Consider the following 71,730-nt stretch of genomic DNA (forward strand, 5'->3'; position numbering starts at 1 on the left):
AGAGCTGCCGCTCCTGCCAGGGTCCTGTAACTCTTCTCCTCCTCCTCCCATCTCCTACTTTTTGATGGGGGGTGCAGCGGTGAAGTCACAGTGATGTCATTTTAGGATGTGAGAGTCGGGGGCAAGGTGAGCTGGTTTTGCGGTGAGTGGTGTCCCCCTCCACGGCCAGCGTTGCCTGATCAGAGGCGCGGAGCGGCGAAAGATGATCATCGCCACCGGCACCAATTCAAGCTCCGACGCGCTCTGTCCCAATCCTCCTGCTCAGATCTCGGGCTATGGGGCCTTGATCTATCTTGATCCCAAAATAAACCTTTACCACCACCATGCCAAAGGACAGAAATCAAGAAGAGTTGCATTTTTAGGGCAGGTAACTTTGACCACGTGCCCCAAAGGTAAACTGGATGGCCATTGCGCAAAGGTGCCACTACAGTATGTCCAGCGGGGCCCGGACGCACTGGACGCTACTGGCAGTTATTGTACTGTGGACTTCTCTCTGGGGAATCGTTTCATCTTATCCGATTCCGAGCAGGACTAATGCGACTTTACTGGAAAAGAAGTGGGAGACCCTCTTCTCCCGCTCCTACTTGGGTATAACTGGGGGGAAATCGGAGCTGAACTGGGAGAGTGACTATTTGCAGGGCATCAAAAGAGTGCGACGACTGTACTGCAACGTGGGCATTGGGTTTCACCTGCAGGTGCTCCCGGATGGCAGGATAAGCGGTGAACACAATGAGAACCAATACAGTGAGTTGCATCCGGCAAAGCACTGGACCCAGAAAAAGAGTGTAACCCTATGCGCAGGGCTGTGCAAAAGTTAGAACCGCTCACTTATCTTGCATGATGTTTAATAAGAGGTGTCGGCATGGTTGAAAGTTCCCGAAAGCAAAACCAGTGTACTGAGCTTTGCATCCGTGCAGTGCGAAATATCCTCCCAAACCAAAAACATGACATGAATGCTTGAGCCAGTTTAGACGCTAACTTATTTTTACCCTCCGTCCCCTACAGCAGGGCACCCTCCCGTCCCTCTCAGCACGCTCTCGACTACACTCGCATCGAACATGCAAATAGCTGATAACTGCAAAGGAGCTAATTGAGCAGGGAGAGCATCATCCAGTCGCAATGCACCTGCAAGGTTACACCCATCCCTGCTGCATAGGCCAGTTACTCGACTTTACCCCCAGTCGCAGTGTGACTTGTGTCTTTGCTTCCCTAACAGTATGTTTCGTTCAGGTCTGATAGAGATCTCCACCGTGGACCGAGGAGTGATCAGCCTGTTCGGAGTGAGGAGTGGGCTGTTTGTCGCAATGAACAGCAGGGGAAGGTTATACGGAACGGTACGTTTGTGCGCAACTTCAGAGGCTCCCCCACCCCCTTTTTTCTCTCTCTCTCTCCTTGTCACACACACATACACACATATCCTGTTCAGTGTAAGACGAGTTCATATAGCTGCTGCATCCACGACTTTATGAGCGCTGTTGTGTTATTAATATGCCGCGATGATAGGGGGGCTTCCCAGCAGGGTCCAAGAAAGCTTCAATGTTCAAATCTTTTGCTGTGTCAGAATCTGTCAGTGGTTTAAGTATCCTGTTCTCAAGTAAAAGAAGCAGTGGTGCCACGTAGAGTACTCCATTACAAGTAAAAATGCCACACTCACAGTTGTATTTCAGCAAAAGTAACTGTTATCGGAAACAGTGATTTATGAAGTTGCTGTGCAGCAGAACGGCCCACTCAGTGATAATATTTCAGCTTAACCTGCAAAGCAGCTAGAGCTAAAGGTGCATTATTTCCATTTAAAGTGCCCCAGTACTTGAGTAAATGTACTTAGTTACATTCCTGGTGTAAGAGTCTCTTTCTCATTTTTCCTGAAGCTGCTATGCACAATCAAACGATCTTCAGTGAAATCATGACAGGGAAATTATAGCCAGTCTGTAAAAGTAGGTCAGTTATGACATGCTGTTTAATGCCTTAGGTGCCAAATAAAAGGCAAGTGTGTGTGTGTGTGTGTGTGTGTGTGTGTGTGTGTGTGTGTGTGTGTGTGTGTGTGTGTAATTTCTGTATTTTTAGCTACAGTTGATGTCAAATATCACAGCAGGTCTCTCTTCTTACACTAAAATTTGATTCTACAATATTGTTCTGAGCTGTTTATGTCTCATAAAAATCCTTGAAGCATGGACATTTTATAAATCTGAGTCCCATCCAACCTTACAACTTAGTGCTGATGCCTAATAGTGTGTATCTGCAATGACTCTGCAAGCTCAGACTGGCGTGTATCTCACAGGGAAAATGGAAACGATAGTTCGATTTTTAATTTACAGTTTGCTGTGTTGGGCTTTGGGCTGAATATGAAAATCAAACTTATCACTTGTGGTCATAATTTTGCCCTGTTTAGATTGTTAAGTCCGTATTCAAGGTTTTTGACAAGTTTGGTTTCTTTTGTTAATTTAAAAGAAATTAATAATATATAAAAATATGTCTGTAATTGCCAAAGCCAGTAAAAATATTGTATTAGCCTTTTTTGCTCCATGGTATGACAGCTTCTAACTACTAGTTGATGAAAATTACAATATTAAAGTCAGAATTAGCACCACTGCTTCTACTTGCCGTACTTTGACTGTGCTTTAATGTTAATTCTTTAACCAAGCAGGATATCTACATGTAACAGAGTTTTCTACACATATATATGTACAACAGATCTGCACTTGTAGCAAAAGAGGGTTTTTTTATGCTAATACAATGTGTCCTAGTAAACACTGTAATGTGTTCCTGTGTTATTCAGCCTTTGATTGCAGCTCGTTCACTTCTCCTTTTGATTAGTGTTAGGATGTGAACCCAGTCGGGAGACTTTTTTTATGAGTTTAGCAGTAAAAGCAGGAGGCCGGTGTCTGCATTTGAAAAGGGCATTTCTTTTGCAACAGCATGCCTGCTCCTCCTGTTTCCCTCAAAGCATGCTGTCTAAGGCAGGCTGTTTTCCAAAGCAGAGGTCATGTGGAAACCATGCATATGTTGTGATGTTCGTACTGCGTCTGTCATGAGATTTACTGACACCCCTCACCCCCTCCCTGCTCCCACCCCTCTGTCCTTCTCTCTTTTTCTAGAGAGTCTTCAAGGACGAGTGCAAGTTCAAGGAGACTTTGCTGCCCAACAACTACAACGCCTATGAGTCTTTTGTTTACAAGGGCTTCTACATCGCCCTCAGCAAGCATGGCCGTGTAAAGAGAGGCAACAAGGCCACCACCGCCATGACTGTCACACATTTCCTCCCACGACTATGAGACAAACTGGCAATAACTTAACAATTTGCACATGTGGATGTTCCTCCAGGTAATATAGAAATGCATAGTAATGATATACACACCCATGGACTGCAAAAGAAAAGACAAATATTTATTCTGATATATAGATATATATATATAGATATATATATATGTATATTTGGATAGTTATCTTTGTATATGTATGCCATACTGTGCTGCTTATTGTTTTTATGGACAGGGGAAAGTTGAAGACTTTGCCTGTCCCACTTTACCTTGGTGCTTGCTGCAACTAAACTAAATGTCACTTCCTTTTGTTTTTTGTTGAGATGGAGGATGAGCTGTATTCTGTGCTTTTGGAGAGTGAAATGAATACTTTTTGTTACCTCAAAGAACCGCTTTACTCGATTAAGGGATGCATGGAGTTCTGCTCAAATATCTGCTAACTTTGTTATTTATTTTTTCCGCAAACCTTTAAGCGCTTGATTATCGATAGCTGGCAGTGGTTAAATTCACTACCTTTGCTGCACGATTTAAAGGTGCCTTGGTGTTCCCACTTGTGGCCCCCTTAAAGTTGCATGTAAGAGACACCCGCTGGAGTCAGAAATAGGGCTGACACACCGAACAGGGCCTCAGAAGGGGGAGGGGGAGGGGGTTGACTATCTCTGGTTTATTTTATTTTCTGTAATTAGATCGATTAAGTAATAAACAATCTGTGGTTGAGACCAGAGAGCCGTCAGCCATGTAGACTGGCACAAGGCCACGAGCTTGACTTTGTGGGATTGCCGAAATATAAACAGGGTGGAATATGTATTTATCCCAGCATGGAGAAAATTTTTATTTGAGCAGATAGAGCGCACAGTAGAAATGTTACAGCACATAGTCTTGGACAGGGCTCCCACAGTAAACTGGGATGCGGTTTTTATTTATTTATTTTCATTTTTTTTCTGAATGGCAAAGATATAGCTGCTATTGAAAATGATGTCTACTGTCCATGAAACCAATGAAAAAAAACTTTGTAAATAGTTGGCAAATGTAAAAGAAGAAGAATTCAGGAGCTTTTTTTTCTTTCTTCTTTTTTTAAAAACAAAAAAACCCATACAATGCTGCTTTGTTACAGTTGCCTGGATGAGGCGTTAAGAGTTCAGGCTGCACAGTCGACCATCGATGATGGTGCCTCAATGTTCTCTTTGCTTCCACATTTGTTTTTTTTCTGACATCAGTGAGTTTGGTAGAGGATGTGCATGCCCTGGGGCAATTCCCCTGCTTGAATCTGCTTTCTGCAGCAGCAGCACTGCAGTGGCAGTGAGGTGTTGGAGGTAAATGTTTTGAAATGCAATTCTAGATGACTTTAAGGACTAAAGCGCGGTTCAGCTCGAGGACTGGATCCACATTCTTAGATTTCTTAACTCTGCATCTGTATTTCTGTTGATTTTGATCTTAGTTTGCTATAGCTGAATGGCTGAGCTAGTCAAAAACTGATTATTTAATAAGAAAAGTTTATTAGAGGTGTATTAAGCTTTGCAGACCCGCTGTTAGTGTGCACAAATATCTTGTTATATATTCCAAAGATGTTTCTCTTGCCTCATTCTGAGAATTCCTGAGAGTCTTCCCAAGTACATTCACCCCTGTACTTTCTGCAGCTGTTTACTTTAAAAAAACAAAAAAACAAACAAAACAGAACTGACGAACGCTTGATCATCTGCCTCTGTCTGTGCCTGTGACAGAGGAAACAGGACTATTTAAATCCAGGAAAGACGTATGTGACAGAGCTGGCCTGCTGTCTTTGTTGTTCTTCAAACCTGCTGCAGGAATGCAGATCTGCCAGGATGACAGGCAGCTTTCCACATACCTGAGCTCTATCCCACCCTCCCACCTCTGCCTGTCCCTCACCCCACAGCTTACTTGCTATAGCAAGAGACCTTGGGATTCCAGCTGTAACCCAGGAGCTTCCTCCTCTCCTTTCAGCCTTTTTTAGTTCAAGGTCAGAGTTACGGACCCCGACCCCAATGACCAGGGTGGTCTTCTATATGGGTCGGACTGTCTTAAGCCCTCAAAAACATATTTCTAATAGTTCCTTTTACCTGCAGTATTTTCTGAAACAGCACTACATCCTATGAAACTAGAGCACCACCTCTTTAAAATACAGCCCTGCAACTTGCTGTCAACTCCCCTTTCTAAATAGTCATGTAGGGATATTTCTGTGGAGGGGACATCTGCAGAGTTAATGCAGTATGTGGGGAGCAGAGTCACGCAAAGCCTCACCTCACCTCTCCTGCTGCACTCCAGTCCTTTAGGACAGCTCCCCAGCCATCCTCAGGGCGTGCCCTCTGCTGCTGTTGCTGCTGCTGCTGCTGAGCTCCATCTGCACCCCAAGATTTGAACACGCCACGCTGCTCATTTAATCATAACAGTGTTCTTCCCCAATCTTAAATGGCTTGTTTCTGCTCTGAGGGCATTTTTTGCAAATGCCAAGGCTATATACAGCAAAGCAAATGTAGCTCAAAATGTCAGCAAAACAAACAAAGGGGAAAAAAAGGCTCATTGTTGTCATTGATGAGGCTGCGTGTCATATCACTGATCTCCTCGGGAGTAAACCGTTGTGAATCTGTATTTTCAGCTGAGCAAGACATGAAAGCAAAGAGCACTTCTCTCAGCCAGCACCCTAATCAAGATGTCCAAAGTCTCTGGCAGCCCCTTATCAAGGACATCTTGATTAGAAACAAGTGTAAGGAAGCAACTTTTCAAACAATATCGGTCATGAAAAACAATCTCTAAAAGAGGGAAAGTTTGTGTCTAAAGCAAAACACTCACCTATCAGCTTTGACCAAAAAAAGAAAGAAAGAAATGTATCCAGATTTATCTGTTTTCTTTTCTTCCATTTTCTTATCATAGGTCAAATTTAATTAAGTCAAGGTGAGGAATTTCTTTTAAAAAAAATAATGATTAACATACTTTAGCATGCCTGAGCTCTGAATCTGATTAAGGGTGTGTGCTTTTTCTCTGTTTTTTTTGTTTTGTTTTTAAATCCTTCTCTATTCCTCTCCTCTGTTCTCATATACCTCACCTTCTGCCTTAGTTTTGGTTTGCTGATGACTGTAAATGAAAAGAAACAAACTTCAGTTATTTGTTTCTGAAAACAGACAATGCTAAGTAAGGATATTAAAGTTTTTTCCTTTTATTTTTGTACGTATGTGCTGTGCACAGCAGTCTACTGTATTCCTGAGATACCAATAAAAGTTTGTTTTGGTTTTTTTAAAACTGCTTGAAAAGGTGTGATTCTTTGTGTAGCACTGGTTAAACTCTTTATCTCTTTAAACTCTTTTACCTGACAAACTGGAGGTGAATCTGACTAAGAAAATCAACTGTCACTGCTCACTTTTCACAAGGTAGAGCAAACTCTCCCTAATCCTCCTTTGTTACTCTAAGTTGAACCATAAAAAAATCATAGTGAATTCAGCAAAACAAAACTTGAAAGTGAAGTGAACAGAAGTGAAATATATATATATATATAGCATGCCTGTTGGTTGTAAGGGAAACAATATTTTCGCATAGACCTTTTTCCTCAGTATTCTGATTTAATCAGAATTCAGACGTTATTGTTGCCAGAATTAGTTGTAAAAATTTCTTCCAGAATTCTTACTTTTCTATAATAATCACAAAAAGTTCATTAAAAATACTACTATAAAAATGCGCTAATCCTCTTCCCTGCAAGTGAGCAGTATTTTCTAGATGACTTCCACACCTTTTTGCAGTCTAAAGAGTCGCCCCCTGCTGGCCATTGGAAACAATGCACAATTGAGGCAATTCAACTATAATACACTTTTCAACCCCAGACAAACATCTGCCTTAGAGTGTAGTAATTCATACAGCAGGTCCAAGTGTAGGAGTCAGGCCTCCTCTGAAGGCCACATGTTAAATCTAAAGGCTTGTTGGCTGTACAGAATGAATAAGCTTACTTTCCACCACTGGTATTTAACATTTCTGTTAATTTTTTTTTAACTATTTGGCTGCACTTAATGGTCCTGATTTTCACAAAACTGAAGCGTGAGTTTACTTTAGAGTGATGTTCTGGGGAAACTATTCTGTCACAGTCTTGCTATCAGACTTTCGTTTCTCTGCTCTATATAAGGAAGTGTCTCCCTCTGCTGGTCAAACACAGGGACTGTTGAGCTCTGCAGGTGCGCAAAGGCAAACTGAACCAGCACACAAGTCTAGTCCACCGTGGTTAACCGGTTCTGTTAAATATATATAATAAGCTATTTAATTTAAAATGTACGTCTTAATTATAATCAGTTAAATTATACTATGACCCGTGTCTGGTTTGATTAAAAATAAAATGTAAGTTCCGGGGTTTTTTTCCTTTTAATTTACCCTGTACATCGTTTTACACCAAACTAAAGCAGGAATTATTTGGTAACAGGTCTAATTTAAGGTGGATGAGTCAAGACTAACCAAAAATAAGAGTTCTGTTGTTTGACCAGCAGCATCGGTGTAAACAGACAGAGGTGGAAGTGGCCCTTCCGCTGCAGCAAACCCGCACATCTGCTTTGGGGGCGAGTTTCGGTTTTTTTTTTTTTTTTTCCTTTTTTTTACCCAAAGGATGTGAGCAGGAGTGGCGCTCGGGGGGCTTTAAATAGGAACTGTCTCCAAACTTTGCGACAACAGAGCATCTGAAAACTTCCAGGAGCTCGAAGTTTGAACCAGAATGGAGGTCAACAGGCGAATGGGGATGAGAGACACCGTGCTGGCGCTCTTTCTCGCTGTCTTGCAGGGATTTCCTCTCGGGGATACGGTCCCGAACCCATCACCTCTGGTTGGATCCACCTGGGGGAACCCAAGGAGATACGTCCACCTGCAGACATCCACAGACCTCAATAACTTCTACTTGGAGATCAGATTAGATGGGAGTGTGCGCAAAACTACGTCCAGGAGCACCTATAGTAAGATAACTCTAATATTTATGCTGTAGTATAATGAAAGTCTGTATTCTCGTATGATTATTATTCCTTTCTCCTCCTGCAGGTGTGATTCTACTGAAATCTGAAGCAAGAGATCGTATCGCCATCCTCGGCGTCAAAAGCAGCCGTTACCTGTGCATGGACCTGGAGGGCAACCCGTTCAGCTCTGTAAGCAAATAATTAATTTGAATTCACTCAGTGTTTATTTGTGATTTAATCGACCCCACGCATTTCGTCGGAACCTTGTGCTACTTAGTTTTTACGCACAGTGTGTCTAAAATAAATATTCATTCATCGATAAAGGTCACTGTCAATAAACTCAGACCTCAAACCTTCAGTTACTTTTATTACATTTATGGTTTTTATGACGTTTTTCTGCACAAAATAATGCAAACAATAGTCCACATTTGTTTTTCACCGTTTCTTTGACTAAACAGCGAGTTATTTGTATTTCTCTGAGCTATGAAGTAATTAATGTGAGAGGTTTTTTTGTGTGTGTGGTTTGTTTTTCGTGTATTTTATATTTAATAATCCCGCAAAACACTTTTGTTTTCCATGCGATCCGATTTATTTCTAAACGGGGATTTTTATTTATTTATTTATTTATTTATTTATTTATTTATTTATTTTTAATTTAAACAGTTTTTTAAAAACAAAAAAATATTTATTTCATGGCATGCATCAAAGAAAGATTTGGTTGGTTATTTCCGTTTGTTTCATTTTGCCCCTCTCACCTCTCTCTTTTCCAGCCTGTCTGCCTTCGGGATGACTGTCTGTTCAACCACAAGCTCCTGGAGAACAACCGGGACGTGTACTACTCCAGCCGGACCGGCATCTTGTTCAACCTGGAGGGCTCCCGACAGGTGTACTCGGCGGGTCAGAACCTGCCGCAGACCTCCCTCTTCTTGCCCAGGAAAAACACCGTACCACTGGAGCGCCTCCTGCTGCACAGGGAGAAGAGAAACCGAGGGCAGACAGAAGAGGGTTCGGACTCCCAGGCCGTGCCCGAGGAGCTGGAGGAAAGGGAGGTGGAAATTGAGACGGAAATAGAAACAGAGGTCGGGGATGACGGACGCAACGTGTCCCGGGAGAAACTCGCGGCTCCATCCAGCCAAGACCCCTGGAACGTGCACTTCTCCAACCCGGCCAGCCCCCGGAGCGCCGGGACAGTTGGCTGAGAAAGACCACGGTAGCCTTCAGTTAGTCTATGTGAGTCTATAGTTTAACATTTTAGTTTAGATCATACAAGAGAAAAAATATTAACATGAGACTTCATGGAAAAATGAAAGCAGAACAATAAGGTCGTTCCCTCTTTTTCACACTGACTTAAAAACTTTTTTAGTCACGAATCATTCAGCAATGCAGTGTGTTTATACACTGAATGTACAAACTTGACTTGCAACTCTTTTTGCACAATTTATATTGTCTTTAAATTCACCTGCGCCTGCAGCCTTCTCTTTCCTTTTAATTTAGTTTTCACGCAGTTGTAAATATAGATTTTAAGTCGAGGGACGTGTGTTTTAACCTGTATTCACTTTTAAAATAATATCTTAGGTGTCCAGATGTTCCAGCTGGCATGCTCTCACGCTGAGCATTGATCAGGATTTCTTTCGGAATATTATTTGGTTTCTCTCACAAAATCACCAGAGCCCTTCAAATTAATTACCCCCAAATCAGTGTACATGTGTGCGCAATCTTTGATTTTGTGGTTTCTTCTCAATGAGGTTTTTACAGCTGATCTGAGAAACCCACATTTCAAAAGTGACACTGATGTTTTTTCCCATGATAGAAGCTCAACTTAGCCTGCATCTAGAATACTGAAGGCACCATTTAATGGTTTAAAACAAAAAGAAAGCGATATATATATGACGAACATACTATAAAGTTTTTATTTGGTAGGTTAAGATTAAATATTTGAAAGTCCTGTGCGGTTTTTAACTTCTTAAATTGGAATTAAACAGGGAAATCCCACAACTTTTCACTGCCATCACTCATTTGTGTATCCTCCACCAGTCTTTAATACATGACTTGAAGGAATATATGTACAGGGTAAATAACCTTTACAGATGTCAACTCCTAACTCCAGTTATGTGACTTTTACAGGTGCTGGGCGCCACCAGCAAACACAAAAAACAGTCCCAAAGAGTATTTATTTATTTAAATCCATTCCTTCGTTTTATTTATTTGTGAGACAGTTCAAATGTACATAAAGGGAAAATTGGTTTGTCTTTGAATGTATGAGCTGGGGTCTTGGATGGAGTGTTGCTTGAATTTGGGACAAAATAAAGTAATAAAAGAAAATACGTTCTGTGTTTGTGAGTTGTTTTTGTGCGCTCTCTTTTTGGTAAATCTGTTAATGTTTTACTTTAAAGGTATTTTTCATACCATATGTGTTGATTAAGTTCAGTTACTTTAGATAACAGCAAACAACAGTTTAACTCTTTTATAATCTTTGAAGCAAAGCTGCAAATGTAATATGCAAGACTGATGATCTAATCAAGAAGAAATTATCCAAATATGTTAGCTTATTTATAAAACTAGCCATTTTCTTTCATGTGAAGCACTACTGACCATCGACCAGTCTTTGTTTGTACCTCACTTAAGGTAAAGCAATGTTAGATGGTGCAATGCTTATCCCACATATCTTGAGAGATTATAGATCTTCTTTTCAGGCTTCTGAAGTTAACTGAATGTGACATTTTTCATGATGCTTGTACATTTAGAGTCAACATAAGACTTTGTGAGCTCTACCAAGAAAAAAAAACTTCTCAGGGGAAAGAAAACTTAAATGTAGATGTGTTAGTGTGACCTCAAGAGGTCCAGAATTTTGGGGGGAGCTTCAAAGCACTTTAAACATGTCTTTTTCTTCCTTCACACAGACTCTAATCCAACAGTTGCTACTAAATTATGCTTGATTTTGAATGCTGAGTGGCAATGAGCTTTTAAAAACTGTAATAGCTCTCTATATGAGGTTCATACTGTAGATGTATTGGATGTAATTTATATGTTAGGATCCCTGTAGTGATTTAGGTTAGTATGATCACGTATGTTAAGAATTTCCATGTTGTATTTGGTGTGTATAATGTGACATTTGGACTTCTTTTTAAAAGCCGTAAACAGTTTTGGGGGAGTTCCATTTCACAAATACCTATTTTATATATCATTATGCTGGAATTTGTATTTTAATATATTTGTGAATAAACTGAAACTGCATGAGAGTGGTATCCATGACGCCCTGTCAGAGTTTGCAAGTTGTTGTTTTTTTTAAGGATATCTGTTACTTTGACCTACCGAGAGACTCACAACAGGATATTAAAAATAGGTGGAAGCAGCAAAACTGATCTCCCATCAGCACTTAAAGACATCCAACATGGATTCAAAAGAAATTGAAAATGCTGACTTAGCACCGTAACCGTAGCAGAGGATGTAGCACCAGTAATGCCAACAAATCCTTCAATGCAAACAACAACAGCCGTTTGTGTCTGCCCTCAAATACGACAAGTTTCCCAAAAACATAACACTCCCCCTATTCATTATTCTAACATTATAAAATCCAGTGCACTAACTTTTAGCATTAGCATTAGATTGAATGATATCTCTAAACATGCTTTGTTTTCCTGCTGGAAGCAGCCATCAGTAGATGCCGTGTTCATAAACGGATGATCAGCAAAAATACTCATGTAGGGTGACTATTAACCCTACACCAGCCTGAATGTTGATAGAAGCCAAGATGGATCAATGCTTTCATGCCGTTCTCATCAAATTCTGATCCCACCATCTGAATGTGGCAGCAGAAATGGACTCATCAGACCAGATGACTCCAATCTTGTCTGGTCTCATTTTGGTGAACTGTGAAAATTGTAGCCTCAGTATCCTGTTCTGAACTGGAGTGTGGTCTTCTACTGCTGTAGCCCATTAAGAGATGCTCTTCTGCACTATTCATAACACATGCCTTTGTGTTAAATTGGTTTTCATCAGTTTTTCAGTTATACACAGCTATTGGGAATAAATCAGACCATGGTTTATTGATTGAGGTCATCATGAGCTGCATCAGCCATTTATTGGAGATAAAATGATGTCAGACAACATAAAAAGATCTTATGAATATGTAGCACCCAGAAAAAAAGACAATACATCCACAAATGTCTTGCAAGTAATTTCACAGCATTCTGTGATTTGTGCAACTTGTTTTTTCCCTCATTACTTGTGATTGTATGAAATGTTAAACACAAACTCAAAGTATCAGTGCTCTCACGAAATATTGCACACAATAAAATGAGCAGCAGCACAACTGCCACACAGGAAATGCCACAATACATTAAATACTTCAAACTTTGGTGTAACACAATAAAAGAGGCAATTTAATGATCAGTTTTTAAACAATTTAAATATGAAAGGTCACCTTACTGGCCTACAGCTGGACAGACATGGTTTCATGATGAAACAGAACTGTACACCGAATCTGAGCGTTGATCCACAGTGAAACACAGCGACTGAGAAAACATGAATTACCCTGTGCAACGTAGCCTTCAGTTACCTGTGCTAGATTAGTGCTTATAATAGTTCCATCATCCATCAGATAGTGTGTACATATACACACACAAGCAGAGAACATCTACCTCTTTATTTTCTTTTGTGCTATTCACCATCTGCGAGGTTCTCCAGGTGGTCCTTCCTGTTGGTAAAAACACAGCGAGCAGCGGAGAGGACCGGCCCAGACTCAGACTCACTCAGAGTGAGAATGAAGCGGCTGATGCCCGTGTTCGGACAGGGTGAAAACACTTGCTGCATTTTCGCCCCTGCAGGTAGAGCGCAATTTAAGTCCTCCACAAGGTGCCAGATGGCCACACGAATGTAAGCGCCGTGGCTCACCACCAGAGTGTGGACAAGCACGCCCTGAAGGCCGTCATCAGCTGAGCAGCAGGGGGGGGTGTTGGAGGCAACGGCCGCGGTCCCCTGGGCGACATCTCCAGATGCTGAAGCTCCTGAAGAGGCAGCCGGTCCTGATGAGAGGTGCTCATCCAGCATTTGCTTGAAAAGAGCTTTGAGGAATTTTTTGAATCGAAGCTTCACCTGAAAGCAACATGACAGGGAAGCTCAGAGAGCCATTCGTTTTTCCATGTAATTTTCAGTCCTCGTACCTACTGTATATTAAAACATCAGAGCTGCTGTGAATACTAGATTTAAAAAAACAAAAAAAAACAAACAAAAAACAAAAAAACAACCTTCAACCAAAAGGCCAAAAAAAAATTTGATCACTGCAGCATTTCCACTGGAGAGATTTGCTTTTTTCATCTTTGGTTTAAAAAGTCAGACTTTGATTTATCCAACTCAAACTGAGTTTATGCAGAAAATATAATATATTTATCTACTGATTTATCAATCAATCTAGTCCAACTTTGTCTGTGGAAGTTCTTAAATTCAACTCAGTATAAAGCATGAACTCACATTTTTTTTATGGATTCATTCATTCATCCTTTCTAGTTTGCCCTCAAACATATTTATTTCTTGTTCAGCCATTCTCTATAAACCCAGCCACGCTTAAACAGAAGTCATTACAGACTTTAAATGATGCCTCCCTCATTTTCATGCTGAAGCAGAAAAGCATAAGAATAGAAAAAAGTGAGAATGAAGAAACAGAAATAAATGCATCCACCACATTCACAGGTTACTGCCCATAAAACAACAAATGTGACCTCAACCTTAAGGACAGTTATGCTGAAGACCAATTAGGTGATCATGTTCATTTCACCAAAATCTGACCAAATACTATAGTAAGAGAGCAGGACAGTTGTGGGATAAGCTCATCAGTTCTACAATTGGATGAGCTAAAAATAACTGAAGGGGATGAATAATTAAATCAAAAGTAAATAAATTAGAAAATTAAGACAAAGGTAGATAAATAGAACAGAAAAAAATAGTAACTCCGTTATCATTAACTCAATTTCTTTACTATTACCACTGATGTTGCCATTTCGGTCCTCTATAAATTTTAGGTTAATGTATGAAAATGGCCCCTGAAAAGCTCTAGACTGCTGGTCAGAGAAAATACAGGGTGGGCCTTTTATATGGATGCACCGTAATAACGTGGGAATGGTTGGCGATATTAGAGCACCAAGCACACCATTGTTTTCCTTGTGACATCACCAATAAGTTTGATGTGTCACATGGCCCTCTTCCTATTGGAAAAACAAAAGTTGTATCCAAGATGGCAGACTTCTAAATAGCCACCATGGTCACCACCCATCTTGAGGAGTTTGCCCCCTCACATATACTAATACGCCACAAACAGGACTTTAATATCACCAACCATTCCCATGTTATTACAGTGTATACATATAAATGGCCCACCCTGTACAAGCATTTCACTTATTTCATTCATTTCAATATGAATAACAACTGATTGATCAAGAAATTATTTAAACCTCCAAAAAGAGGACAACTTTGAGAGAAATTAGAGGATAAATTTATGTGTTGATAAGTTTACCTTTAAAGTGTAGGAGAAAATTTAAGTGTCTACTATTTTAAGTTGAGTTAGGGATGTTCATTAAACTCTCTACCCTCCTATCCTGTGAGCACTTAAACTAACAAAGGGGTAAAATAACCACCCAAAAAAGTGAATTAGGGTAGTGTGTGAATTTGAGTGGAGGAAGACGCAGCAATAGAAAAACCACAGATGTTGCTTAACACTGGTCTCTTTTATACCCCAGTAAGAGTCCCAGTATAGGCTCTGACCCAACACCCACAACACTGAGGCTTATACAAAGGGAGTTAAATGGAAATTCTGAATGTAAAATGTCAAAACAGTCTTTCTACATTCTTTTCTACATTACCCTGGTCTGAAGAAGAAGCTTTATAAAAGATCAGTTTGGAAACAGAAGGGATTACTTAACCTGCAATGTCCTAAAATGACCACTGCATGGCACTGTTGTACAAGTAATGGTCTTTAGGCCAGCTGTTTGGACTAACCTGATCTAAAGTCTCTCCTCCCGGTGGTGTGTAGTCACGGCACGACTGGCCTGCAGCATTCGCCATGTTCTTCAAATACTCTTTGTGACGCCCTTCAGCGACACCAAAACCCTGTGCCAACACAAAGAGCCCCAGTTTAGGGCTCCCGTACAGCTATGTGTAACACTTTAACATGTGGAAGCAGCAGAACGTAAACAGATCTTACTCGCTCTCTGAGTAGCGGCTCCAAAACCATTTCCATGCCAGAGCAATGACTGTTGTTCCTCAGAATTATCTCTGCTGTCTGAAGAAGGAAACACAATCAGTCACTCATACACTGTTAATGAAAAAGACATGAATCTCAGTATAGCCATTTCTACAGATCCTGTGTTGTATTTCTCCATAACCAGATGACATTTCATTAGTTAAACATTTGATGCTGATGGGAAGTACGTGTGGCATCACTTAGTCATGTAACTGTTCACATCAGTTATTACAGCTTTGTAGTTACCTTAACTGTGAGGAAAACCGCTGAAGTGGCAGTTGGCCAGATGATAACCTATGACAGCCTCCACATGGAGGTCACTGCTGTCTGATCAGAGTGCTGTACTGAAGCATGTTTATGTCAAGTTGAGTGGAGGAGAAAAGCATGGTAGGAAAAGGTACAAAAGCAACAAACTACAAGACTACATTCATGAGTGGATTGTCAAGAAAACATCCATTTATGGACTTCACGAGAAGTGGACTGAGGCTAGTGTCAGAGCATTGAGAGCGAGCACGCACAGATGTTTTCAGGATAGGAGCTGCAACTGTCGCAGTCCTAGTATCAAGCACTCCTGAACCAGATATGACATCAGTGGAGTCTTACTTGAGCTAAGGAGAAAGATAACTGGAACCTTTATGAACGTTAAGTAAATGTATAAATTTCATTTGGAAATCAGGATCCTGGAGTCTAGAGGAAGCAGAGCAGAGGCTCAGAATCAAAGGTTTTTGAAGTCCAGTGTGAAGTTTCTGAACTTTGTGATGATTTGGGTTTACATGGCGTCTGCTTTTCTTTGTGGTGGTTGGTCCGCTGCGTTTTATCAAATCCAAAGTCAATGCAGCGTCTACCAGGAGATTTCAGAGCACTCCGTGCTTGTGTCTGCTGATAAGCATTATGGAGACAATGGTTCATTTTCACAGCAGGACTTAGAATCTGCAAAAGATCCCAGTTATTTGGAACGTGAATAGCTGCCTGTGTCAAGAAATCAATCCATTGGTGTCCCCTGAATCTTGAGCAGTGCCAGTTACAGTCTTAAGAAAGACAATACACCCTAAAAACAACCTTACTGGTCCCAAATGAATTAACATGGTAAGTAGAAGCCAGGTGCTTCTATGCTTCTCCTGTACAAAAGCACAAGTTTTGGCAGGTTGCTGGTTCAGCGTTAATCTTCCCAGGAGTGGACGTCCCAGCAAAGTCACCCCAAAATCAGACCATGCAATGCTCAGAGAAACCGCAAACCCCCCCCCCCCCCCCAAAAAAAAAAACCAGGAGCTACATCTCAGACTCTACGGGCCTCACTTAGCATGTTAAAGGTTAAAGTTCATGGCGGTAAATTGAAAAAAGACTGAACAAGTGAGGGGAAAAGGCGCCTCTCTATAAAAAGTTACATCAGAACAAACCAAAGATGACACCAATGTGGAGATTTTTGGCCATAATGCAACAGCACAACAAACACAGCATATCACTATGCTGTGGGACTGTTTGCTTTGCAATAATTCTAGCAGCAATATTTTAAAGTACAGTGCAAGTGGCAGGAAAGCAGGTGCTGTAGTGGAATAGTAAAATTTGCCTAATAAGGTTTGTAAGTGTGTGAACTGACCTGGATATATCTGTTTGGCAACCTTAATAAAAGCTAAGCAAAGGTGCTTCAGTGCTTCCTTTAGCCGTTACAAAAGGAAAGATGATAACTCCATCGAAAAATTCACACCATCCAAACATCTTAAAAAAAAATTCAACATACCTGTCACAGATTGATGTCAATGAACAGTTTCTATTTCATACCATAACCTGCTGATGGATTAAACTATAAACATTATGCTGCTGTAATAAAATCTGCTTCTTATCCATTTGATTCTTTGCATAAAGAATATAGGCTTATATTTTAAAAAGTGCTATAAATAAATACTGTGAGCCATGTTAAAATGATCAAAGTGGATTAAAAGTTAATGGTAAATAGATCAGTAAAAGGAGCTAAAGTGTTGGACTATTTTTCATTGATGTCATCTCTACAGCAAGATATGTGCCACCTCTGTCACAGTCATTTTCCTCCCATGGTGCCCCAAAAAGTGCACCTGAGTGCCTCACCTGTACAGCTCGTTGCAGGTTACTGACAAACACTTTGGTAAACGCGATGTCTTTTAGGTATTGTCCTGCTGCCTCAGCCTGCTGCACACCTGTCTCTGACAGCAGCGTGTCCACACCTTGACCTGAGATCACAAATTACAGACCGTCCAAACACACAGGTGCAGTTAGATGTGAAAGGTAAACACGTGATTACATCTGTTGTTATAACGTGAATCACCTTGCAGCAGCTTTTCCCTGTTGTACTGCGTTTCCCCACTGTGTAGATACAAAACAACAAATCCGAGTTAGACGACTCATATAAACATCTCCTCAAAAAAAACTAAAACAGAGCACAAACGTTAAAGGTGCCTAAGTCTCCTATTGCTCAAAGTCAGCCGCACAGGCACACATGTAGCCACACAGCATGCTGCAACACCTGACAGGACACGCAGGCTCTATAGGAGACACCAACATCAGCAAATCACTCATCTTCAAGTCAGGTGAAAGTATGAAACAACAATTAAGCCGCTAAATTACTACTTACTGTCGTACGAACGTTAAACTGAACGTAAACATTTTCAGCAGCCGCTCTCGCACTACTTCCTGTTTGGTTCGGCTGCAGTTGTGCGTAACGTTTGACGTCATGACGCATTGCAGTGCTGCGTAACTGTAAATAATTTTTTTAAAATCTCAGCGAGGGCATGGGTGTCCCCGTTTCTACGGTGGCCCTGAAGTGCAAATCACACCAACAAATTGCTAAACACTTCAGGGCCTCTCAATTTTGTTGTTGTGTTTAGCAATTTGTTGGTGTGATTTGCACTTCAGGGCCACCGTATTTCCCCTCTAAAAAGCGCGACACAAATAAAATAAAATAAAATAAAATAAACCCCCTATCCAGTCGGAATTTTCCCCCACAGCACATAATTTAGCAAGACATTAAGGATGAGCTCTATGGAGGGCCACGAGTGACAAAATGGATTAAATATATTATTAAATAGTTAATGCGTCATTAATTAAATAAAATTTGAAATAAAAATAAACAATCTCTTAAATGTTTTAAATGAAATTAATTGATATGCAATAATTATTTGCATATTAAACAAACTAATTGTTCCCTATTTTAATAATTTTCCACATATTTAATTAATTATTTCATGATATACTTATTCAGTTTATTTTGGCCTGTGATTTTACTTTAAGCTAATCATTTTGTCAGTGCCTTTCTTTACATCAGTAAAGCATTAGCCGTGTTTTGACTAAAGATGATTTCTAGAATTTAACCACTTTAATCACAAATGCTTCAAACTAGTTTATGATGTGTGAACATGAGCCAAGGGAGCTGGAAGGTCTTGCGTACAGAATTGTCATGCAGCATCCAACACTACCTCTAACAGGCCTTTAATTGCACTGAAGGCGATACGTGAAGAAACCAAGTCAACCCCGTTGTACCCAGTGTTGAAGATGATGGGTGTAAATGAAAATCATGCATGATTCATGCACATTTTTTTAATCTCTGTATCTGACAGCTGAAGTAGCATTTACATGACCTCACTGACCTTTATGGATCAACACTCTTCTTCCTCACCTAAATGCCTCCCCTGACTGAACCAAAGCAGATTTCAAGTGGTCAAGGTTCATCTACTCCATGTTTAAAACCTATGAGACTGAAGACAGACTACTACAATTCCTAAATTAGAAGGTCCTACAGTGGGAAGAACCTCTAAGTAGAGAAGGAGGGACAGCATCATTATTTTATGAAATAATGAGGGTTTCAAATGACTAACAATTTACTTTAAAGTCCAAGGCTCAAACATGTCATTAAAGCTGAGATCTGAGCCCTGTTAGAAGTGACCTTATCAATACAAAGGTGAAGAAAGGTTTCACAAATGTCAGGAGTAGGTTCAACACAGAGTGTCTGCATGGCATTAAGAACCAACTCAACCAAGTCAGTCAGATAGAGATACAGTGGCTTGCAAAAGTATTCAGCCCCCTTGAACTTTTGCAGTTATTTATGTCCTATCACCTTAAATCGTCACTCAAAGACAGGTATCTTTGACAGTGTATGTATATAGATGTATCATATATAAGAGACAAATATTGTTCTTTCATTATGTTGGCATTACAAAATTTGGCTCAATGCTTACATATGTGTAAAATGAAAATTTACGAGCTGTGATAACTGTTTCTGATAAAACGAAGAGTAGACCGATATATTAAATATTCCTTTATTGGGTGACAAAATCAGACCATGTCATAACTGCTTTAAGTCATACAGAATAGATATCAGAGCCTTAAACAGGCTGACTTCTGCTAAATGGGTCAAACTGGGCAGAAAATATACAAACACATAACATCCTTATAGAATATGATGTAACATTATAGATCAACTTACCTCAGGATATATAAAGCATATAAACAATTACAGCAATATGATGCAACAAACACAGGAGTGCTACTAATCCAAAATACTCAAAGCTTCATAGAACTGAAAAAAACATGGACATTTATTTTAGCTCCATTCTGCTGCTGATACATAGTTTATGTTTCTGAATATTAAACTTGGTACTGCCTTTCATAGTGTTTAACTTGAACTGAGTACTTTCTCCCACACTGAAAACACTGGAATGGTAAAATTATTTGAGTTTGTCCTGGTGGATCATCAGGGGTGCAAAGCCTCACAGATGATGTGCAGCAGTGGGTCTCTCAGTCTGTCCTCACTCTGGACACTTGCAGTTGTCACATATGGAAATCACATGTGTGATAAGCTGCAGGATTCAAACACAAGTGTAACTTATAAATACATGCTCATATTTTATTACACAATCAGAGAAAGAAAAAGAGAGAGAGAGTGCAGGACAGACAGTCAGGTGACAGTCTCAGGTGTATAAATGGCCTGGCCTGTATTTATATAGCGCTTTACTAGTCCCTAAGGACCCCAAAGCACTTTACATATCCAGTCATCCACCCATTCATGCACACATTCACACACTGGTGATGGCAAGCTACATGATAAATAAGTATACACTGCTACAAAACAGCACAAGAGACAGAGGATATAGTGTTTGTGTTATTAAGAGTGCTAAACAAGAAGAGTTCCCAGATGGTACAATGGACACGTGACTCCAGTGATTAAAGCATCTTTCTTTCAGCTTAACGAGTGAACCGTCAGCTTGTTCAAAGAAACGCTAAAGTCCGTTTGGCTTGACACCACCGAACAGAGGCAGCAATATAACATTTCCAATCAGTCTTCAGGAATTCTTAATGGTGCTTGGTGCCATACCCTCAGGGACTTTAATGTTATATAAAAACACTGACAGCTCAATATCTACCTCAGTCACTCTCCCTGATCCAGCTGAGTCACCAATAGGGAAAATCTGTTTTTCACAGGAACTTGGTAACAGCAATAAGAGAATACGTAGTTTATTCCAAGAAGATATCGTCTCTCTCCCATATATAATATCTTATTGGAACCGATATGTTCCAGATATCAAGTGGAAGACAGTCTGGATGGTCCCCCATAAATATTTGATTGTAAATAAGGTGAAAGAAGTCTCATTTAAAATTCTACATAAATGTTATCCAGCCAGTCACTACATGGTAAAATTTTAAAGGGACATAAATACTAATTGTACTTTCTGTGGGGATCATCCAGAAACTGTGACACATCTTTTTTGGTACTGTTCTTTTACACAGAGATTCTGGAAGGAATTTAGCAGGTTTGTTATTGTCCACATTTTAAGGGAGTTTTCTTTACGATGGGAAAATGTTTTATTCTGTTTCTTTAAGTTCCCCAAGAAGTATGATAAATGTTTTTTTATGATAAATTTGTTAATACTTTTAGCTAAATTTTTTAACCATAAATGTAAGTTTACTAACAAAACACCATATTTCTGTCATTATTTTAAGGATGTGGAAATGTACATACAATCAATATCAGACTCCACCAACACAAAGGCTCTCAAAACAATATGTGTTGTATATGTATGTGAATTTTTGCGTGTATTCTTATAATTGTTACCTTTTTCTTTTACCCTTGGCTTTTTGTGTTCATGTTCTGTTGTTTTCTATACTGCATCTGTTCGTATGTTGTATACTCATTGTTTGTTAAATAAAGTTTAAAAAAAAAATTCAGATCAAAGGCTACAAAAACCCTTAAATAGGGCTTGTAACAGACATAAACTCAGTTTCACTGACACAAACAATTTCACAAACGCACAACGTCTTAGCATTGCTATATCTTTAGAAAGAAAATGATGTCTAGAATACAGAGACCCCAACACATAGCGTTAACTACCATTGGGATAAAATCAAGCCTCATTTGCTCCCAGAAAAAAAGTTAGATTTAAGGAAACTTACGAGATAAATTATCCTCAAGCGGAGGCAAGGGAGCAAAATAAGACGACAAAGTACATGAAAGAGGAAACGAAATTAGAAAAGGCAGCTAAACTGCAAAAAAGAAAGGAACTTCAAGCCCAGATTCTGGAGAAGGCTGATAAGTTGCAGTTTAACAGGAATGCCTGTGTTAAAAACTTTCACAAAGTTATCTATGGCGGTATGGTTTCAAATGAAAACAATAAGCTTATCGAGTTAAAAAAAGAAATGGCGCAAGCGAGAAAAGAGCAAGAGAAAAAAATTAATAACGAGGTGGAAGATAGACTTGAGGAAGCACAGAAAAGGGAGCAAGAGAAAGCCCAAAAGAAAATTCTAATAAAGAGGGCTTTCAATAAAGCTCAAAGAGACCAAATAAAAGATAATGAACAGAGAAGGCAGTTAGAAAAACAACTCAAAAGTCAGGAGCAAGAATTAAGGCAGCAGCAGGAGGAAAAATATAAACAAGACTTACAATAGCAGGCAGTAAAAATGTCACAAGCAAAAAGTAAAGTCTTGAAAGAACTGAATGAACAGCTTGAAGCGCAAAAGAAAGAAAGAAAAATGCATGAAGAAAAACTTCAAGCTGAGGAAAAACACAGACAGAATGGTGGTGTTATCAGACAGCAGATGTTATCAGAAATTGCTATTAAAAAAACTGGCAGATATTAACAAAGAAAAGTCTGCCAAACAAAGTCTTTTAGAAGAAAAAAGACAAAAAGATTTTGATGACAAGGATGTGGAAAATGAATGAAAATAAAATTTTAATTGCACAGCGAAAGAGAAGGGAGGATGCAATTAAAAACATAAATGAAAACTTTTCTTTAGTTCAGGAAAACCAAAAAATTGCTGAACAAAAGAAACAGGCAGAGACCGAGGAGGCGTTTAAAGTTTTAAAAAACGAGAGGCTGAAAAAGGAAAGGCTTCAGCGGTATATTATGGCAGAGCTGCCAAAAATTGATAAAAAACATCATCCAGCTACAGCTATTTTAATGACAAGTCTGGGAGGGCGTGGCTTCTTCCTAGATGGAGAAGAATACACCCAATATCCATACAAAATGGAAAAACCGCTCCTCAGCTACTCGACTGCACAGACTCGTCAGATCAAATTAAAGCAAGAGCTTGACAGTCTGGACAGCAAACCGGCAGGAATGGAAAATATTTACCTTACAAAACTCCAAGGGCCGACTACAAGACAAAAGGAGTTTGTTGGTTAAATAGTCACTCAATTCAAGCCTGTACCTCCCAACAGACACCAAATACCACTTCCCAATATCACTCCACTTCCACCTATTGAAAAATCAACAACCTCTTTATAAAAATATTAACCAGCTTAAAACTACTGTCCTTCATTACATGGAATATAAATGGAGCTGGCTCCAGAGAAAAGAGGTTAAAAATATTTAACCAACTCAAAAAACTACAGGCAGATGTTGTCCTATTACAAGAGACCCACAGACCTCTTAGAGGTTCGAATGAACTTAAAACACCTGAGTTTCCTAATGTGTTCTCAGCTTGTTATAATTCTAGACAAAGGGGAGCAGCAATTTTAATACATAAAAATATTAATTTCACAGTACTCGATACAGTTATAGATCCAGAGGGCAGATTCTTAATCATTAAAGTATCTATACGTGATAAAAAGCTATGTATTGCAAGTGTATATGGTCCAAATGTTGATGATCCCTCATTCTTTCACGGTTTTTTCAGTGCACTCTCTGAACACTTAGATGGCACACTTGTTCTTGGAGGTGACCTCAACCTTGGACTAAATGAAGACATGGATAGGCTCAATACAGCGGGAACTCAGCGTAATTGGCAGTCCACAAATATAATCAAACAGTATATGAGCGACTTTGGTCTTTGCGATGCATGGCGCTCCCTTCACCCCACCAGTAAGGAATATACTTTTTTCTCACATGTCCATCACTCCTACTCTCGTCTGGATTATTTTTTGGTCAGCAGCTCACTGCTGAACGACATTTCAGACACTGAGATTCACCCTATAGCTGTCAGGAATTAGAAAAAAACATCAAATCACTAGAAGAAGCCTACGCGTCCCACCAAGATCAGGAAACATTGAACAAAATACGCAAAACAAAACTAGAATTAAATGAGATAATTGATAAAAAAAAACAAAATTCTTAGTACAAAGACTACGCCTACAAAATTATGAACATGGTAATAAATCCGGTCAATTTCTAGCAAACCAGCTAAAAATAAATAAAGAAAAAACAACTATATGTGCTGTTCAAGATTCATCTGGGAACACAATATATGAACCGATACAAATAAAAAACTTTTTCAGGGATTTCTATAAAACGTTGTATTCACCACAAATAAACCCATCTAAAAAAGAAATTGATCAGTTTTTGGACAACATAACTCTTCCAAAATTATTGGACACTCAAGCAATGGCACTGGATTCACCACTGACACCAGGTGAACTCCAGGAAGCCCTGATAAGTATGCCCAATAATAAGGCTCCAGGTCCAGATGGCTTTCCTGCAGAATTCTACAAAGAATTCTGGTCGATTCTAGCACCAGTTTTCTACAGAACGTTGTTGGAAATTAAAGAAAAGGGCAGACTTCCATCAAATATGAATTCTGCAAACATTAATCTCCTGCTAAAACCAGGCAAAGACCCTGTATATCCCTCAAGCTATCGTCCAATATCCCTTATAAATGTAGACCTTAAAATAATCTGCAAAGCTCTCTCAAAGAGACTGGAGAAAATAACCCCCCTCTTAATTCATCCTGACCAAACTGGTTTCATAAAAGGTAGGCACTCATCAACAAATACACGTAGATTACTTAATTTGATAGACTACTCATACAGTAAAAACCTAGAAACTACAATATTCTCTTTAGACGCAGAAAAAGCATTTGACAGAGTTAACTGGAAATTTCTATTTGCAACTTTACACAAATTTGGTTTTGGATCCTCTTTCATAAACTGGTTAAAAATATTATATAATTCCCCAACAGCTTGTGTTAGAACAAATGACCAGACATCCTCCAGCTTCTGTCTCTTGAGGGGCACCAGGCAGGGATGCCCACTCTCCCCTTCACTATTTGCAATTTTTATTGAACCACTAGCAGCAGCAATTAGACAGAATTCAGTAATTAAGGGCATAAAATGCAAGAACGTGGAACATAAAATCAGCCTTTATGCGGATGATGTGTTACTCTTTCTCCAAAATTCACAAACCAATATCTCTGGGGTGATTGAATTGATAAACTCTTTTGCAAGAATATCAGATTACTCAATTAACTGGTCAAAATCTACAGTCCTACCGATTAATTGCTCCTTCCATAATTCCTCTTCTACACCACTGCAATCGGGAAATATAAAATATTTAGGTATTAATGTTTCTCCCAAGCTTGCAGATCTAACTAAATTAAACCATATCCCACTTTTAAAGAAGGTAGAAGGCGATCTGGCTAGATGGAAATGTCTACCCATATCACTCATGGGAAGGGTTGCCGCTATAAAAATGATGGTCTTACCAAAAATAAATTATTTATTCTCAATGATCCCAACTAAACCGTCACAAGATTGGTTCAGATCTCTAGATTCATGTATGTCCAAATTCCTTTGGAAAAATAAACCCCCACGTATAAGCTTAAAAACACTACAAAAGACCAAGGATAAAGGAGGACTAGAACTGCCTAACTTTCAGCACTACTTCTTAGCCAACAGGCTTCAGTTTATCTCAGGATGGCTAAAACACACCCTCTTAGATGAACCTTGGCTAGATGTAGAACAAGCACTCTGCAATAATCTAGAGATCTCAGACCTACCATTTATCAGCTCAAACATCCAACGACATGAATGCTTTAAAAGCATCAACATCAGCTCTTCTCTGACAGCATGGTGGGAGTTTCTAAAATTGACGGCGTCTTCATTAATCCCATGCAAACGTACACCTATCTGGAACAACCCTGACATATTACAAAACAATAATATGATAAACTTTTCAGATTGGAGTGATAAAGGAATCAAATATTTAGAACATATACTAGAAGGAACAGAATTTATTTCATTTGACGGACTAGTTACACAATATGGGATCAACAAGAAAAGATTTTTAGAATATCAACAAATTAAATCCATAGTAAAAAAGAAATTTAAACTGGGTCAAGTTGAACTACAAACACCACCAAGTGTGGTTCAATTTCTTACTCTTAAACCCCCCAAATTACTATCCAAAATATACAGAATGCTTTCTAAAACAGATGAATCAATATCACTTCCTATTGCAAAATGGGAAGCGGATTTATCAGTTAACTTAGACCTAAACTTCTGGTCTCAGATTTGCTTAAAAACCTTTCATCTAATTAGAAATCCCAGTCTTCAATTAATTCAATACAAAATATTACATAGAGTACACTATACAGGTCATCGGATGTTCAAGATGGGCTTTACGTCTACCAACAACTGCTCACACTGCCAAACCAATTCACCGGACAATTATATCCACGCTCTTTGGTTCTGTCCACCAGTTCAGAAGTTTTGGCGCGAGATATGTGAAGACTTATCGAAGTGTCTGAAATGTAACATTCCAACTTCCCCCTTAGTGTGTTTGTTGGGCAGCTTAGATAATGTCACTTCAGAAAAGAATATCGCCCATATGGTTTTCACTGCCCTATGCATAGCCAAGAAAACAGTCCTCATGAACTGGAAAAATAAAAATAATCTTAATTCTAACCAATATAGAAATTATCTATTAGATTACATTAGTCTTGATACAGCCTCTGCCACCACATCAGATCAATTGCTCTGGGCTCCTTTGATCAGCTCCATCACCTAGTGGGGGTGGGGGGTCATAGTTTGGTCCCGCCTTCACTGTTGTGATTGGTGTGGGGGTAGGGACAGGCTTAGGGCGTCGGGGGGTTCCCCGGAGGCATCTTCCTTGGGGGGCTCAACCCGGGGTAGCGGTCATGTCCGGTTAGGGGCTCTGTTGGCTCTCCGGTGACTGTTTCCTCGCGGCTGCGTGCAGCGGGGCTAGGGGAGGGTCTGTGCTGATGGACGTGGGTTACTGACCTGGTAGCCTGGCTGCCCCTGGGTGGGTCCGGGATGGGCGTGAGGTTCTGGGGGCGCTCCGTCTCTGGGCTGGGACCCGGACCGGGCCTCGGGGGCTTGGGTCCTGGTTGGTGTGTTGCCGGGGTTGTGGGCGGGTGGGTGCATGGGGGCCCAGCCCTGGAGCAGGGTGCCGCCGGTGCGTCGAGCCACCTGGGGGGCTCTTCAACTGGTGGGGGAGATTGTCACATCTTGCAGGAGCTTTCCTCTCCTCAGGAGCTCCCTCTGCAGGAGGGGGAGATACAGGAGAGGTGGAGGAAGATCTCAGCCTGGGTGTTTATTGTCTTATGTAGTCTGGAAGATGAGTGGATGGTGGGGTGGGTGCAGTTTTCTCTGTGGTGGGGTTGGGTGGACTGTCCCGGGCTCTGTGGGGCCGGGCGGCGCTGCTGCACTGGGCCCGGTCTGGATGGGCCTGGGCCCCCTTTCCCTGGCGGGTCGCGGAGTATGGGAGTGCCTACTGGGGTCAGCGGGGGAGCTGGCCCCAGGGAGGGGTCACTTGCCCCTCCCTTCCTTCCCTCCCCATCTCCAGCTGCCTCCCTCTTCCCGCTCCACCACAACCACCCACACATGCAGGGCCTTGGAGTAGGGGTATGTCACCAGGGTGCAGAGGAGGCTACCCCCCCCTCTGTCCCCTTCTGGCTGCCTCTGCCTCAATTTTATCCCACAACTTAGACATTCACATTACTCACACTCTCATTACACATACATATAGGATCTTGGGGGTGGCCACGATACACGGAGTCCAAAGTACCATCAGGGTGTACACCCCACCCCTGGCATCGTTGCCCACCTCTCAATTTTAAATACACGTAGACATTGAGGGCTAGCAGGAGGGACCATGCGCTTACCTGCTGCTCTCTGGCAGGTAGCTCCAAGCCCTCCTGGGTTTTAAATGCACCTTAGAACACACATGCATCAACATTACAATGAGCGGGTGGAGGGAGGTTTGGAGTCTTCTCTCACCCCCGTTCTCTGCGACCTGCTGGAGCAGGGGGGCTAGGACTAGGAGGAGGAGTTGGCCGTCCGACTGCGGTCTGGAGTGTGGAGCCTTCCTGCTGCTGCGGAGTCGGGGCGGTCTGCCTCCCCCCACCGCAGGGAAAAGGGAAACACCACCTGGGTCTGGGTGCAGTTCCCCCCTCCAGGGGCGGGGGCACCTAGACCCGGTTTGTAGAGTACGCTTGGGGAGTGTGATCGTGTGTACAACGTCTCTTTATGTCTGTCTCCACGTTGGTTGAGTGTGGAGTAAGTGCATATGAGAGCATGAGGGTGGGAATGGATGTTTGTATCTGTGTGTGCCTGTATGTCTGTGTCTATATGTCAGGTTGGGTGTCAGGCGCCACCTCTCTGGGGACATCTCAGGCCCTCCAAGGTTTGGAGGCCTATCTCCCCCTACCACCACTTCCCCTGCCAGTGGCGGACCCCCTCAGACATCGGTGCGTTGGTGGTTCTTTGTGTCCGGGGATGGGCGTCCAGGTACACACCGGCTCACTCCTTGGCGGCCGCTTATCGGGAAGAACTGAAGAAGCTTCTCGGATGACAGGTGAAACGTCTTCAAGCAACTTAAAGAAGTCCAGACGCTTTTCTTTGCAAGCTCCTTTGACTACGATGACCTGGATGACTGAGAACCTTCACAGACATCAGGCCAATTCCTTTCCCCTACTCTTTCATTTGACAATTCTTAATCGGTAACCTGTCCTGTCCGGCCATCACCAGTGTGTGGATGGGTGGATGACTGGATATGTAAAGCGCTATATAAATACAGGCCATTTACCATTTACTAGAGTAATTTAAGATAACCACTGTTCGGATATCAACAGTAGTCAGTTTAATGCTATCTTAAATTTCTTAGACGTAAATGTAATTGCGACTCACTGGTACCACCATAAAGTAAGTATAGTCCATAATAGGAAATGATGTCATTCCTAAAGAGGAAGTTAGTGAATTCAGGAGAAGGCTCATGCCCCTTACACTGCTTTTGTGTGTGTGTGTGTGTGTGTGTGTGTGTGTGTGTGTGTGTGTGTGTGTGTGTGTGTGTGTGTGTGTGTGTGTATTGTGTTGCTTACATTGTTGAGATTTACATTGCTGTGCTTGAGAGTCACCATCTACTGGAACCAAATTCCTTGTATGTGTATGCGCATATACATGGCCAATAAACGCGATTCTGATGAGCTTGCTCATGGATCCCAAACCACGAGACTGATAGAACTTAATTTGTCATTTAGCCTATTGTTTGCTGGGCTTTTCAGACTTCTTCAGAATTGTTTGAATTATAAGGACGTCCCTCATTTTTTTTCTTTTATGTTGCAACTTAATATTTTAATTTATTCTTTGCATTTCTTTAAACTCTTATATGGTGCAAAGGTTTCAGTAATGGTCTTATAATTTCCCCATATTTTGCAGAACAGATGCCAGGTTTTTCTTTTTTTAAGTGCTTCTGCCGGCCTCCCAGGTGCACAAAAAGTTATTTACAAAGAAAATAGAACTGACTTAAGTCATCACAAACAAACATCTATATACAAAACACAGTCTGCATGTTACCCTCTCGGTAACAGCTCTCTGGAGAGAAGAACACAGGTAGGCCCTGACCGCCTTCTCTTATACCCCATAGCCCCTCCCACTAGGCGTAATGGTCATCTCTTTATTATTTCTTTTATCAAACAGTCTTTCCCCCTCAGCTTATTTCCTGCTGTATTCATACAATACATATATGTATATACAGACATTTATTTCCAGGCAGCCTACAGTGTTTCACAATAACACAAAACAAACCAAAAAATAATGCAGTTCACGTGACCCTCCAAGCGCGCGCGAACCCATTATTTAAACCCCGGAACACTATGCCATCGGCTTGCATAACCCCGCATAATCGGCGATCACAGCGCGTCTCTGCGACCGGCTTTATTAAAAGGTAAGTGGGAAAATATGTTGGCCACCCCTTTTGTTTATCTGCCCGGTCGACGAAAAGACGCGCGGCCACGGTGATTGTAGAAACTAATGGTGGTGCGTGTATGCGCCCAGATCGGCTGTCTGCGGCTCGGGACGGTGTAACTCCGTCACAGCCTAATATAGTATTACGGTATTTATAAACATAGCTGTCCAGTGATAAATTGCATAAATACATGGAGACAGGACCTCAGAGCAGAAGCATACTCAATAATGCGTTGTACAGCATTATATGTATATAATGTGTATTTTTCACTTATTGTATTTAACAACATCAAAAAGTCACAAGTAAAGAAAGACCAAACCGTTGTGCATGTTTAAACAAGGAAAGTTTATTGATCTAAATTATTTATTAAACAAATGAACATCAATTTTTTCACCCCCCCCCCCAACCCTTTTTCAATACAAGCCTCAGTGCTTCAGAATGCTTCATTTGGCCATCACTAGTCCTGTCCTCGAACATTGGTTGAAGCTAAATTACAGTGTATTCCATCAGTGTCACTCAAGTTTTCAAAAAAGTTCATGAGTGAACAGACATGTTCTGTCAGATCTCTACATCAAATAGAAATTACTTCTACATATTTTTAAGTTACACTGTGTTATAAATTCAACATGATGTCACAGAGTTTGTAGATGTATTAACAACGGTTTTAGTAACATACTATGGATTACATACTTTTAAAAACTGGATTTAAACAGTAATATAAAAATAAAAAATATATTTTGTTATTAATTTGATTAAAAGAAAATAAAAAGTCACTAGACTGTTGTTTCTGTAATTTGAGGTCATCACATTTTTCATTTTACAATTTTTATATGTTATAAGCACACAAGAGCAGCTGTTTTATTTCACTTGTTTAATTTTGTCCTGTGAGATGATGTACTTTTTAGATGTACTTTTTGTAGCTATCATCTCTCATTGACCACCAAAAGAGACTTCCTGTGACAGTATTCATATTTGTGAAAAGTTCTGTGTGACACTGGTGGTTTAAATAAAATATTCAATTAATTTAGATTTTTTATTCAATGTAATATATATATATATATATATATATATATATATATATATATATATATATACATTAAAAAATATAATGGCCAATTTGAATGAGTCCAGCGCAATTTTACTCACTATATGGTTGAAAATAACATTTGTTTTTGGAGGTTATTTAAACATTTTATGATATATTGTGTGATATATTGTGTATCGTGATATAACAGAAAAATATAATATTAGATTTTTCTCATATCGCCCAGCCCTACTCTAATGTGCATGTTGTCCCATCCTGGTACTTGAGGTTAAATACGCAGCCAGGCAGACTTCACTGTGCATTTGGAAGTTTATCATGGAAAATTTTTATGATTTAAGAAACAAAACAAAAAAAGAGAAGAGGTTTTTAGAACAGGGACTTATACCTATTTATCCTTCCTCCTCAGATCATCCAGTGCAGGGTCACAGGGGGCTGGGGCCTAACCTAACTGCCATGGGGCGAGAGGCAGGGTACACTCTGGAGAGGTCGCCAGTCGGTTCCAGGACAAACACAGAGACAGACAGCCATTCACACTAACGTCCAGCAACATCTGTGCACTCAAATGCATTCCAATAAAAAGCTGGAGAACTTCTCTCATTTTATGTAAATGGAAATACCATCAGCGATGTTCTAAGATGACCAAAACATCAATTAATTACATTGTACAAGAGGGTTTACTGTGTTCTGCTAGCTCAAAAGTGTTTACAGTGTATCTTGGTGTATACTTCCCAAATACAATGAGTGTCAGACTCCCAGGAAGTGTGCGTGTTGTTTTAAGATGGTTCACCTCTGTAAAATCGAGTAGACATCCACCTGCCAAAATCCCCCATTGTTAGTGTTCTCTCAGATCATCATTTCTCCATACAACCTAAAACTTGTACAACTTGTGGCCTTCACATACTGACTTACATCTTGGAAGGATCAAAAGTCCAACTCCATTCACTCTGAAATATGCCAGGAGGAACTGTCTCACCAAGGATTTAAGTTCTTCTTCTTCACCATGGATTTGATCTTGAAGAAGTCAGAACAGACTCTGTACTTCTTCCTACAAAGTTAAAACTAAAGACTACAAAAATAAAGGACTAAACTCACCTAAAAGTGCTGCTTTTATTTATTTATTTATTTTTAAAGGGTTAAAGTATTTACTTACCAAAGGCCACTTTATTACTTCATTTTTCCTCTTGACAAAATGATTGAGGCAAACATCTGGTTGTAAGTAAATAGCTGGCTTAACTTACGTGTTCATTCATAATTTAGATTCCAAGATTGTAAGAGTGCAATATCACCCGTTGATTCAGCTAAGTTGCACCAACAATAAGTCCTATAGGGAAGTTGTTGACTCAACTTGAATTTATGTGTTATCGTTACCGATCTTCAGAGATATTAAGAACACAGTGTTAATTGTTATCACAACCAGTTCCAGTTATAAATCGTTAGGTGAGGAATAATAATAATACAAAGGCAGAATTTCATCATTCATTTAAATTAATGTTTTTGCAGTGCAGATTACCACAATTCAGCGGCAAGCCTGAACTAGGACTGAACACTTCAATTTTGAGGGAAGAACTTAGCCATGAATTGTTTTTGATTATTCTTCTCTTTTCTTAGTGTGTGATTACAAGAGCTGTTTTGTGGAGTCCAAAAGCTGCCAGGAGATTCAAAATAGACATGTACACAGACTTACCTGATGGATCAATAATCTAAAAAGGATCTGTATAGTTTTAATTGAATTATGGATCATACTAGTATGTCCAGGTTTGATTCACCAACATTTATCAGATTAACAAGAACCACAGCATTTCTGGAATAAATTCAATTCTGCCATCATCTCATACAAACTATATTTGTATGCATTGCTATTCTTTTGTGCAAATAAATATAAAATATCTAAACATAACCCCACTTATTACCTCATGAAAAATTTCATAGCAAGTCTCACAACGCCTAATGGCCAGCATCCTCCGAAACATTGTGTCATCCTTCCCAAACCTGTCCGTAAAACCATTAGTTCCTCAGAGGGTTTAAAGTGGTGTTGTTTTGGTGCTTGACCTATTTTGGACAACCATGAGAGAGGTCTGTGTTTCTGTTTTTAAATAGTCCAGAGGAGGAAAAGGGGAAAAGAAAAAGGCTGTAGAAGAAGTGCAAACAACTAGTTGAAGAAATGAAGCATCTCTGTTGATAATTTCCTCCTTGTCCTTTGCAGACAAAGCCAAATGTGTAATGTATAAATATTTAATTAATCTCAAAGTTTAACAAGTTAGAATAACTATACCACTCAAATGCATATTCTTTAAATAACATCCAAACCTGGACATATTTTGCTGAATGGAAGTCTCAGAAGATGCTTGTGTAGGTAGAGCTGGTTCAGCCTTGTATCACTAGCTGACCTTCGCCGTCTAACTGTGATCCTGTGCTTTAAAACATTCAACATAATTAGTCACCATCAATTACTCTCGTGAAATATGACAATCATCAATCGCTCCATAAGTAACATGTATTTGTGCGGACATATGTACACACACATACATATTTAATTATTTTTTTCTCATTGATATTGATATATGAGCAAGCACTATCAACAAGCACTTGGTGACAGCAGGAAGGAAAAAGCTCCTTTTTAACAGGAAGAAACCTCCGGCAGAACGAGGCTCAGCAAGTGAACTGTAGCCTCCATTTCCTGTTAGCTCACAGTAGTTTTCCACTGCTGTGGCCCATCTGCTTCAAGATGTTTCAATGTTCTCAGAGATGCTCTTCTGCATACCTTGGTTGCTACAAGTGGTTATTAGACTCGCGGTTGCCTTCCTATCAGCTCAAAGCCATCACCTCTGACGTCTAGCATCAATAAAGTATTTTCAACTAGAGAAGTCAAATCACATCAAATAAATTCACTTTTATTGTCACATCACATGTGCTGGTACACTGGTCCAGCACACGTGAGTGAAATGTCAGACAGGAAGTTAAGGATCCAGCTGCAGAGAGAGCTGCTCAATCCTAGGTCCTGCAGTTCCTGTGCTTGTGCAGTTTCCAGAACTGCTACTCACTGGATATTTTCTGTTTTCTGACCAAAACCTAGTGGCTTGTGAGTGTGTGTCTGTGCGAGATTATTTTATAAAGTCTTTTTGTAACCCTTTCCTATACACATATCCACCCTGTTGCTAAAACAAAACAAAGAAAAATAATAGCGAGACCATTTTTTTAAGTACGTTTTTAAAATCATGTGTGGTGTTTCTATGTTAGAACATACAAAACCCTCTAGAATATATTATTTTGAAATTTACCTGGTGACAGGACTTAGTGTTACCTTTCTGATGAGGTAGAAGAAAACTCTGGAATATAAACAAGATACTGCCTGAGCAAACAAATTGTACTTTATTCTTTATGTGAATTACACATTTTATATTTGGCTTTGATAAAAAAAAAAAATCTTATTTTAGGTAGCAGGATATGATGATATTCATATAACATGCAGTATTTTTTACTCCCGTTTCCATGTTTAGCTTTAATGCCACACAGAAACATTCTGCTACCTGTTGTCCATAATTTTCACCTACTTACATGTTGCTTGTGGTTTTGTCGCCCTCTGCTGACAATAAGAGTGGTATCATCACACATAATTAAGATTGTGGAAGTGGAAATAAAGACAAAAAAAGCTGGTTGATTTTTAGCCAATTTATTGAGGACAAATTGTTGAGGTACATTGTGTGGCTGAACTTGAGGGGAGGGGGGATAGTGGGAGAGCAGTTGGGAATAACAACCACACCAAACAAAGATAAAACATTCTGATGGTTTAAACTCTGAATAAATGGGTACCTCAGGAAAACAAAAATATTCCAATGAACTGATCAAAACTCTTTCTGGCACGTGCATCACATACAGTATAGGCTGTTCTTAGTTTAGCACCAGATATATGAAATGGTTTTAAAGTAGGCTATAGGCACTTGTAACTGCTCAGGGACACCTGGTGGTGGATATTTGTCTTACCCAGAATGGAGGGAAAGGAGGGAAGGTAGAGGGGGTGAAAACCCCCCCATAAAAGTAAAACCCGTCCGATGAATTAAGAGTGAAAGACGTGTGTGATGTGAAGTGAGTGTGTGTGATGAGGTAATGAGATGGGTTCTCGCTCTGTCCGTCCAAATTAACCTGAGGTACACAAACATTACACAGAAGCAGCAAGAATATGATAGATTACAAAGTTACAAATCAATAGAGGAATAAAACATGCTAATCAAAAGAGATTGGCAAACACGATTACTTCCAGTCACGCACCAAACTGTTACGTTCCCTCCGGTACATGTACGATGACACACACACACACACACACACGCACATATACATACACACACACAAACACACACACAAAATAAGCAAAAGACTTGTTACATACACAATATTTCATAATATAGCAGCACACGTGTGAATGACAATAAGGCATCTTTGTGTAAGACTAGAAAAGAAAAGCTTCGTAGCAGCAAGAGAATGACGTGTATAATCTATCTTTACTTACTTTGGAATTGTTGCTTTTAAAAATCATGAACAAAACCTTTAAAAGCATAAACATCTTTCAGCTTAAAGCATTCTTTCAGAGGGGGAGCATTTGGCTTATTTTTTGTGGATTTTTTTTGTACAAACTGAGCATGCAGGAGTACGATTTAGAAACTACATTTCTGGTCTAACGAGAAATTCAATACATGTAAAACTCGCACACATGGCAGTTTTAAAACTTCAGAAAGCGGTGTAGACAAACAAAACACGAACAAGAATATTTAGGATACAGACTGTAACTATTTTAAAGAACTAGCGGAAAAGGGTTGGAGTTGCTTTGAAAAAAAAAAATTCAAGTTCAAGAGTTAAATAAATGCACTGAAGTCTAAACATGACTTGGCTTTTCTTGGTTTATAAACAATTACACTATAACACCGATTATTATCCTATGACTACTCACCTGTAGGGGTCGAGCTTTCAAGATAAACGTGTGTTACCCCCATGGGAATCCAGCCCAGGAAAAAAAATCCTAATAACTTAAAAGAAAAACTAATAAAACCAAAAAAGAAAAAAAGACCCCTAAAACCCTCTCTGAACTCTCCTCAACCACGATCCCCCCTACCGATCTTAAGGAGTGTTTTTAAAAGTGCATCGATATTGTTCCAAATCGCCCTCTCTGCAAAAAATAAGGATAAAAGAATAAAAATGGTATAACTGCTGAACACGAGAAACTGCAGTGCACCGAACCGACCCCCACCCAACCGGACATCACCAGGGATTATTATTATTCCTCCTCCTGCGTGTCACTCAAGTGTCGTGCAGCTGCATGAACATCATAAAGCTTAAAATAATCATCAATCCACACTTGTTGCATTTTAACCCACTTTCCTCATGCTCTCTTTTATTCTAAAAACCTACCAACACACCCTTCACTTACTCCAGTCCTCTCTCAAACTTGGTAAGACACTTGCCAGATCTCCTCTTTCATCATCTGCGCCCTCCACTATGTACAAGCTTCACCTATAAAAACACCACACAAACGACGGCATATCTTTGCTGAATGCAAATACACGAACATACGGTCCTGTCAGCACATCTAATGCACGCCTGAAACCATCTTCATGTCCTTCCCTATGTTGAGCAGGCCCAGCCCACTCCTAGCCAGCACGCTTCTGCATAAATAGTAAGCAGTACTACAGGTGCACAGTATGGTAGGCAGAGCAGCTAGCTGCAGTAGAGCTCCTCTGGTTGGATATCAGCTTGGTTTAAATGCCTTGTATTTATTATCAGCATTTGAATCACTACTATATGGATTTCCAGAAAAGGAAACATCCCATTAAAACTATTAATTGATAACTGCTAAGAGATATTTAAAGAGTAACATAACTAAATACTAAATATACAGTATTAAATTCACTTTGCTAGGTATTATCAAAAGGAATATGTATATTTCATAAAATTATGTTGTTTTTTTTTCAAGTATGAAAATATATTCAGGTTTCCTTTCTCGAAACCTAAGGCACTATCAAGTTTTCAAGAATTAATCCTTTCTTTTTTTCCTTTTTTTTAAAGTAGCTGTTTGATTACATGTGGCCCGTACAAAAAAGGTGAAAGTACACCCAAACCAGGTGTGAATGGGGCAACAAAAAAAAAAAAAGAAAAAAAAAAAAAACAGAAAAAAAAAGGAAAAAGAAAAACTAGAAACTTCTAAAAGTTCATCGATTGTCACACCATCACTCAACAGGGGGTGGGGGTGTAGGTGGTGACTTGATGCAGATCTACTGGCAGCTCACAAGCCCTCACTCCTGTCAGTTCATTGGCTGGCAAACATGAGTGTTGTGCGAGTCCGGTGGCGTCGGGAGCTCATAAGTTGATGTCGCGCACGTCTGTCGGGGTGCTGGACTGGTCTTGCTGCTCCCTTGCCTTGCTGCCGGCCCGGACGCTGGTCTCCTGCCGGTACTGCTGCCCCTGCTGCAGGCTGGTGGTCAGCACACGCTCTATTTGTTCCTGGCAGGCCTTCAAACAATCCTGGAACAATTTTAAAAAGGGTCAGCAGCGGTTAAACACACCCTTCCATCAAACCTCTGCTAGCGTCTGGGTGCTTTAAAGACACATAATCCCCTCCATCCAAGATTCATTTTTGCAGGTTTGCAATGTTTAGCACTATATTGTGTGGCAACTGAAGTCAAGCCTTTGATTTAGGAAAAATCCTTTTTTGAGTTATCACTCAAAATCTGTTCAAGGATTTAAAATGTATCACTATTCATGCACATAAAGCAAAAAGAAATAAAAGTACAGAAATGTTACATTTAAGTTATTTTTATGGCTTCCACAGCAAAAGTTGACGGCATACACATGCCCTTTAACTGGCTCTCTCTGCTCTACTATAGCCGTGTTACTGTAAATACACCCCCCATTCCCCGGCAGTCTGCTCACTTAATCTGTGCACCTGTAGCAGACACTAGTGTGCAAAATGTTGGAATTTCAGCTGCATTTGACATGCGAGTTGTTTAACAGCTTTGGTCACATGCATGGCATACCAGCGGGGAATTATGTTCTGCTGCGGTAGGTGGTCCTGTCTGCATCATGACCAGAACAATGGGTGCCAGCACACTCCGATACCAGTGGCACGGAGCAGCGAGCTGCACAGCGGGCACCGGACATGTGCATGTCTGTGGTACAAGCTGAAGGACTCCCACACGAGCTCTGGGGAGTGTCAGGGAACTCTGGACTCCCTTCCTCCACCCTCCCTTGGGTTTACTTCACGGTCAATCCCATGTGGAGGTCTTAGAGGAAATGGCTTTGACCTGCTGCACCCTAACCCTCTGAGTTAGGGTGTAAAACAGAATATAGGACAGTGGGACCGGATGTTTTTGGACGGCTTTTCTTATTAAAAGGGATCCTCTCTTCGTCTCCCTCAGTCTCCGTCCCCCCTGCAGGTCTGTGCGAAAGATGTGGGAGGTCTGCCTCTCTGAGCCGGCTGCAGGACTCTTAAGGAATGAGCAGAACTTGCGGAGGGGCCAACATTCCTTTAAAATGCACGAATAATTGGAACCTGATGGGCTGCAGACGGAGTGCCTGTTGTGACGGCCGGCTGGGTCGCGGGGCCCACATCACCATGGCAGCGCAACCACAAGCTAAGAGTGCCGTTTCTAAGGCCGTTATGGATTTCTATCCTGAAATCTGTGTGACTGTTGTGCTGCAGCAAAAAACTACCTACCCAGTATAGATGCCCTCTGAGAGTACTTTTTCTCAGTAATCAATATTTAAAGAAAAGATATACCAGTGACTATGACTAATATATCTATCTCTATATACAGTGGGGCAAAAAAGTATTTAGTCAGCCACCGATTGTGCAAGTTCCCCCACCTAAAATGATGACAGAGGTCAGTAATTTGCACCAGAGGTACACTTCAACTGTGAGAGACAGAATGTGAAAAAAAAATCCATGAATCCACATGGTAGGATTTGTAAAGAATTTATTCGTAAATCAGGGTGGAAAATAAGTATTTGGTCAATAACAAAAATACAACTCAATACTTTGTAACATAACCTTTGTTGGCAATAACAGAGGTCAAACGTTTACTATAGGTCTTTACCAGGTTTGCACACACAGTAGCTGGTATTTTGGCCCATTCCTCCATGCAGATCTTCTCGAGAGCAGTGATGTTTTGGGGCTGTCGCCGAGCAACACGGACTTTCAACTCCCGCCACAGATTTTCTATGGGGTTGAGGTCTGGAGACTGGCTAGGCCACTCCAGGACTTTCAAATGCTTCTTACGGAGCCACTCCTTTGTTGCCCGGGCGGTGTGTTTTGGATCATTGTCACGTTGGAAGACCCAGCCTCGTTTCATCTTCAAAGTTCTCACTGATGGAAGGAGGTTTTGGCTCAAAATCTCACGATACATGGCCCCATTCATTCTGTCCTTAACACGGATCAGTCGTCCTGTCCCCTTGGCAGAAAAACAGCCCCATAGCATGATGTTTCCACCCCCATGCTTCACAGTAGGTATGGTGTTCTTGGGATGCAACTCAGTATTCTTCTTCCTCCAAACACGACGAGTTGAGTTTATACCAAAAAGTTCTACTTTGGTTTCATCTGACCACATGACATTCTCCCAATCCTCTGCTGTATCATCCATGTGCTCTCTGGCAAACTTCAGACGGGCCTGGACATGCACTGGCTTCAGCAGCGGAACACGTCTGGCACTGCGGGATTTGATTCCCTGCCGTTGTAGTGTGTTACTGATGGTGACCTTTGTTACTTTGGTCCCAGCTCTCTGCAGGTCATTCACCAGGTCCCCCCGTGTGGTTCTGGGATCTTTGCTCACCGTTCTCATGATCATTTTGACCCCACGGGATGAGATCTTGCGTGGAGCCCCAGATCGAGGGAGATTATCAGTGGTCTTGTATGTCTTCCATTTTCTGATGATTGCTCCCACAGTTGATTTTTTCACACCAAGCTGCTTGCCTATTGTAGATTCACTCTTCCCAGTCTGGTGCAGGTCTACAATACTTTTCCTGGTGTCCTTCGAAAGCTCTTTGGTCTTGGCCATGGCGGAGTTTGGAGTCTGACTGTTTGCAGCTGTGGACAGGTGTCTCTCACAGTTGAAGTGTACCTCTGGTGCAAATTACTGACCTCTGTCATCATTTTAAGTGGGGGAACTTGCACAATCGGTGGCTGACTAAATACTTTTTTGCCCCACTGTACATCTTGCCCACAGATACACACAGTTGTATGTCTTTACAGTTTACAACATCTCCTAGTGCACACTGATGAACTGTAAAAATGGCATTATGATGGCACATCTACCCTGGTAGTGCACGCCATCATTTATAAGGTCATGTAAGTTTGCCCGTCTTATTTGAAGCCGTCTGGACGTTCAAGGAAAAAAGTGCAAACTAATCCAAAACTTGGTTATCTTACGATCCAAGCACTCAGTACAGGCATGATGCATGAAATTCTCCGACTTAGATTAAGCGTGGCTGTCAGCGAACAGTTGAGTCCCTTGGCAGTGTTTTTTTTTCTCTCCCCAGGGGCCTTTCATGTTGCACAAAATAAATTTTATTAGTGCTACAGATCCCATTTAACAGTAATCATGTGGCAAAAATGGAGCTGTGTTTGCCAAGGCGTGAAACCATCATCTATCCTACCATAATGTACAGTTATTAGACAGATGTCAGTCTAACTGATTGAAAAAAATATTAATTTGTAGCATTTTGCTCTTTATTTACTTGCTTTTAGACTTCTTTATTTTTTCAAATTTTATTCATGTGTAAAACCAATGATGGGCTAATAAAAGACACTAGTTAGCTTAGCTTAGACTACTCCTTTTAAAAATTAAAAAACAAATCCCAGTGCTTAGGCCGAGCAGACCACTGGGCTTCTGATACTTTAATTAGCAGATTTTACAAACTACCGTATTTTTCGGACCATAAGCCACACTGTCGATGAACAGGTCGGTTTTCATACATAACGCACACCGGATTATAAGCAGAATTAAGCAAAACAAAACAGTCAGATAAATCAAACTTTACTCATCTCATTCTTCTTGCTTCCTCCACTTCCGTACCATTAATTAATTAATGTTGAATTCTCTCGCAGCTGCTCTACTCCCGTGTTGTTGCAGTATATTAATGACTAATCTCGTACTGTGGATGGATTATCTCAAAAGTTAGTGTTCATCCTCCAGCTTCACTGTGTTTATGTCATGCTAACATAGCTGTGATGCCAGCGATCACGTAGCACATCATTATATAGCAGCTAGTCCAACTTCAGTAACCCTACAAACGCCACTGCTGTTAAATTTTCTGTCTTCATTTCTGTTGGAAGTGATAGCAGAGCTGTACGTTTTAATTTTTTCAGAAATCTCCCAGTCAGAACATGCTATGTCATGCTTAGGTGGAAAATAGGGAGCTAACTTCCTCCTAATTTCTAACTCCATTAAATTTCATCAATTCTGTTTTCATTGATGCCTAAATGTCAAACTTAATTGTGAAACCTGGTAAAGCAGCAACTCTGATGATTTTATTAAAGATGAAAGAATTTAGACAGTTTTTAACTGTCAGTGATGCCGCAGTGTTAGTTTGACTTTGGGACCTGAAACAGACGGAGTTTTGGACCCAAAACTGTGGGAGCATTACGGCTACCTGACTACGGTAGCTGTAATGCTCCCACAATCCATTAAGTGGTGTGGCTTCGTAGCTTACTAAAGTCGCACTAAAACATTTGAGAGATTTTTGAGCACCGTGTACCACACAAAATCGATTCGAGGTCAGTAAGCACAACCAGATTCATACAATAGTTGTATCGGATTATAAGGCGCACTGTCAATTTTTGTGAAAATTAAAGGATTTTAAGTGCGCCTTATAGTGTGGAAAAAAACGTAGTTGGCGAGTGATTGAGGTTGCTAGAAGATTTCTGCAGTCAACTGCAGTTTGCTCAACCTGTCTACAAACACTTGTACTAGCCGAGGAAGTGAAAGTACGTTCGCCTTCAGAGAAAAAGTTGTGCTGGTTTAGAGGCATTCCTTGCTTCTGTCTAAGGCTTAAACACCCAAAAATTTATTTATTTATTTTTTTCTTTTAAAGTGGAACTTTTACTTTGAAGGTAAACGTTCCGCGTTCGCAGTTTCACTTTTCAGTTTCACTCCTGCTCAGAGAGTAGTCTTCCATGCAAAGATCCAGCAGCTGTTAGGAAGTTTTCACTAAAACTCAGAGTGCGCACATTTTTGGCGACTGGTCTCTGGGCCTTCTTTACTTGACCCTACACTGTCACATATCCAGAATACCAAGTTAGCATCACGTGGTTAGTGGTCAGGTGTCTGTAAAACCTCAAAACAATAAAAACTAGTTGCAGATGCATGTCACACACTTTGAGATTTGTGCAGTATTGTCTGATATTTTAAAGCTCAGCAAGTTACACTAAACACTGAAGTTAGTCTGTTGCAAGTAACTCTGTGTCTGCATCATCCTTCACTGGAAAAGATGCTTCTTGCCTTCAGTGCATACGTATTCCTCCACCAGGAGGGGCACACAGCTAAAGTAGGAGTCCTGCAAAGAAATTGCATGTGTCGTACCACAAGAATGTGGGCTCTGAGTTTTAAGAAGACATTCCCTCTGCTCTTTATAGCAGCAGTCTGGCTCCCCAGCCAGCAGCCAAATGCTTGCTCTCCCTCTCTCCATGAAAAGTAAATAGCTTCAGCCTGCCACCACTGAAGTCATCACTGTTGTTTACTAAAGAGCCTTTTATGCTGCTGTCGTGAGATGTTGCAATGATCGCTATTAACAGCGTATTGTTTCGAAGCGCTGAAAGTATTGAGTAATTCCTGCTGTCGAGTATAAATTTCCCCGCTGTGGTACTCACCACCTCCGTGTTGGTGATCTTGGCCAGCAGGTCTGTCAGGTTGTCTCGACTCAGCCTCTGGTCAGTGTGGTCCAACTGCAGGCCACAGATAGCGGCTCCCATGCTGCCAGAGGCTATCATAGAAGGAGGGTTCATAGCAAGGCGGTCATCTGGTGAGGGAAAGAGAGAGCATTAAGCCACAGTGACACATGGAAATTACATCCTCATGTGACACATAGAGCAACATTACTTAAATCCGCCCAGAGGAAGTGTCACAGATGCAAAAGAGGTGAAACGTCTGAATCATCTCCATCATACATGCTTTACAGCTGAATCTGATTTTCCCACAGTCTGGATTTCAGCAGACGAAGCTCCACAGTGGAACCTGTGTGGCGTCCTTCACAGGAACTTCAGCTGTGATTAGAAAAACAGAGTAGGAATCCTCCTACTCGCTGAGCAATGAGTTCCAGGCACGACTCCCTTCGGTCTGCATCCAAGTCTCAGAGACTTAAGTGACAACAGGCCTGGGAGGAGGCAGAAAAGGAGGCGGACATGGAGAGAACAACAAGGAAAACCAGCAAGTGCTGATTGTGAGAAGTCCTTTCCACCGCTTGGTTATTCGATTAAGTAACGGCAAGGAGCTTCAGCAATCCCACCTCATTGTCTTTTATACGTAGGGCAGTAACTTCCCAAAACAAATAATCCCTCCTTCACACCCTCTTTGTCCTGTGATTGGCTGAGATTTCTCTTATCTTTGATTTTAGAGCAGCAGTCCCCAACCCCCAGACCGGTCCGTGAGTTCTTTGGTATCGGGCCATGAGAGTTGAGGCTTGGGTGTGAAATTTATGGTTTTCAGGTTTTATCATTAACTCTGTCTTTTCCCATGTTGTAGTTGTGTCTTATTTTGAAAGAAATATATTTACGCATTACCATAGCGACCAGAGAGGATTAAGGTGCAGAGGGGAGGATGTTACTCTCAATGTTGTTGGCGCATTTCAGGAGGACGCTGCTAATAAAGTTACACAATCACACAGTGAATTTGTGTTTATTATTATATTTGCAAAACACTCTAGTTTTTGTCTTGGTCGTATCATTTTATTTTGTTGTATTTATCTGGTCTGTGGCACAAAAAAGGTTGGGGACTGCTGCTTTAGAGCTCCTTTTTTTTTTTACCATTTTTAAACAAAGTGTTTAAGGGACTTTTCTTTGGTACAACCAAGTAAAACACAAATGTGCCAAGATATTACTCTACATAACCGACAGCTTTTTGTCTTCTTGCGTCGTTGACTGAAACATCCTGATTTCTGGCAAAGATGGGCAATGTCATGCTAAAAAGAAACTTACTGGACTGGCGTTTGGCACCAATTTTGAACAAAATATGTGGTGCTCTTTTAAAAAGTGAAATCATGATCTAGTTATTCAAAAGGAAAAAAAAAATCCATGAAGTTTGTCAAGTTAAGTTGGATGTAGGAACTACCTTCTCTCCAAGGTCTACCATTCACTGCCTAAAAGCAGTCGTTGATAAGCAAGTCACCGGTAGATGGCGACACAACAGGCTGGTAAGAAAATAGTTCCTACCTGAAACTGCTCACAAGACTTTCAATTGCTGATTTATTTTAAGGTGGCCATTTTTTTTCCGGGGGGGGGGAGGGAGCCCCTTTCTTTAAGGCCCATAGAGAAAAGCCAATGTAAACCAGTCCCAGTGGCCTGATAGCTTTTAGCCAGCTGTGCTACACCCATCTTCTCCTCCAGGGGCCAGCTGTCCATAGGAGGAGCTCCTCCAATATAATAATAACATCTCAACTCCATATAAAACTCCAAACATTTACATTACTGCACAACCACAGCAGGCCTCTTTTTTTTTTTCCACTGCGGGTGCTTTGTGCTTGGATATAAGCAGCTGCTTATGAATAGCAGAAGTGACCACTGAAACACACCCATATATACTTATTTACTAGAGTAAGTTATCGGAATCAGAGGCTCCTTCAGCGAGTTTCATGCCCTGATTTTTTTTTTTTTTTTTTTAAATTTATTTATATATATATATATATATATATATATATATATATATATATATATATATATATATATATATATATATATATATATATATATATATATATATATATATATATAAATAAAAATCAGGGCATGAAACTCGCTGAAGGAGCCTCTGATTCCAATAACTTACTCCAGTAAATAAGTGCTTAATAGCCAGATATGACCGCACTGACGTTTATGAGGAATTCAATCCACCAAAGTGACCTCCCTTTGTTTTATTTCCTTCATTGAATTAGCTAGAAAAGAGGAGAGGAGGTAGCAGAAGAAAAGCAGCCTCGTGAGACAGGTTTCCTGTATATTATGTGCATTAGGTGATCCTGCAGTAGTATTTCTGTCCAGGATATGAAAATATTAGAGGGATTCCAAGTTTAGGCAAAGGAATGCCTTGAAAATTCACCTAAGGAGAGGCCTGAGGGGGACATGTAAGCTTTTTCCAGAGTTTATTTTGGACACAAGGTGGCGATGGGAGGAGGAAGGAAGATCACTGGATCGCTGCCCTGACTTTTTAAACCTGGAAGTTTCTCTGTCAACAAACAATGAAAGGGGAGTACCGCAGAAAAATTCAGCTGCACCTGAGTCACTCAGCACAGAGTGTGTGATAGGATTGCTATCATTACCCGTGTATGTGGCTAATCTAAACACAGCACTGATAGGAGTTTTCCCAGGCACTTAGAAGAGAAATGTGCATGACCACTTTGAGTAGCTTTTAGCAGCTGTGAAGACAAAAAAAAAAACTCACTACAGGCTGTGGAAAGAGTAGAAAGTGGATAAGGCAGCCAGCAGAGAAGAAAGAGGTCACAGATGACTCACGATGGGGGAATGTTTGCGTGTGTGGGAATATTCTGGTGGATGTCTGAGTAAACATTTTTTTAAAAAGCACGAAACTGAGCAGATGAAGGATTAAAAAAATAATAACAAATTAAAAAAAAAAACAAAAAAAACCAAACAAATAAAACAACAGGTACCCGCATTACCTGTGGCGCAGAGGGCGATGAACGTCTGTGTGTGCTTGCGAACCATCACCACCTTTTCTGTGGGGAGGGGCAGCCTTCGTATGATGTGCTCTACAAAATCATTGGGGATGACGGAGGCCATGTTCCACTTCAACTTCCCCAGCACAACCAGTTCCCAGTCCTAAAGCACAAGGATGAGGGTTAAAAATAAATAAATAAATAAAAAAAGTGTGTGTCAGGGGGTTAAATGGCATGCTGCCACGTCTGTATCGCCCGTGAAAACGATCTTAGTCTGCCTCCATTCCCAGAGGAAATAGCTCTGTAAGAAGAGCAACATTTCTTCATTTTATCTATCCTCACTGTATCTTATTATCTGCATGCCTTTCTCATTCCTTGCATCTTTTGTGTTCATATCGCCGGCATGTGACAAGCCTTGCCCTGCTTAGAGGCCCTGCCAATGAGACAGCTAGCCCCTTCCTTCCTGTCATAAGCCTCAAACACAGCTCTACAATGAGCTAGCGCTGCACAGGCAGCCGCACAGAGATCACTCTTTATACAGCAAGGCTTTGCAAGAGCAAGAAGACTGCACACACTGCATTATCTAATTTCCTGTTAATCTTAACTCATTGCATTCAAAACCAACCAATTTACTATATTTTTTAAATATTATTTAGCAGAGACATCAAATGAAGACTTCAACATCTAAAATTTACTCAGACAAACAATTAGTTATGATCAAGTTTTCAACACAATCAATAACACTTTCTCTAACCTCCCACACGAGAGAAATTTAGAGACTGAAATGTGGTTGCTGTAGCCATTTCTACCTGCCACTGTTTCTTTTTAAGAAAAACAGAAGTCCTAAAAGAGCAAAGCATCGCACTGCTGCCTTAAAATAAATTGAATTCACTTTAGTTCTTCTGAGCTGTGATTGTGTGCGTGTTCCTCCAGAAGCCATTCATTGAAAAAACGCTTACATGTGTTGCTTTTTTATTTGTTTAGGGTCCAAACTGCACCTGAGCTTTTATTTAAAGTTGCACAGGTGTGCCATTTAAAATAACTGTCAATTTGGAGAAAATAATCCAAGGGTGTGGCGAACTGTCCCTGTAAATGGAGTTATTGATATAGGCACTCTAAAGGGGAAGTACTGTTGTAACGCTTTTATGAATAGCTAAACACTAGCATCAATACACTTTCATTCAGTAACAGATTCATGTCTAAACTTTGCTCCAAGCACTTCTGAAAGAATTGTACCTGCAGACGATAAGTGGGAACATGTCGAAGGGAAGGCAGGTGAGACAGAAGTGCAGCATAGTGCAGTTTTACTGAGGCACGATTAAAAAGACGAGGCAGGTGGTGACACCTATCAAATCTGAATCACTTGTTTTGCTCCCCTATAGAATCAAAATGAGCTACATAAAGGTCATTTTTTAGTTCATAACATGCTTATCTTTGGCTTTAAAAGAATTTAAAACATTTTTTCCAAAAAAGCAGTGCAGTGCCACTACATCTGGCACTGGTGGTAACATCTAAAAATCTACCATTTCCCACCCCCTTAATCTAGAAATAACTCAACATTTCAACAGAATAAGATGCCAAAAAGTGACGGCACCATGTAAAACCCACTAACTAAAAGAAATTCACAGATGATTCACGGTCGCGATCATCGCGCTTTGATTTTACATTTGTGAAAACGACTCAACCTCCGTTGAATAACACTGTGTACCGTTCCGTTCTTAAATCTATCAAAATGTGTGCTGCACTGGCACCCCGGCACGTGCCAGTAGAGAGTAAGCCTCCAGTGGCACCACTGTGAAATCTAACTCCCAAAAAAAGCAAGCCAGGGGGTCTGATAATGCACATATTGGTCTGTAGGAACTTACTTTGAAGTGTTAAATCGAGCAAACAAAGTCTGAGACAAGAGAAGTTGTGTTTACATAAAGAGGTGGTCTGAAAATCATAACTAGAACAGACAAAGACTAACACTTTGGCAGTAAATGTCACAGGTGAGGCTAACACTGGATTTTCACTGGTGTCTAGGCGACTGGATAAAGAAAACTGATATGCACTTCCTAAGAAGGTGGTGTGACTTATATCAGATAAGCCTGATATGAGGCAAGCTGGGCTGAACTTAACTTAAGGTGATACCAATAAATTTCTGTGGGAACATGAGGTCCATTCTGTTAACCATGAGAAAACCTTTGCGATAACGGCGTCATTGTTTGGTTTTCTTCATTTATGGGTAGAAAAATATGAGAAAGGTTAACTGGAGTGTGTTAGAAATCACTGCAATCAACAGCAAGAAATTAAAAGGGATTAAAACTACTCATATTTCTCATGAGAGAAGTTTTCTTTAATGCCCTTTTAACGCTGAATGAACACAGCTGATTCTAATTTCTCACTTCCTCTGTGTCACACAAAAAGTAACCGTAGTACACACCGAAACCCCAACGCTCAGCGGGGACAGTCCCCCCACCCCGAAACGCTTTTCTGTCATCTAAAATGTCACCCGTCAATCCCATTTACGTGGGTTTCCTGTACATAACCAGTTTCTCTTCACCCTATTTTAAAAAAAAAAAAAAAGGTAAATGGCCTGTATTTATATAGCGCTTTACTAGTCCCTAAGGACCCCAAAGCGCTTTACATATCCAGTCATCCACCCATTCACACACACATTCACACACTGGTGATGGCAAGCTACATTGTAGCCACAGCCACCCTGGGGCGCACTAACAGAGGCGAGGCTGCCGGACACTGGCGCCACCGGGTCCTCTGACCACCACCAGTAGGCAACGGGTGAAGTGTCTTGCCCAAGGACACAACGACCGAGACTGTCCAAGCCGGGGCTCGAACCGGCAACCTTCCGATTACAAGGTGAACGCCCAACTCTTGAGCCACGATTTTAGCCTCAATGTAGATAGATGATTGTGAGATGAATAGGGGATAGGTTTGCCACTGGTATGATCACTTCCGGGACATCTGTCCTGATGAAAAATACCACCCGCTACCATTGTTAAACTTCTCTCTTACAGGCAAACTGCCACCAGCAGGGGTAGCACATTTACTGTAAGAGTGAGGAGCTACAATAATTTTCCAGAGGCTCCTGCTGCCTGCTCTCTGCATCCTGTGAGGATATCCAGGAATATGGAGCCTTACAACAATATGGAGCATCAAATCGGATGGATGTCATTTCCCTAAACAGCTGCAGCCGAGCAGGAGGACCCATAGGCTACGTCCACACTAATGCATTTTCACTCGAAAACGCATCGTTTTCTCTCCGTTCTGGCCTCCCGTCCACACTGAGATGTTTTCACTCATGGAAAACGCAGCGTTTTGAAAGCGCTCACGAAAACGCATACATTTGAAAACGGTGCTTTCGCGTTGCAGTGCAGACAGCAAAAACAAAGACTTTCTAAAATGATGACGCATGTTAGTCATATGATTCAGTCATGTGACCAATTAAACTAAGTTAGCGGAGGGCATTATACAGCAGTTGTTTTGTTTGCTCTCAATTTTGACAGCCCTATTAAAGATTAATCAGTCTGTACATGCTCCAGATAGCTTTTCTTCAAATTCTTTATTTCTCACGCGCTTTTGCAACTTTTACTTTTGTGTTACTCGTAGCAACAACTCCACCTCATTGTTAGTCCATTTAAAAAACTCGGTGCTTTCCCTCAACATTTTGCTGCGACGTTTCAAAGAGCCAGAAAGTAAATAAGCGGCAGACAGAAATGAGGCAGGTCAAATCTTCTTGTGCAGTACTGGAACCCAAGCGTTTTCGGCCGTTTCAATGCGGACGCACAACTCTGTGAAAACGACTGAAAACGCTAGTGTGAACGCGGAGCGGTTTCAAACGAAAACGCCGTTTTCAAATCTATCCAGGCTAGTGTGGATGTAGCCATAGAGAGCCTGGGCAGCAGTTTGGCAGATCTTACTGCAACATGTAAATTACTCTGGCACTGAAGTGGTTAAATTAAATCTGCAACTCTTTTAGTTGTTTAAGACAATTTCTTTTTTAATGGAAACTTCCAACAAGACATTTTTTAGGGCAGAAGCTAACGTTTGTTTGCTTGTAGAAGTCATAGACCAGCGGTCCCAAACTCATTTTACATCGTGGCCTGCTTTAATCTGTGAAATTCCCCCTTCTGTCAGCGTAAAGAAGTTTAATATTTAATATTTAAATATAAGAAAAATAAGTCAGCACAACTCTTTGGCCTTTAATCCTAAGAAATAAATGTGTAAAATTAGGAACATTTAGTAAAGAAAATAACTTTTCTGGCATTTAAGTGTTTATTACTTCGTTACTTTGGTGTAGTATGAATGACTATGGAAAGAAAGCTGTAAAACTTATGAAAATACATGCCGTCCTTCATTTGCTCCAAAGCCTTCTAATGGGCCGGATTGAGAGCCTCTGCTGGCCAATTCTGGTCCCCGGGCCTTATGTTTGACACCCCTGTTCTAAGCCAAATGTTTCCAGTCACAAAAAGCCACCTAGGGGAGCCTGAAATTAACATAAACTGGATTAAAAAATTAGCTCTATGATATTAATAAAAATTCAGCATCGTGATCATCTGCAAGTGAGAAACAAACTGTTTTGCTGATGATGACGATGTGATAGTATCAAAAGCTCAAGAGGAGGCTAAATAAATGGAGATAAGTGTTGGGTGGGTTATTTATCCTTAATTTCTTTTTAAAGATCTTTCTTACACAACAAATGATTAACAGAGAAATTTATCTTAAAGGGACTTTTAAACTGCCAACATGGTGCCAAAAGTTGCCTTTAAAAGCATCCCTGGGTTAACGGTTGTGTAGTAAATCGTATGATAGTAAGAAAATAATACTTGAGCTTGGAGGTTTGGTTTTTAATAGCATGAAATACTCAATATGTACTAGAAATGCAGGCTTCCTCATGATATCCATATCCTAAACTGCATAACTGCCACTAGATGGCATCCTGCGTCTCTTCAGGCCACATGGATCCAAAGAAAGGATGTGGCTGTATTGTGCTCCACTTACAAGGAAAATAGGAAACTTCCTGTGAAACCAATTCAGCCATTAGCATCATAAAGTCATCGAAAAAACGTGACACGACATCTTCATGCTCCCATGAGTGAGTGAGTGAATGTTTGGATGGATGAATGGATGGGACTGTTGCTCTTACCAGCAGTTCCCGTGGTGAGAATGAATTATCTGTGTACATGCAAAGTTTCTCTGCTGATATGGGCCTGCAGTCCTTTAGCTTGGAGGCCAGAAACATGCACACAGCTCCCAGAAGCTGCAAGTAACTCTTTCTTGTGGGCATCACTGTTAAAAATCTGTCCAAATAATTAATAGCTAAAGGAAAGACGTCTTCATTGCTCTTCTCCTCTTCACACACCTGGAAAAGTTTAAACAGGAGACACATATATTAGGTAAAACTATGCCAAAACACCCAAAACAAAACAAAAACCCAACTACAATAACAAAACAGAAAAAGAAAAAAAGAGGAATATGTTTGTATATAAAACAGGTTTTGGTGGCTATTAATTCTGCTATAAATAGTACTGTTTTCGGGTTAAAGGTTAAATGACTGGTTTTCACGTCTTTTTTTTTCCTGCATGAAAGGCTGCAAAGTCAGAGCAGGGCAGAAACAAATTAGTTCAACAGCAACTCGTTCTGCAAAACCCCCACATCGCCATTCAGTCTCTCTTCCTTGTTGGGGCTTGCCTCACTCATCAAAAAATAAAAATAAAATAAAATAAACCACCCAAAAGCCTTATAAAGTGTGCAAAATATCCACATGTTTTCTTCAAATACTTTCCGACAGTTTGTGTGAAAGAACTTTACCAAAATCAACTTATTTTCTTGAGCTGAAAAAATGAAAGTGGCTTAGCATTCATGCTGCCTGCCTTGCCCCGAGCCTGAGTCACTTTTAAAAAATTAATAATAATTACTCTGAGGGGAAATTTTCGAGTTTTCGATTATGTAAATTAAGAATAAGTCCCCCCCTGTCGCCTGAACTTACTAATTATCAGAAAGCACAAACTTTGAAGCTGTTAACCAATGTAAATATGCAGCTAGGCTGTTTTCTTTGAAGCCGAATTTTCTTCGTGGTGGAATTTCCGACTCTCCCACGCCTTTGGTGAGTCATTCTTATTCAATTGTCAAACAGGTTAACATCCATGACAACTTTCCACGAGCTAAAACGAGCCAGAAATAACTTGTAAGTGTGCAAAAACAAAACAAGACAAATCAAAAAACTGAAAATTAGCTAAAGCGGTTAGGTTAGCCCCGCGAGTGCATAAAATGCCCACAAACCTCATGCATCCAGCCTGCAACCATTCGTCTCATATAAGGCTGAATATCCTTCTGGACCCGCTGAAAATACGAACACTGAGGTAAAAATCTGTCCTCGATTGTTAATAAACTCTGCAACACTCTGTCATCACAGAGGATGTTTAGGTCAGGCTGGGCTCTCACGGCTAGGTCCGACTCCAGGCAGTAAAGCTCCATGTCTCGGCCCCCGTCTTCGCCCCGTTTTTTTGTTTGCTGTTGCCTTTGTTTTAGTTACTGAATAATATGAAGGAAAAGTAAATAAATATTGTTACGGTGTTTTCGACAGCGGACAGGAGGAGGAGAAGTGCCCAGGACGAAGCATGAGGCTGAGACTGCTGGGTTTGCTCCAGTCCTGCTGCCTCACGGTTCGCTTCCTCTCGCTGCAGTCGATGGTCCGCAGCTGCACGCACTACATCCGGTACGAACTTTCAAAATAAATGTCTAGGAAGAAAGCAGAAAACAAACCGGAAACCTTATTAATAAAAACAAACAAGCAAAAACATAAAATAAAATAAATAAATAAATATAATATTACTTTAAATTTTAAGGATTATCATTGTCATTACAGCAATACTATGTTTTTTGCTCTCAGTCCAAGAGTGAGCTTGTGAGATGGCTAGAGTCGTATCAAAGTTAATGGAGAGAGGACCATGTGTGTAATTGTGTGTATCCAGACAGCTGTACTGGGAGGCTATGCCCAAAGAGAGAGGCAGCAAATGAAAAAGGAAAGGCTAATGCATGAATTATGCTTTAGTGGAGAAATCTATGTCATCATGGAAAATTCCTTTTAACACCACGTTGTAGCTGTCCACTTAATCTCACATGACCCTCCCAAGTAATGTAACTAAACATTGGGTAAATGCAGAATGCAACAGCTTGAATGGCATCATAAAGTTAAAGGCAAGTTCTGGTTACAACCCAAGTTATGACACAGTTTTAAAGTAAAAGTCTAAATCATGTACATCAGGCTGAAAGGATGTGCAGCAGATTAGAGTGATTAAGGACAGAGATGGAAATGTATTAAAGGGAAAGAGTCTATGCTGAGAAGATGGTAGGAATACTATGAGGAGCTCATGAATGAATGAAATCAGAGAGAGAGAGAGAGAGAGAGAGAGACAGAGACAGAGAGAGAGAGAATAGAGTGCAGAATCCAAATATCAAAAACAAACAATCCAAATATCCATAGTATTGATACCAATGGTGGTACTGGTATTGGATCGATTTTTTGTTTATATTCTCTCATTTCAGCGCTGCTATGAAAAGGATGAAGAGTGGAGAAGTGGTTGGACCTAGTGATATACCTGTGCAGGTATGGAGAAGTCCAGGAGAGAGGACAGTGGACTTTTTAACCAGATTATTTAACACAATGATGGAGACTAAAAGGATGCCTAAGGAATGGAGAACAGGTGTACTGGTACCAATTTTCAACAAACGTAATCTTCAGACCTGTAGTAACTACAGAGCAATAAGGCTGATGAGCCACACCATAAAGCTGTTGGAAAGAGAGGTGCAGACTTGACTGGTACTTGTGTAGCACTTACATGTTGATGGATGCATTGTCGACAACTTCTGTTTCAGCATCTTCCTCAAGGAAACTTTGAAATATGTATGCACACGTGTATGTGTATATACATATGTTATTTCTATTTATTTTGTTTAGTTAATTGTTATGGATGGGTTGTTTTACATTTATAGGTTTATTATTACTAGTGGAACTTTAATTGTAGCCAAGGTTAATTGTTGAATAGTAATGATGACGAAATGGGATTTCCGATAGCTTATATTGTGTTAAATAAAACAAACAAAAACAACTTTTTAAGAATTTTAAAAATTGCAAATGTCTGGACCCTTTGTTGGACCATCGATAGTCTTTGGGAGTCCATTTTAACACAGTTTACTACGCATACATTTCATCAGCTTTATATTAAAGAAAAATAATAGAAATAAAGGTTTAAACACCTCAAAAATAATTCATAGATGGTGTGCCATAGAAAACCCAATAATTTTGCTTAATTTATAGTTGACAAAAGTGTGTCACATGAAGTTCATTATGCTGTTTATGGTAAAACTATAGAATCCAAACAACTGGGGACATTTTTTATATAGTTAAAGTACATTTTAGCTCAAAGTTTTTTCAGTTAATAAAGAACAAAATATAATTGCATAATTATGAAAAACAGATGGTGACCAAGCACATAAAAGCATTAACATTAAATGGATATGAATGTCTGCTGACAGAAATGCAATGCAGATGTTAAAAGAAATGAAAAACAATGCACAACAATAATAACAATAATCATTCACAGATTTCAGTAAATTGCTGGTGGCTATGAGTCCTATATGCTCCTCCTGTAATTATTTGTGCAAAAACTGCAGAAAGAGTCATCTAAATTTCACATAGATGTTGTTACAGGGCCTGTCAGCTGCGAATGCAATCTGGTTTAAGTTTACTAGGTGTTTAAAAAAGCAAAATAATTTACAGTTGAGGGAAAAAACTTGATATCAAGTCAGTTGAAGGCAGTATTAAAGTGGATATCAACTAGACGGCTGCTGTATATAAAAAAGGAAAGGATGCCACATTTCTAAAGTACAAATCATGGACCGTTTACATTATTAAATGCAGTTTATAGTATAAATCAGTACTTAGCACTGTCTGCTGTTAGGCCTGAAATTCTCCAACCCAGCTGTCCCAACATATTTGAGGATCGTGCAATAAGCCACTGGACTGACTGCAAATACAACAGAACCTCTTTATTAATTTTCTCAAGCTAGCAGAACAGTGAGCAAACAGAGGGAAAAGTCAGACAAGTATATACATCAATGCATAGAATAATGCAGATAAACACAATTTAGAGTAATCTGCTGCTTATTTTATCACTATCATGTTTGATTTCTTATCATTTCCTTACTGCTTTGCTCCTCATTAAACATTTTTCTTTTTTATCATTACTTTTTTGGTCATTTTTAACACAAGAAGAAGGAAGATGATCTGACAAGACAGAAAAAAAACCCTCCAAAATGTCGTATACGTCACAAAACTGCTAAGTAGTAACTGCTATGGTTGAAAGTTTCAACATAGTGTACTTTTCTCAACTACTGAAGAAAATGTCATCATCATACTCTCATAACACATACATATCCGGTTGTTCAGTGATGACGCGACGAATCCTACTTCCGGGTCTAAAGTAGTCTGCGTTTAATATGGCTTTTGTGTTGTTAACATGTTTAATGTTATGTATTTTTCTTCTATTTGATCTCAAAAAGCTCCTAAAACAGTCAGTGATCCCTGTTGACCTCCTCGGCTTTTATTACCGCTAATCATTTATTTAAGCTCAGTTTTTAAAACCTTAGGATGTAACTACAGCCCAGCCCATGCAGCAGTATATGAATGACTAACCTCGTATTGTGGATGGATTATCTCAGTTGTTCTCCTAGCTGAAGTTTGGTCCTTTTACAGCATTCTGCCATGCGATTACATTTGTTTCTGACCACCGAGAACACTCACGTTAACTTTTATCGAGTGGAAAAAAAGTTAGCTTGTTTATATTATGCTAACATAGCTGTGTCGCTAGCGGTCACGTAGCACATCATTATATACCAGCTAGCCCAACTTCAGTAACCCTACAAACGTCACTGCTGTTTAGTTTTCTGTCTTCATTTATGCTGGAAGTGATAGCAGAGCTGTACGTTTTAATTTGTTTCCAAAACCCTGCAGTCAGGACATGCTATATTGTATTTAGATAGAAGCTAGCGAGCTAACTCCCTGCTAACTTCTAACTCCGTTTAATGTCATAAATTCCGTTTTCATGGATGCCTGGATGTTAAACTCAATTGTTACACCTGGTAGAGCAGAACGCTGATAATTTTATTAAAGATGAAAGACTTTAGACAGTTTTTCAACTCTCAGTAATGCCATAGTGATCGTTTGATATATGGACCTGCAGCGGAGTTTAGACCCAGACACAGCTAGTGACGTCAGACTGAACAACCGGATAGGGCCTTGAGGGAGGGTGGGCACGTTAACGGCGTCCAGTGGACGGTCTGTGTATTCAACCCCACCTCTGCTGCCGGTGCCCACCTCTCAATTTTAAATCCATGTAGACATTGAGGGTTCTCGGGAGGGGCCGTGCTAACACCTGCTGCTCTCTGGCAGCAGCACCATGCTCTCCCGTGTTTTAAATACACCTTAGAACAACACGCAGCAACACTACACATGAGCGAGAGGAAGGAGGTTTGGGGTCTTCACACACCCCTGTTCTCTGCCGGCCATCAGGGCGGGGGGGGCTGGGAGGAGGTGTTGGCTGTCCGATTGGGATCTGGGATGCGGGGCCTCCCTGCTGCTGCGGAGCCTGGGGCGGTCTGCTTGCCTCCACCCCGGGGGAAAGGGTAACATCTCCTGGGTCTAGGTGTCGTTTCCCCCTCCAGGGGTGAGGGTACCTGGACCTGGGGTATAGAGTTTGTTTGGGGAGTGTGATTCTGTGTACAGTGTCCATGTATGTCTATCCCTATGTTGGGTGAGTGCTGAGTATTTGTATATGTGTGCATGAGGGTGGGAATGCATGTTTGTGTCTGTGTGTGCCTGTTTGTCTGTGTTTATATGTCAGGTCGGGTCTTACACTCCACCTCTCTGGGAACTCCCAGGCCCTCCAAGGCCTATCTCCCCTCACCACACTCCCTGCCGGTAACTGATGCCCTCAGGGGTCGGTGCGTTGGTAGTTCTTGGTGTCCGGGGCTGGGCGCTCAGGTATGTACCAGCTCACTCCCGGTGACTACTTGGCGGGGCCTGGTGCCTGTTGCTCAGTCAGGCCTCTTCCGGGGCAAAGGGGGCCCTCGGGCCTCTGGGCCTGCAGCTCGGTTCACTCTGGCACAGCTGGCTGCCGGCAGAGCCGTGGCTACTGGGTGACCCCTCATCTGGGGCTCTCCTGAGCTCTTCCCAGGAGGGTGGCACGGATGCCCCTCCGGTTGTCCTCCTTGGGCTCTCGCACTCTGGGGCCTCTGGATGTCTGGAGGCTGGATCTCCTCCATGCCTGCTTCATGCCCTGGGGACAGGGCTATGGCTCTCTACATCCTCTAGCAGACCATTACATGGGGAAACCTTTTGAATACAAGCGCGCTGATCCACACAGGTGTGCACACGGGTGTTCACTGTTCATAGACATAAACTACACCTTTATTGGCTGCTATTTCCAAGAACATTATACGCTGTCGGTCCTGCTTGCTACACAACAACATTCAATATTTACTATTTACTGCTGTTTACACTTAGCTAGATTAACGTGATGGTGTTGTGTTTAGTATGTTGCTCTGTTTGTTTTTTTTTGCTTGTTTTCTCTTCTTTTTCTCTCAACAGGTGATCCAGGAGATTTTTTTTCTCTCTTTCTCTTTTTAAGTGCCCATTCTCACTGTCCCTCTTCCCTTCTGTTTTTCTTTTCTTTCATTTTTCTTTCTCCCTTTCCTATCCCTCAGTCATGTCTGTCCCGTCTGTAACAACTGAAAATAAAATAAAATAAACAATAACAACAAAGGTTGATCAAATGGACCAATACGGCAAGGCCGTGATGATCCATTTGGCAAAGTATATCCATTGGGTATCCTTGTTGGTCTTCAGACAACAATTCTGACGGCTAAAGAACCAAATAGGACAGGCAAAAAAAAAAAAAAGGAAATGTCATCATCAGAGGATATACAAGAGACTCTGTGGGGAAGACCATTTGCCCTCATATCATTTTGACCATGTTTCGACAGGTATAAGGCAGCACTCCGATGAGGTTGTGCACAGGCATCATGGATGCTTCATTGTTTTTATTTATGCTACTTTCTAGTCAGCTTCCAGTCTGTTTGGGGAACAAATGTGCTCCTGATGATCTTTCAGTGTAGTAGCCTCACGTACACCCTTCAATACATACTTTTGCAATGTTAAAAAAAATTGTTAAAATTGTGCTCTTCTTTATTTTCTGTCATGTATATTTACAGTTACAGTGATGGATGCTTATATTAAAAATAGTCAAGTTCTAAAATTGATGTCAGGGTATGTGCAAATAATACTTGTGATCTAAAGGTGCAGTTTTAGGAAGTTTTTTTCTCCTCTTGGCTCTGTCTGATGTCAGTCAAAGCTGATAAACCTGATGTGATTACCCTGCTCTGACTAACAGAGGCTCCTCCCACTGGCCTTTGGTTTGGTTTCTGAGGGGCCAATCAGAAGAAAGTTGGCTTAAAGGGAGATTGCAAAAATTGCTGAATTAGATGGTGGGTGAACAGAGGGGGGGTGTACCAAGGCTCAGCAAGACAAAAAAGGGCACTCAGAGAGCCCAACTTCCCCCAAAGGATACCTCTCCCCATGGCCTTTCACGTGCTATATTGTTGCACGTGCAGCAGGGAAGCCTCGGAGACTCCAGGATGAAGTGTGCACATTTTAAAGGAAAAGATTTTTAACCTGGCCTGGTTTTGCTTTTAAAATAATCTGAGGATGTTGGAGGGAGGACTCATTTTAATTGGCATTTGTGTGGACCTGCTGGGAGGGGAAACAAACACTTGATTGGAGACTCTCTGTGCCCATGAAAAGGAAACTGGACAAGTTTTAGGGAAGTTTCAGCTTGAGAGTGGAAGCAGGATTTGATGCGGAGACCCAAGCTCGAACGACGCCAGGCCTGAAAAGGTGGGTGGGAAGCCTTTCTGGGGAAGATGCAGGGTTGATATGTTTTTGGCTGCTTGTTCTTCCAAGTGACCACCTTTCCCCTGTTTGTAACCAGGCTAACTACCCTGACCGCGGTGGCCTTGGGCCTTGGATTCCTGGCCAGAGTTGTCTTCAGCCAGTAGTTTGACTCTGAGAAAAAATGAAATCTTGTGTAAACCATTGCAGTGTGTCTGTGGTGGTTCCTTACTGGTCAATATTAGAGCTACTACTTTCTTGTACGGAGGCCATTTTGGGCCGTACGTAACAGTTTCTTTACCAAATTTTTAAAGGTCAAATTTGACCTTGACTGCTAACAATGAAGGTTAAGGCCTAATACTTAGCCAACCTAGATACTCATGTCCCCCAAGACCTGGTATGTTTTTGTGAAGTTTGAAGATGATCCATAGGAAATCGTGAATTGTAGAGTTATTACTGATTTTCACATTTGGAATGATGTTGAGCTTGTCCTTGACCAGCAACAAAATTAAATCAGTTTGAGCTTATATTGGTATCTACCATCGCACAAAATTTGAACAAGATATCTGCTAACCGCTAACAAATAGACATACAGACAAAAAACAAACCAATTATATCATGCCTCCATTTGAGGGGAGAATAAGGATCATTTCATACTGAACGTCATGCAAAGGTGCTCTAAAACAGACAAAATGGAGCTGGAAATTAGCATACAAAGACTCAATAAAATATGTCTCTTTGGATTTCCAAGATGCTGAATCCAATGCTGTTAAAAACCGATGGATGCCGAGAATGCTGGTTAGCTCACTGGGAGGAGCAGGCGATCTGAGGCCATTTGCTCCATGTCTTCCTTTAGTCTTTCTCCCCCTATCCTATCACAATGAAGGCTAAAATGTCCCAGAAATATATCTAAAAACATTTGACAAAACCAGTACACATTTTTATATGCAAACATCGCTAAAGGTTAGCACAAAGAGCAATTCCAGGTATGTTTACACCTTTAAAAATATGACTAACATAGGCTCTATATCAGATAAACATTAGATTTGAGCATGCTCTTTTTAGTGGTGCATGTGTGGTCACATTCATGATGTGAATATTTGGTAGCCAGTGGTGCCTCCAGTCAGGTTATAGCCCTTCAAAGTGAGTTGTGTGTGCAAAGGATGTGGCATGTTGATGGCTTTCCAGAACAAAGTTTTCCTCAAAGGAAGTCCTTTGGCGCAGTGGCATGCCTAAACATGAAAGTATGAGGATGGACATGCAAATCTGCAGAGAGTCCTTGTGGCATCTTCAGGATATCTAAAAGTGTTTGTTATTTTGTCCTTCTAAAACAGGATCTAATCTGTTAAACCATAGGATTATATATAGAAGAGGAAGTCATGAGATTGTCGACTTCCTTTCACTTTTTAATACTTGAAGGCCACAAAGCGGGTCTGTGTTTTCTCTGCGCAGTTCCGAATGATGACTCATTATTAAAAACATGAAATTGTCTTATTTGTGTGTTCATAACATGTGTAAAAATCATGTCCAGTGAACTTCTTTGTTCTTTACTTGTTGTTTTATTATGACTATTGTTTTGGATTTGTCCTATCCTCTTGGCAAGGTCTATAGAAATTTTTAATCTCTCCTGGATAAATAAAAGATATATTCATGTATGTAAATCTACTGCTTCGGATCATGCGTGAGTGTAATTTGCAGAAAGTGTTTCTGAGAGTAGCTGAACTGATCCGCTTCTCACAAACTTCTCCCTTTCACTGCTGCCACCAATAGCTGAATGAGATATGGAGTTTCATTGAGAAAAAAAAATGGAGCACTGTGGCGCTATTATGAGAGCAGACTGTGAAGTGAGAATGGGAACTGTCTCTGAGGGAATGTCAAAGGTTAGTGAGGTTATTTCAACTTCAAAGGAGGGGGGAGGGCAGGGGTATTTGAGAGGATTCATCTCAGAATTGAGATTTCATTGTCAGAGGGTTATCCCCTCGTCTGTGCACGGGCAGGCTGACAAATCCCCTCTTCAATGTTTTCGTCTGAAGGAGGTCTCCCTGCAAGAGGCCAAGGGAGACTGCTATACCAGACAGTCACAGCAGTGACACTTGAGGGAAACAGAGGTGTTAGACAGATAAAATGGCCTTACCCTGTTGGTGCTGTTTGTGCATGTGTCCTATGATAACACATGTCAAGTGCTATCACACGCTGCAGGCTGCACAGAGGTAACAGAGACCGCCCAAAGCCCTGGGAAAACGTGGAGGAGCGTGAAATCACCTTGATCCAAAGATTCCTGCTGCATACCAGTCCACTGAACCCACCAGAGCACAGGGGCCCGGAGATGGGCAGACTGCCACAGATCAAGAGAAAGAGACAAAGAAAAAGGGAAGAGGTGCAGGGTGAGAGTCAAGATCTTTAATCCTACAGCTTGGCTTGAAGCTTAAAATCATCTTATGCATTTCCTGTGGAAGATCAAGTAAGCCACTCCATGAGGGAGGCCTCTCTCGGATATAAACACAGGATTTACTTTTACATGCCAGTTTCGGGACCAAGCTTGATTACAGGTTGCCCATGTGCTCTGAGTCAAGCTGGCTGTTTGGGTTTACTGACAGTAGAGGAGAGGATGCTATGGCTGGAATGCTGTGGTGTGAACAGCGGTGAACACTCCTCCCAGAGCTGACTGATAGCTGGTGTATGTCAGCCAGTAAAGGAGATAAAGTGGCTTCTGTGTGTCACATGGTTGCAATGCTATATGCCTTCACATCTCCTGATTACTCGCTCCTTCTGGAAGCGTTCCCAAACATGAAATGTGGGCGACATAATTATTCAGTTGAATGTTGTTGCTCTTTCACATGCTATTCTTGTCAAACTATCGGCAGCCTCTATCAGGAGTGTCATACATCAAAGCTGCCCTATCAGTGCCACTCAACATGGAGTGGCTGACGGTGAAAAGTGTGGAAGAAGGTGCTTTCCGGGAGAACTCCAAGTCAGTCATGCCAGAGAAATAACTGTTTTGAGCTGCTATCAACAAATGCTGTGGTTTTCTTTACCCAGCATCTCTTAATTATATTTTTTTGGATTTGTAAATCCCACTTCCTTAATGCCTGAGTAACTCCTATCATCAATCCTTCAGATGTGATTGGAAACCCTGTGGTGCAATCAGCTAATTTGCACTCAACTATGCAGCAAGATTAGAAAACAAATGGAGCTCCGTCAAATCAGCGCAGGAAAAAGAGGGTGTTCCCCCCCACACTGTGTCTTAGGAATGTTTTGGCATAACTGAAAGCCATCTTTCAAACTCAAATGCCAACATTTGAGGAGACAATGGCAGAACAGATAGCAACATCCGGCCCTGGTCTGGGTCATGAACACAAGGGGGTTTCTCTTCTACAGTTTGGGCCTCGGTCATGGCTGGATGTCCCTCCTCCTCTTCCTCCTTTATGTCCATATGCAAGTCTGATGTCCAGCAGCTTGCAACCCTCATTTCTTCCAGAGCCTTCAAGAAACATTGGGCCATTCTCCATCATCATTTCAGGAAAAACAGCAGACAGAGGGGTGAGGAAGAGGGTATGGTTTGAAACAAAAGAGGTTCTATAAGGTGCTGGAGAAAAAGATTCCTACTGCAAAATGTTTATAAAGAACACTGCAGAGGGACAGTCATTGCTATCATGCTGAGTAATTAGAGTAATTATCTGAAAAATGCCTTTTTAATATCTGCTTTTTGTAGACACAGCAAGCAGTCAATGAAAAATGAGCTTCCAGGGCTTAGCACAAACCAAGTTGGATGTTAGTGCTGAGAGTGATGTCACTTCCGAGTTAAGCAATTGTCAGTTGTAAAGTGGGAAAACTATGATAGAGCCATTCATGCATCACTAGCAATGCAGAACAACACTTGTTTTTTTGCACTTAAAACCACTGCTGCAGCATGTTCATGCCTGCTCAGTGTTCTGCGCACTGACCACAAAAGTGGCAATACTGACTATAACTTATACAGTTTTACTAATGCTTATGTGCACTGCTGCCATCCTGGATAGTAGGGGTTGGTGGGCCACTTGAGTTTCCAAGTTAGAAATCTGACTTGAAGGGGCAGTTGAGGGAAACTTGGAAATTGCGACTTCCTGCCACATCAGAACTAATAAAATGAGTCTTTCAGTAACTCTAAGATTATATCAGTTTGCTGTGTCCTTTGTGTGTGTACGTGTATTTGATGTGTGTTTAAAAAAAACCCCATGAAATTATGTTATGGTCATTACTTTAGCAAAGATACCAGGAAGTTAGTTCTCAGAGCTAAGTAAATAGTGTGCCAAATAATCTGAAATGGTAAATAATTCAGTTCAATTCAATTTCACTTATATAGCGCCAAATTACATACAGTAACCTTATGATGCTTTATATTTAATGGAGAGATCATATAATAATACAGAGGAAACACCATCAATCAAATAATGCCCTGTAAGCAAGTACAGATATGGCTGGGGTCCACTTCATCCCTGAAAACGTTCATTCTCCGGTTCCAATACCTTCTTGCTTTTTCTTTGTCCCCCAAAAAAGGTATGTACAAAACGAAGGAGAACAATGCCGGTCCGTACAAAGACAGACTTAAAGAAAAGTCAAAGAAAAGATACGAGGAAAAAAATCAAACGAGTGAAAGGGTTAGACCCTTACGAGCACACAGAGTGGACAAAAGACATTAGCGTGCTGCCCAACTTTCACCACGCTCATATTTATAATTATACGCTTCTTGGAGTGAGTGCATACACTCGTGAAGTTTAGTAACTTCAGGTCACTGCAACAAGCCCAGGTACAGTTTACCGACGGATGGGTACAGGACCTTGAAATGCACCGTGTAGAACGAAAGACCATCGTACGAACAAACGTAAGTTTACCAGTCGTAAGTTTACCAGTCTCACTTCATAAATACACATTCGTTAACAGTTTATTAATTGGACCTTTAAGCTCAACGGTAATTAATTAGTAGTGGAAATAATGCCATTTTTTGTGTTTCTTTTTATCGCTGTGTAATGTAATTTCAATTGAAAGCCTGCGTGCGCTAGTACCTCTTGCCACGAGTTCCCAGAATCCTTTGCGGTTTTACCCCTGAATGACGTCACATTTTCAGTCTCTATTGGCATGATTGAGTGAGATCTCGTACATTGTCAGCGGCCACAGTAGTCTTGGTAATAACCCAAACTGGAAGCACCAGAGCTTCAGTTTCCCTGGGAGTGCTGTGTTGTTAATCCACTTGAGGTCATTAGCCAAGTTCTGCCTTAGTTCTTCTAGCCATTCAGGTATCATTCATATCATTGAGGTCTGCATTATACCACTGTCCCAGGCTCTTTATAGGCTTCTCTAAGACTGTTGGAATTAGTTCTCCACTGATATAGAATTGCTCAGCTGTCAGTTTTCCTTTTATGATGGAAATGCTGTGAGATTTACTTGGCTTAAACTCCTTTCTTACCCATTCTTGCCCATGTTTTCCTGGAGCTTCTGTAGCAATTGTCTCATACATGGTTTTGCTGTTGTAATGATGGTCATGTCATCCATGTAGGCTCTAATGGGAGGAAGACGAGTCTCTCACCTCCCACTACCCACCGAGATGCCCGCATGACCAACTTCATTGCCATGATTAATGCCAGAGGGGAAATTGTGCAGCCCACCATAACTCCAATTCCCAGGTGCTGCCAGGCTGTGGTGGTGTTCTCAGCTGTCACACAAAACTGTAAGTCCCGAAAGTAGGTCTTGACCAGACCTGTGATGTGGTTTGGTGCGCTGAAATAGTTAAAAGCCATCCACAAGATCTTGTGCGGAACTGACCCAAAGGCGTTGGCAAGGTCTAAAAAGGCCACATGAAGGTCCCTTTGTTCTTTCTTGGCAGTTTGAATCTGCTGCCAGATGGCGCTGGCATGCCCCAGACATCCCGAGAAGCCCTGGATGCCGGCCTTCTGCACTGATGTGTCAATATAGTTGTTTTGTTGCAGGAAAGTTGATAGTCTTTGGGCCAAGACACTGAAGAAGATGTTTCGCTCTACGTTCAGCAGGCTGATCTGGCAAAACTGGCTGATGGATGAGGAGTTCTTCTCCTTAGGGATCAGAATACCTCCTGCTTTTTGCCAAGCCTTTGGAATCACTCCTTTCTGCCATGCTACCTTCATAAGTTTCCACAGGTATTTGAGGACTCTTGATGTGTTGTTATAGAGCCTATATGAGATGCCATTAGGTTCTGGGGCCGATGCTGCTCTTGCGTGCTTCACTACCTTCTCCACTTCAATCCATGTAGGTGGTCTTATGTTCATTTGGTGTTCAGGTGCCTGGATAGGCGGCATATCACTCGGAATGGTAACTGCTCCGATCCTCAGAGTTAGTTTTCCTGAGATGATCTTCCAGGTCATTTATGGGCATTTTGAGACACCCACTCTTCTCTTCAACAAAAAGGCCCCTAACAAAGCTGTATGGGTTGCTGTAGAAAAGGGTCCGTTCTTTCTTCTTACGCTGTCATCTGGTGTTCTGCTCTTCGTAGCTTAGTAAGTTGTTGCTTTATTTACTCCTGCAGGGCAGTAAGTCCCTCCCTTTCTGTCTCAAAGGCCTTCCTCCACTGTTTCCTCATTTGTCTTCTCTCTTTCACTAATCTGTCAATTTCCCGCTGTCTCCTGGACTTTAACTGGTTTAAAGGGCCTTTCTGCTGTCTCTGAGTCTTGTTCTTTACCCCAAACCGCTCAGCCCATAGCCATAGATGATGGTTCCCAGGTTCTCCAACTTCCTTTCAACTGGATCCTTCGGTTGATCTAGTATAAAAGCTGGTTCTGAGTCAATGGTTTCCCACTCTCTTTTCTCACTGGATCTGGGCCACAGAATCTGATCTTTCCTACCTTCCTTCTTCCTTTCCCTTGCTGGTAATGATTGGCTACACTCTGTGTTGGAAGACTCTGTCGGCTGTTTCTGGATGGCTCTGGGCTGGAACATGGTGTTGATTTTGGTGGCTTACATCTATACACGAATGTGTTGCTAGCTGCTGGTGGCTAAACTCCAAGCTAGGGGCTGATATTAAATGGCTGGGCCCTGAATAGAATCTAATATTGAGTGTGGCTGGCTAAGCTTTAGACTGGGAACTGCTACTGGCTGGATTTGACTGAGTTCCAATCTGGGGACTATGGAAGGGTCTGTACGACAATGAACTTCGATTGGGGTGGTGATACCCTGAGGACTGTGGGGATTCTCCTGCCTCTGGGCTTCAATCGACTGATTGAAAAATATTTAAAAAATATCAGATATTGGGCTAAAAAAAATTCAAAATTACTTTTTAAATATGTTGGGTGGAGAGGGACACTTAGCACAAATGACAAACGTTGGATTTTAAGTAGATGAAGTCACATCCCCTCCAGATGATGTCTATAAGAAATCACTTAGATATCTGGATAATATATTTGCATCTATGCTGTTTCTCTTAGTATACAAGACAAAAAAAAAACCCAGAATGCATGTGGGTTCACAGCATGAGCTCACGGCATGCATCTGCAGGCGAAAAAGAGTGATATTCTTCATGTGAGCATGCAGTTAGATTTCTGTTATATAACTCTGATGTGGGGGGCCCCCTTTGTTGGGTTCCAACAGCCGTCTCTGAAGTTTGCCCAGCTTTCCTGCTCATTTGCCTCACAACACACACATGTCTCAGGGCGGTGCAGAAGACGTGGGGTGTGGAGGGGTGGGGTGGAGGGGTGGGGTGGGGTGGAGGACTGAGTAAGAGCCAAAAGGCAGCGGCTGCCTGTCACACTGAACAAGTGTGTGTGGTCAGAGATTAGGGAAGGAAAGACACACAAAAAATTCCAGTAGAGGAGCTCCTGTGGCAGCTGTTTGAGTGCGAAGGATGCTGGACAACTGGAGTCATCTGATTGGCTGAAGTATGTGTGCTGGTGGGTGTGTCTTGACAGCAGCCAGCTTCCTCTGTGCAATTTTAAATCAGAGAAGTAACAATTCATCAGAGACAGGATGTCCAATAGGAAGACAGATCCCTATGCTAGATAGAGCGCCTTGCAGCTCGCCACTCAGTGACCTTGGATCAAACAAAAGTTAGTCTTTCTCCCTCTGTCCTGCTCTCAAACACTCTCTGTGCCCAAAGAAAAATGAGGCATTAATCAGCAGCAGAAGACTGAGCAGTTTCCAGTAAGTCATTTTGTGTAAGTTTATTTTAAGCCTATGGGCCTCACAGCCCCACAAATAACATGGTCCACTCACTTCCCTTCTACTCTGCAACATTTCCACTCCTGCACACTTACATTTCCCTCCTGAGAGAGAGGAGGAAATGGGGGGCCTCACAATGTGAACGAAAGCTCTTTGAAAGTGGTTCTAGCAAGGCGATATGCTTCTTATAAACAGCGTGCAGTAGGAGTGTGTAGGGGGGGAGATTCAGAGGCGGACTGCTGTGGCTGCGACTGTCTGGAAGCTGCTTGCTGTTTTCCTGTGTGTGATGCATGCTAACCCTGGACCCCGTCAAGTTCGGCAGCAGTATAAAGAGACCTCTGTGAGGCTGACTCAGCTCCAGTCTTAATTCCTTTCATTGGTCTCATTGCTTGATTAAATTCAGCAGGGAGACTGCAGAACTTCTGAGCGTCTCCTGAATCCAAACAGAAGGATGGATCAACCTGTTATCAATGGTCCCACAGATAGAGACACAGGCCATGAACTGTAGCCAGATCAAACACACTTATACACACTAATAATTGCTGTGAGTTTAATAAACCCAAGTGGGGCTGGGGAGTATTGTTTCTGTGAGGTAACTCTTCTTAAAATTGAAACCATTCTGTGGCAGTTTTGGCTCACTGCATTTGTCCACTTGCATGCACAGAAGACAAAGGAAGAGTGTGTGAAATGCAGGAAGCAAAGGCTACATAGCATGACATGGTTTCGACACAACCACTTCACTTCAACCACAAGGCAATTGTTTAGTCCATCTCAGGCCCGTGTTGAGCTTACCATCGCAGTTAGCAACACAAGCGCAGCAAACAAAAACACTTTAGGGTGATGGTGAAATCTGACATTTCCTCTTGCACATTGTGTAATTTGACATTCCAGAAAGGCCGAGAATAAAAGAAATAAGACAAACAGGGGCATACCAGGCCTATCAGCAGGAAATACCGTGATATGATTTAGCATAGTGATGGTGTGGTCAGTGGTTGATGACAATGTCATTCTCCTCCGGTCCCCTGACATCCAGCATGACTTTGATCCTGCAATGAGTGGGAGGTCCAGTGGAGGTCCAGAGGAGCAGAGGAGCCAACCTGCCTGATGATGCACAGACCATTAGCTTGAGTCTGCATCCACCAGGGCGTTCCTGTGTCTGATAATGCCAAGTGATTTCACATACTTGGCAACTTTCCTGAAATCATTTAATCTCGAAGTGAAGTATAAGACTGTGTGAGACACAACGTGGTAATTGCCCAACCTTAAGATATGACGATGGAATCTCATCACAAGCCTCTTCCAGTGAATCACACAATCAAAGAACAGCATTTAAAGAAAAAGCTCAATAACACTCTTAAATCTGCCTGCTTAACTTGGCAAGCCCGGATCTGTTCAAAGGGGAAATCATTGGAAAGTGAGCACTTCTAAAGCTTAATAGTTAACATCTCATTTGTTTAACAAAAACAGGCGTGACCACAGGAAACCAAGAAGCAGGGTGATACAAAATGATAATAAAACCTGCACTTTGGCCTCTGTAACGGGTTAAAAGAACAAAGATATATGCCGCGCTCTAGATACTTCGGAAACAAGGAGTGCCGTCACTGCCAAGTTGACCTTGTTCCAGTAGTAAAGTTGTAAAAAACCAAGGAAAAAACAGGATTTGTTTGGCATCTTAGCAAAGTAAAACATCACTAACTATGCATCATAGTGCTTGTTAAAAACACTGCTGCAGCATGTTCATGGATACAGCCTGTCACATAGTCACAAATACAGAACAGTGGCAGCACAGATTAAGGCTATGTCCACACGTACCCGGGTATTTTTGAAAACAGAGATTTTTGCGTTTGCACCTTTCGTCCACACGTAAACGGCGTTTTCGGTCACTGAAAACTGAGATTTTTAAATACGCCTGCCAGGGTGAATATTTTCGAAAACTCAGTTTTTGCATTTACGTGTGGACGAGAAAAATGGAGAAAACACAGCATCAAAGGTGTGCGCCTTTTTTCACGTCACACTTTGCGCCACGTTATTATTTCGGTGAAATGGATTTCTACAGTGGCGGACTTGGACAAAATACTGTTACTGTTAACTTTACTCTCTGCAGTGTTTATATGATTACATATACAACACAGTTTCTGTTCCTCCACATAGGACTCAGTTCTGTTTCTATGCGCCATCTTTGGTTACTTTTCCCACCCAGGCTTCTAGACTTCTGATTGGCCAACATTTCTACAGGTTCGGAATATATCGCCACCTGTTGCTTTGGCATGTTCCTAGCAGCGTTTTCCTTCGTTTTTGCGTTTACGTGTGGACAGGATTTTTTAAAAAAGAAAACGAAAACGGAAAATTTCCATTTTCAAAAATACCCGTGTACGTGTGGACGTAGCCTAAAAGTTTTGCAGTTTTGCTACTGTCATGTGAGGCTGTGTCCAGCAGGAGGTGGACCCAAATGCAGGACACAAAAGGTGAACTCAAGGCAGCAGCTTTATTGTTGGGAAAAATGTCCAAAACATAAGCACAAAAAACAAACAAAACTAGGAAAAACTAGGAAAAGAACATTGAGAAACTCAAGGAAACTAGAAACATGGACCACAGCGAGACTTACACACATGAGTAGGTACAACACAACACAGAGCAAGGAAAAAACACAGGGCTTAAATACAATCAGGGAAAGGGAGACAGAAGAGAAACACAGCAGGGAGAAATCAGAGCCAGCAAAACCAGACACACTGTACACAGGACAGGGACTATAAAAAATATAATAGGAAGCACACAACAGGCACAGAGACACAGACTTGACACTGAACATAGAGACCTGACTGACTGGGGAGACAGAGGGAACAAGGAGACAAGACATGACACGACAAGGAACATTAGAAAGGCAAAATAACAGAAACCAAAATCCTAGGACTAAATATATAATGAGCGGAACCAAAACCCATGAATTACAATAATTGAAAAATATAACTAAAACACACAAAAACACCGGGCTGCAGACTCAGTGACATGACAGCTACTGTTTATGTTCACTGCCGCCATCCTGGGTTTTTAACTCGAGGTTGATGGAGCTGCTTCAACTTGAGGGGGCATTCCACATGAATTTCCACTTCCGACTTCCAGAATGCACTAATTATGTCTTAATTAGGGAACTTTGACGCTAGTTGCTTTCCTTTGTTTTTTGTTATCTATTTCCTACGCAGACTCTAAAGAAGAAAGGAAAGGAACGCTTTCCTCCCCTTAATTTGTAAACTGCTTGATTGGCATTTTCTCATGTCTGTCCCCCTCATAGACATTATCCTTGGGTGCAGCTGTTTTTAAATCAGAGGGCTCAAAATCCAGTCGAACAGGCTGAGTGTTAATTTAGACATTGAAAGAGAGCAACAAAAAAAAGTACTTCCACCCGAGACAAAAGCAGTTGAAAGAAAAACCTCAAGATTAGTCTTAATCAAATAGCAAGCTTACAGAACCAGACACCAGGCTTTGTTACCAAGTTCAGGGCTCCCCCCTCAGCTAAGAGGGATGGATCAGAGTGATCATGATACAACATGCTACACATGCACAAAATAATTTTGCTCTCTTGGAAACAGGACATTTGATCCAACTAAACATTCCCACAAGAACTGCCTTGTTTAGCAGTCCACCGGGCTTGTTAATAATAGTTACCGCCCAGGAGAAAATCTTTTCCTCTTTGCCTTCAGTCACTAAAGAGAAAAGTCTTCCCACCGAAATCTGGGAGGAGCTAATCCTAGTAGCTGTTCACATGTCAACCAACAACCCATGCTGGGAAAGGAGGTTCCCAGTACTGCAACAGGCTCAAGTCGCGATGGTCTGCTTGATCTCGGGCCACTACTTCCCAGGACCGAGGCCTAGTCCCCGGGGAGTGCTGCTGAAGTTCCCGCTGTATCACTCTGCATCCTCAGCACTGTCCACAGTGACCTACACACTGTATTTACCCCAGAAATATGCACAAAAGGCATCATGTGACACACTAGGGCCTGAGATACCTGTAGCTGCTTGTCTGTTGGATTGCCAAGAATTTTGGTGCAAACAGTCAAACTACTCTTGTGACCTTTTGTCTAATGCTTCCACGAGGACGACAGTTTTGCTTGTTAAAGGAATAGTCCAAAGAATTTTGGCATGTTATAAGAGGAGAAGCATTGGAGTAGCCGATTGAATGTTACTTAGGTCAGATTTTCTGAGTTCATGGTGCATGCTGACTCCCTGGATGGCTATCTAGGCCACTTAAAGGGGACCAGTCATGCTTTTCATATTTATATCTACTCCACTGGAGTAGCTTTGTGTGATTGAAAGAATAAAGTCTTTAATTCTGTTACTTTATCAGGAGCTCTGAGTGGTTTCTGTCATATTCTACACCTTCCTATTTGAACAAAATGACTGGGTGCATGTCAGAAGTTAGTTAGGGTGATCTCTGTCTATGCAGCTACTCTTAAAAAACCCCCAGAAACTGTTCTAATAGTCATCAAACCACGTCTTTATTGATATATGCTGAGGCTGAAATTGTCAAATGTCGTCCGAATGATTCAGTCTGTGCCTGCAGCAGGTGATAGCATCGAGAGGTTTTTGCCTCAAAGGGTTTACTTTCACCTCATTATTTATTTTGGCGACACTGAATCGTTTCATCGCAGCATTGTTTATATAACACAAAATGAGGAAATGCAAAACAAACAGGTCACCTATTCTGTCCACTTCCTGCTGTGACAAAACAAATTTCCCACGTGTGGGACTAATAAAGGTTATCTTATCTTATCTTATCTTATTTTTTAAAAAAAATCAGTTTTGCATTGCTTATCACGTTATGAAAAGCTGAGTCGAAAAACATCTGCTGTGCAATAT

General features: G+C 41.1%; 4 protein-coding genes across 5 annotated transcripts; 2 read left to right on the plus strand and 2 right to left on the minus strand.

Moving 5' to 3' along the window:
• The first annotated feature begins 5 nt into the window (after positions 1-5).
• LOC308399152 (fibroblast growth factor 6-like) lies at positions 6-6,479 on the plus strand. The gene is made up of 3 exons (XM_080886186.1): positions 6-744; positions 1,231-1,334; positions 3,096-6,479. Exons 1-3 carry the CDS (start codon positions 402-404, stop codon positions 3,270-3,272), a joined length of 624 nt encoding a protein of 207 aa, XP_080742312.1. The 5' UTR covers positions 6-401; the 3' UTR covers positions 3,273-6,479.
• A 1,480-nt stretch (positions 6,480-7,959) lies between these two features.
• On the plus strand, positions 7,960-9,600 carry fgf23 (fibroblast growth factor 23; the record flags this gene model as incomplete). The annotated part of the gene is made up of 3 exons (XM_080887483.1): positions 7,960-8,194; positions 8,277-8,380; positions 8,962-9,600. 3 exons carry the CDS (start codon positions 7,960-7,962, stop codon positions 9,388-9,390), a joined length of 768 nt encoding a protein of 255 aa, XP_080743609.1. The 3' UTR covers positions 9,391-9,600.
• A 2,684-nt stretch (positions 9,601-12,284) lies between these two features.
• tigarb (TP53 induced glycolysis regulatory phosphatase b) lies at positions 12,285-18,116 on the minus strand. Of its 2 annotated transcripts, XM_080887176.1 has the most exons (7): positions 18,031-18,092; positions 17,888-17,941; positions 17,725-17,762; positions 17,508-17,629; positions 15,387-15,464; positions 15,182-15,292; positions 12,285-13,285 (listed from the first exon to the last, which is right to left on the minus strand). In XM_080887176.1, the coding sequence occupies exons 1-7, from the start codon at positions 18,060-18,062 to the stop codon at positions 12,851-12,853; spliced, it is 870 nt and encodes a 289-aa protein (XP_080743302.1). In that variant the 5' UTR covers positions 18,063-18,092; the 3' UTR covers positions 12,285-12,850. The 2 variants fall into 2 exon arrangements, with proteins under 2 accessions (XP_080743302.1, XP_080743303.1); XM_080887177.1 differs by lacking the exon at positions 17,888-17,941 and having other exon boundaries at positions 18,031-18,116.
• Positions 18,117-36,030: 17,914 nt separating this feature from the next.
• Positions 36,031-52,427, minus strand: LOC308400054 (G1/S-specific cyclin-D2-like). The gene is made up of 5 exons (XM_080887534.1): positions 52,050-52,427; positions 50,914-51,129; positions 45,774-45,933; positions 42,760-42,908; positions 36,031-37,421 (listed from the first exon to the last, which is right to left on the minus strand). Exons 1-5 carry the CDS (start codon positions 52,242-52,244, stop codon positions 37,257-37,259), a joined length of 885 nt encoding a protein of 294 aa, XP_080743660.1. The 5' UTR covers positions 52,245-52,427; the 3' UTR covers positions 36,031-37,256.
• Positions 52,428-71,730: the final 19,303 nt, after the last annotated feature.

This window comes from Rhamphochromis sp. 'chilingali' (assembly GCF_963969265.1).
Source record: "Rhamphochromis sp. 'chilingali' genome assembly, chromosome: 7".
Classification (NCBI taxonomy): Eukaryota; Metazoa; Chordata; class Actinopteri; order Cichliformes; family Cichlidae; genus Rhamphochromis; species Rhamphochromis sp. 'chilingali'.

What these genes read in the sequence shown, in the direction of transcription:
- LOC308399152 (XM_080886186.1), top strand. Translation starts at nt 402, where the DNA reads ATGGCCATTGCGCAAAGGTGCCACTACAGTATGTCCAGCGGGGCCCGG. An exon ending in ACACAATGAGAACCAATACA is followed by an intron (nt 745 to 1,230) that starts GTGAGTTGCATC and finishes TGTTTCGTTCAG; the next exon opens with GTCTGATAGAGATCTCCACC. An exon ending in GGGGAAGGTTATACGGAACG is followed by an intron (nt 1,335 to 3,095) that starts GTACGTTTGTGC and finishes CTCTTTTTCTAG; the next exon opens with AGAGTCTTCAAGGACGAGTG.
- tigarb (XM_080887176.1), bottom strand. Translation starts at nt 18,062, where the DNA reads ATGTTTACGTTCAGTTTAACGTTCGTACGACA. An exon ending in GTGTGGCTACATGTGTGCCT is followed by an intron (nt 17,763 to 17,887) that starts GTGCGGCTGACT and finishes GTATCTACACAG; the next exon opens with TGGGGAAACGCAGTACAACA. An exon ending in ACCTGCAACGAGCTGTACAG is followed by an intron (nt 15,465 to 17,507) that starts GTGAGGCACTCA and finishes TTCCTTCTTCAG; the next exon opens with ACAGCAGAGATAATTCTGAG.
- LOC308400054 (XM_080887534.1), bottom strand. Translation starts at nt 52,244, where the DNA reads ATGGAGCTTTACTGCCTGGAGTCGGACCTAGCCGTGAGAGCCCAGCCT. An exon ending in TTGCAGGCTGGATGCATGAG is followed by an intron (nt 51,130 to 52,049) that starts GTTTGTGGGCAT and finishes AAACTTTTCCAG; the next exon opens with GTGTGTGAAGAGGAGAAGAG. An exon ending in CATCGCCCTCTGCGCCACAG is followed by an intron (nt 42,909 to 45,773) that starts GTAATGCGGGTA and finishes TTCCCTCACCAG; the next exon opens with ATGACCGCCTTGCTATGAAC.